This window comes from Eleutherodactylus coqui, chromosome 4 (assembly GCF_035609145.1).
Source record: "Eleutherodactylus coqui strain aEleCoq1 chromosome 4, aEleCoq1.hap1, whole genome shotgun sequence".
NCBI lineage: Eukaryota > Metazoa > Chordata > Amphibia > Anura > Eleutherodactylidae > Eleutherodactylus > Eleutherodactylus coqui.
In genome coordinates, this window is record NC_089840.1 from 237,079,164 (window position 1) to 237,151,252 (window position 72,089).

Below are 72,089 nucleotides of genomic sequence, written 5' to 3' on the forward strand. Positions count from 1 at the left end.
GGAAGCACAGACGTCATAATTGTCAGGAATCAAGCGGAAGTCAGATCCGGAACAAACATAAACAGGAGCTTTGTCACAACGACCAGATTTGTGTCGGGAAGGAATTTTCTATCTCATGGAGGAAGGGGGGGGGGGGGGGGGTTGCCTTCCTCTGGGTCAACATTGCAAGACAATAGGTTAAGCTGGATGGACATGTCTCTTTTTTTCATTCTTACATACTATGTTACTATGTTTACTTATGTGTGATTGTTCTCAGTGAGAGAAACCAAGTAATCTTGTAGAAAGGATACCTTTTAATGTCTAACAAATATACATGAAGTTATAGCAAGCTTTCGGAGATATCGCCCCCTTCGTCAGGCTATTGAATGAAACTAGTTTGGAGGGCACATAATTATAACATACAGATGAAGAGGGGAGGAGAACACATTCCTCTTGATCTAAATAAATGTTCACACACAGAAATTTGGGACTGTTTTTCACTCAAAACTTAAAACGACAAACAAACAGAGCTGAGACATATATAATAAATCAGTCCACTGAGCTCAGGACAGTTTTACGATGTCTCTTAGCTCTCCTTCAACCTGCACAAGGAAGGAGATGCAGTACCACATAGTGGATGGCAACATTATTACAAGTCAAGTTCTGAATTTTTTTGAAGCTTTAAAAGCAAACAAAAAACAAAGTATGATTCGGAGGAGGACATCCCTCTTGACCTCCTTCAGACCTTTCATATTTTCCACTTATGCAAAAATCCCAGGCTGAGGTTCAATTAATTTTTGAGGGTATCAAACATGACCATAAATTTGTACTCCCAAATTTTTCTGTGATGCTGCGACTTGAAATTGCCCTTCAGTATAATAACTCTCTGTGTCCCTGACCACAAAAATGTTTTGCCACAGATAGTTCAGTCTTTCCCTCTGTAATTGAGTGGCATTATGCAGAATATGGAAATCAGGACACTCGGTGATCCACTAAACAAAGGGATCTTGGCACACTAATTGTTTGCTCTCTTTGGCTTTACAACATAGATTTTCAAAATGGCATGCAAGATTAACCACCTTGATTGTTCCCAGTATTAGGGTTAGGGGCGTGGCTTATTACATCATAATTTTTACCTCCGTCATTATAAAAAGCGCAGGGACGTTTAAAAACAGGGAGGAACGCTGGAGCACTGGAGGGGCTATTGATATACATTACATTTTAAATTAACATGCTGTGGAATTAAATCCCGCATCACATGTCAATATCTGCATCGGTTTTGTGCAGATTTTTTCCATAGTGTGTGGATGAGATTTTCAAAATCTCATCTACTTTGCTGCTACAGCTACTATAAATTCTGCATCAAATCCGTCCCTTGTAGTAATAGTGACCCCCTATATTGGTGGACTCAGTAGTAATAGAGTCCCCTATACTGGCCTCAATAGTAATTTTGATCCCTATTGCGGGCCCAGTAGTAATAGTGTCCTCCACAGTGGCCCCAGTAGTAAGAGTCCCCTATATTGGCCCCCATAGTAACAGCATCCCTTATATTGTCCCAAGTTGTAATAGTGACCCCTATTGCAGCCCCAGTACTAATAGTGACCCCCACAGTGGCCCTAGTAGTAACAATGACCACCCTATTGTGGCCCCAGTAGTAATAGGCTTCCTCATTACGGCACTAGTTGTAATAGCATATTACAATAAGGGGCAATTAGGACGGCCGTGGGCTCCTCTGAAGTCCCGGGCCCAGGGCGATCGCACCAATTGCCCCTATTACAATTCGCCATTGATCCCTGCTCTACTCACCCCTGCAGTGGTGGCCCCAGGAAATCAGCATGCAGGACCTATGGTCGGCATAGCAACGCGGAGCCAAGTCATGTGATCCTTATTGCTATGCTGACCACAGGTCTTGCATGCTGATTTTCTCAGTACAGACTATCCAGATGCTGCTACAGCAGTGAGTAGAGTGGGGACCTAGACCCTCCATCGGAGCCTCCGAGAAGCTCTCGCGGAGCCCTGGAGCACACTTAGGGAAACCCTGTTACAGCGAGCTTTCAAACCTACTTTCTCACCTTCCTCAGGCTTAACTATTTGCAATCCAATTTTGGATTCAGGGCAGGGGTGTAGCCAAAGGCTCAGGGGCCCAGGTGCAAAAGTTCAGCTCAGGGCCCCACTTCCCGGCCTCCCTCCCCCTTCCCGTACCTATACCTAAATCGTGGTGCATACAGCTGCAAAACGAATTTCCATACATGATCTAACTCCTTAGCGTAATCGTTCCAAACATCACGCATTTCCTGCACATGAAAATATGTTTGTAGCCCCGCAGGCCACTCTCACATACAGCGCTTTTTAGCGTTATTAGCACAGCGTCCCGAGCACCGCACTAACCGCGGTACAACACTCCTATTGATTTTAATGGAGTTACTCAAACCTGCACTCGAACGTGGTGTTCCTAACGATGCGATTTTCGAGAGCTGTCTGCTCAATTTTTGTGTTTTCACGTTTTTTTACCTCCTCACCGATCACAATGATAGGGTGCATTAAAAAGCGCTGCAAACACTGTACCATGTGTTCAAAAACGCTGCTCGAAATTCTGGTAAAAATACCACGATTACAAGCTGTGTTTTCTGAATGCACATGTGAGAGTGGGTTCCCACTGGGCGGAATTGCAGTGGAATTTCAGAGTAGACTTTCTGCACGAAAATTCCACCTGCAATTTTTATCCCGGAACAAAGCAGCAAGGTGGACAAGATTTGCAAAAATCTCGCTCACATGCTGCGGCCAGTCCGTCGCGGACGAACCCCACTGAAATTGACATGCCGTGTGGAAATCAAAGCTGTGGCATCTCAATTGTATCGCCGTTTTTGTGGTGGCCTCTCTCCTTCTATGCGGAGGGATGGATGCAGCAAAATACAGGTGGCGAAGCTGCTTCAAAACCAATGCCGAACAGCGTGAATTATGAAGCCGCATTTCTGCCGCAGAAATCTTGCAGTATTCCCGTACGGTCATGTCATGACATTTCCCTGGGATTTCGATCCCGTGTGACCGCGGCCTTAGGGTGTGTTCATGTTTTTGTTGTACTTTGGAACCACAATTAAGAAAAGCACATAAAAAACCTGCATGCAGTATTTAAAGACTGTGTACGTTATTAAGAAGCTGCAAACACTATTAATAACCACATGTGTTTCGGATGCGTTTTATAGTTGTATGTGAAGAGTGAAAATATATACAGTAAATCCAGGGAGATGTATAACTTATATCAGAGAGAGCGAGAGAGAGAGAGAGCGAGCGAGAAAGAGAGCGAGAGAGAGCGAGCGCACGCACGCGAGAGAGATATGAGATAGATAGATATGAGACAGACAGACAGATAGATAGATATGAGACAGATTGATAGAAAGATATGAGAGAGAGATAGATATGAGAGAGATATTACACACACTATATACAGTACACACTATATACACAGTATATACACACACACTATATACACAGTATATACACACTATATATATATATATATATATATATATATATATATATATATATATATATATATACACACACACTATATACACTCACTATATACACATACACACTATATATACACACACTATATGCACACAGTATATACACATATATAGACACACACATACACATATCCCGGGGCCCGGACCAGTTCACCCTTGATATCAGCAGAACAGGCAGATGCAGTGGACGCCGTTCAGCAGGAGGCAGGAGCAGCACATGATGACATCATCACTGTGCCTCCCTCCTCCTCCCCCGCTGCTCTTCTCTAGTTCTTCTCAGGCTGGCTGCACTGTCTGCCCCGTTATCAGTGCAGTGCTGCAGGCAGAACGGCCAGCTGGTAATGCACTAATTATGCATATGTGTATGGCGGAGGGCAGCCTCAGGGCCCCCTGAGCGCAGGGGGAGAGTCGCCACCGCGATCCCAGATGGTACGCCTATGATTCAGGGTTTCCTAAAAGGCTTTCTCTTTTTGCTGTTATACAACGGTGCCATCTGCTGGCTAAAGCCAGTGTGTGTGCGCTAGAGAGGCTCCGACAGCGGAGTGGCTGGCAATAGATTGTAAGAATACCCTGTCGGACGTCTTCTGACATTGGAGCTATACAAGCTTCAATCAGAGTGTAGGAAGACGTCAGACAGTGGATTGGAAAGGGTTAACCCTTTCCAATCCAATGTCGGGCCTGCCTCGACATCATCATTTCCCTCCACAGCTCCGATGTCGGGACAGGCCCGACACTGCAGTGCAGGAGTGGATCTGCACCCGATCGTCAGACACATCAGGTGCAGATACATTTCTGCACTGGTCCTCATGTGCCTTCTCCTTTACACATTACATAGCGCTCAATTAGCGCTATGCAATGCATAGATTCCGGCCGGCGATCATGTGACCGCTGGTGTTACCTGACCCCTGGCGGTCACATGAACGCCGAGCCGGGAGCCTGCACCGTGGGAGGACCTGCTTACCTGTCCGGTGTCTTCCGCATTCTCCCTTCTGTCTCCCGGCTCGGCGATCATGTGACTGCTGGATGCCACCTGACCCCAGCGGTCACATGATCACCGAGCCGGGAGGCAGAAGGAGAATGAGGAAGACGCCGGACATGTAAGCAGGATCCCCCACAGTGCAGTGAGCACCTGCACCCTCCTGAACTCTGTCAGTTCAGGAGGGTGCAGGGAAATGTATGTTTTCTCACCCATTCTCCCCAGCTCCAATTTATTTGGAGCTGGGGAGAATGGGTGAGAAAAAATAAATGGATTGGAAAGGGTTAATGGAATAATAAGCACACATATTTACACACATACAAATGAAAAGGCACAGACCTGGTGTGATGATTGGAGCTTAAAACAATACAAGAACAGGATGAGTAGAGGACTAAATACTAAATTAGTCCACTGATAAGGGATGTGAATGGTTTGTGGTCTCTTAATTGATGTTAGGGGGTCACCAGGCCTGTGTGCTATCTGTGCTATAGATTTCTCATATTCTCCAATGATGATTAACAAAAAAAAAATGGTGGATAGAATGAGGCTCAGCATTAGGGTTGGTACAAGTGGTCCCAATTGTTATAAATCCGATTTCTCTACTCCAGGGGTAGTAATCTTATTCACTCTAAGCACATATTGACTCATGAATTGTTATACGCTGCTTGCTAAAGTCGACTATTGGATTATGCCCCCTTTGCACTGGATATCAAATGTCGAATTTATTTCATTTTGTAAATTATTATGTTAATTCTTGCTTATTGTTTTTGTTTTCCTTTTTCTATTCCTTTTCTTTATCCCTCCACTTTTGTTTTCCTGTTTTATTTATTTGCTTTATCTCCCCCTCATCCTTTTTGTACTGTCGTCTTTTAACTTCATAATGGTTTCATTTAACAAGCAGAATGCCACCCAACTAAGTTGAGGAAGAGCTTATCTACTCCAAAACACATTCTTTTTGCTCAGTTTTGTCAATAAAAATAAGAAGTCGCATTTTTCTCCCTTTGTCTCACATTGTCTGTATTTGAAGCTTGCGCCACTACCAGTTTTTGGGTTTACATTACAGCCTTGGTGACGCTCTTCCGTTTGTGAGGTCATGTATTTCTGGCTTGGTAGACGTCTGTGGCTTCTGCACTGTATATATTATATAGACATTTTTGTGTAATTTAAAGGCTTTTTTAATACACAATCCTATGGGTAGCTTTACCTATTTTTCCCTATTTATTTGTCAAAGCACAACAACCTACACATGAGCAGGTCACTCCATTGCGTTCACCCTGAGCCAAGGATGCACCAAGCCCCCAATGCCCGGGATACACGTAAGGTTGTGTTCACACAGGGAGAGAGAATGTGCATACACAACAACACAGACAACATGGGTCAACAACAATCTGTACTGTAATGCTACAACGTGCGTGTAAACAAACAACGACTTACAAACGCCAAAACACTTATCCATAATACCCACATACATTAGCAGATGAAAAAACTATTGAATACAAGGAATTAGTGCTTTGACCAAAGTACAAAAGCTCACAAGCCCACGTCAAGGGTCCTCGTTGTCTCGTCAGTCCCTACTCTAACAAGACAACTTAACTACCGGAGTCCTGCCAACAAGTGGGGGTGATCATCCTAATAGGGACAGCCCCACGCAGGAACCTAGGGGCCTGGCTCACCCTAGATGGAAAGAGACAGGGCAGTGTTCACACGCACCAGCAGACCCAACAGGTAACTGTTCACACCTTATGTCTGGTCACCTACACAGAGACACAAAACACGTTACTTTTCACACCAACAAACAACAGAAACCACACTCAGAAAACTCATGCATACAGTTATTAAACAGAAGCTAGTGCAAGTGTCCTCACACCATGGGAAAAGAGCATCATACACCGAACTGACATAAAGGGGACCATGTCAGACATCACCCACCTGACAACACACATAACATTAGATGTCTAGAGGCCACATCTGTCAAGGAGGAAGGAAGAGGGGGTCTGCAAAACATGCTGTTGGGGAATAAAGATGTCCAGACTGTCCTAACGGAAGGTGGGAGAAACATTTCAAACTAACTTGCATAACACTAAGCTCTACGTGGAAATTAGATAGGATCAATAAATGACCAGCACCCTCTGTGAGAGGGGCTGGTATTCAAGTGCACAGACTGATGCGATTGGTTAGCCGGAGCACTCCGCACCATCAGCCAGCCAAATCAACCACACCTGCAGCAGTATGCTCCGGGGAACCCATAGAACCCCAGATCCCAGGAGCACAAACATGACACAGTAGTTGTTGGCGAAATGATCGTTCAGTTGTTAGCTATTCCTCCCTAATTGTACATTCACACCGAGCGTTCATGTGTTTTCAATGTGGAGACTGGAAAAAGCCACTGTCAGAAAAACTCTGACTTCTGCTTATCTCCCAGAAGATGAGAAGGATTGGGCATTGAAATTCAACATTCTCAATACTTCTATTTCCCAACGTTATCTGTCAGGGAAGAGTTGGAAGGCCACCATACACATCATCCAGACAAAAGTTTGGCCAACTTTTCTTTAATGCATAGGGTGGTATTTCAACTATCATTACATACTGCGCAGTTGACTGTTATCTATTTGTTTCTAGGAGTAGCGATTTTGGGCAAGAGGGAGGCAGACTATAGTGTAGTTTATTGCATTTACTGAAGTCAAGTAATGGCCTTTTTACACACAACTAGAAATGCAAAAGTTGATGATCTAATTCACAAACTCGTGCAGCCTGCTTAGACAGGCAAATCATCGTTGAGAAACGTTTACTTCTCATTCAGTGTTCTACATTGATCCTGGTTTGGCTTTCAATTCCCAGTCATTCTGACAAGGCTTGTATAAAGAGTCTGACTTGCAGAAATGCTGTCCTCCAATAGGTGGCGCTGCAGAGGTATTGTTACATCTCACTTATTTGCATATTACCCAGAGGAGCATGAATGACTTTAAAAGTCTCCCCTCTCACCTTCTAAATGCTCTCCCTAAGGAGAAAAGATAGTGTTCCTCACCCACACTCCTATGTGAAACACTGAGTGGAAACACAGAAGGGAGTGTTTAAACACAATGAGAAGTGAGCGAGTCAACGATAATTTTTATGCCGGCTGAAACTAGACGAACAAAAAGTGAATGATTCTCATTCGTTGTTTGCTCATGTTTGGACGATATCGTTACGTCTAAACGCACCTTAAAATGTTTGCGTTCGTGATCACTACTTTATACATATTTCCATTTCTGAAACCCTCTAGAAACATTTGTAGACGTCGGTGTGGACGATGGTAGCATCTGTCCCTTCGTTCAGTTCTGTTTGATACAAGGCACACCTATTACCTTTCATCTCACAGGGAAATGTGCCCTGACTCGAGTGTTATCTAATAATAGCAGACTTACATCTACTAATGAAAGAAAGTCGTCTACATGTCATTAACCAAATAGAGGATAAAAAACGCAAACATTAAGACCTCTTGTTAATTATCCAGTACCACAAGCCCTGGTAACTGGGGAGTGGCACAGCTAACAAACATGCCAGTGGTAAGCAGAAGAGATACCGGTAATTGTATCTCTATCTAAAGGGCTCTTGCCATGTCATGTGGCTGCAGACGTAACACAAACTATACTGATATTGTTAGGATGATTTACCAGTCATCAATGTCCCATAAACAAAACGCTAATATTATATATATATATATATATGTATAAAAAATCAACTTATCGCTCCCAATAATGCCATGGTTGTAATGATCATAGCTAATATGATAAATTATTACATTTATGGTCAACGTGAGAATATTTCAAAGGCGTGACCGACTCCTAGGGAAACATCACATTGTGACTTTTTTTGGCAGACTACTTTTGTGGGCTAGATTGCCATTGACTTCCCCACTGTCATCTTTACTCTCCAGCAAGCTGGGTACTCATTTTACCGACCTCGGAAGGATGAGTCAACCGTTTTCCAATGACCAGAAATGGCACGCATGAGTAATCCACGTCCCCCAGAGTGCGGTTCAGCATAGGGTTATCACATGCCGTCTGCATTCTTCTGGGAAGTGGTGTTTGTACTTGCCCTTTGTATTAGTATGTAGGTAAATATGGCTACTGGCAGTGATGTTTGGCCCAAAGATGTTCAGTAGGTTCAGGTTGGGACTTTGTGCAGCAATTGAATTGTGGAACATCCATATCCTCAAACCAACGTAAAGCAGCGTTGGATTTGTGACAAGGGGCATTGTCTTGTTGGAAGTATGGCGGACCATTCCCAGAGTATTGTCACATTGTTGGCAAAACTTTCAAAACTTCCCTTATGTTACCACGTATTGCTATTATTCCCAACGTCCATTTAAATAATCAAACTGAACTCTAGAACATCTTTTTGCTGACTAGCGCCATCGCTGCTTTCCACCCAGCTTCAGATTTCCACATTGTTATTTAAAATGGCCACTGGGGAGTGCAAAAACTACACCTCCCACAATGCCCCACTGCCAGTTACTGGGGAGTGCGCATTCACAACTGTACAAATTGTGCCATCATTACAGAATGTGAAGGCACTGAGCATGCCTGACCAGTAAGACAGCTGAGCCTACAGGTCGTAACCAGTGGAGAACTAAGCAGGAAGGGAAGACCACAGGGAAAGTAATATCTCTGCAGCTTTCTAAAACAAGTTATAGCATCATATCTAAAAATGACATGTTAGCATCTTATGAAGCATATAGCTTTCACATTGAATTGCCCGAATACTCCTCTAACTGTTAGCTCCATCCCCTCCTTCCCGTTTGGTGCCTCTTGACTTCCCTCCAACTGCTCCTGGAAGGTCAAGGTTCCTCTTCACAAGCTTCTTTCATCTCTGGTTTCTCTCTCTGCTCTTGGGGTCAGCCTGAGCCAACTGGGATTCCTGCTGTATCACCCCTGTTCTTGGGGTATAAACAGTCCATGTATGCGGGAGCAGCATCCAGGGGTACTTGTTAAAAGTATGGTGTTACTCACATCCTTAGATGACCCTTTATTGTGCCAATATACAGGGACAACGTTTCGACCGCTAGCTGTGGTCTTTGTCAAGACTATGCAGATACAAACACTAACCACCTTATAAATGAAAAACATACAGACATTACACCCAATCACCATCCCACATACATCCAAAAATTAGCATACCTGCAGGACAATGCTCCTGGTTGGTTGCCCCAGGTATTGGATGCAGGTGTCATTAATCTCAAATCCATTTTACACTCATACAATGCTAACTCCACCTGTAGTCTCAGCGCTCCTGTGCGAGACTAGACGGTCCTCTCGCGTCATCTGGCCCATTCACGTCACAAGTATACATACTGCGCACGCTCTACTCTGTGCCAGTCACAGCCCATCCCTTCCTGCAACACCATGCGTCTCCACGGGAACTCACGCCCGAATCGCGATATCTCCACTCCTCCTGTCACCCCCATCTCTCTGCGCATGCGCATATCTGGCACCCAAGCAACCAGCATTCAAGTGTTGCCCTCTATCTGAATCTCGGCATCTAGGAGTCAGTGTGCAAACCTTTGTACATGACCATAAGCTATATTAGCACATGCCAGTTGCCATAGTAGTTCCACATTATGTTGCATGTGCTTGTGTGGGCTGTGCAATGCAGCAACACCCCCATGTCAAGAACTCGCAAAGGGGGGTCATAAGTTTGTTTAGGATGTTGATTACATGTCATATCACCATGATTCTCAGCAGCCATACTCAGGAACCCAACAACTAACCAACATTTAACCTATGCTCAATCTAGATCCACATTCCCCTAATTAAAATAGACTGAAGTGTGTGCACAATCCCTGTCGCCTATAGTTCAGAGCCCCAACTTGTTCACTACTCCATTGTATACCCAGGAGAGAAAAAGATTGACACCAAGTGGAGTGTACGTCAGGGCTTTAACCCTTTCCAATCCACTGTCTGACGTCTAAAGACATTCTGATTGAAGGCTTTACAGCTTCGATGTCGGAAGACGTCCGACAGGGTATTCTTACTGTATATTACTGGCTGCTCTGTTGTTGGAGGCCTCTCCAGCATGTCCAATACCGCAGTACTGGCTCTAGCCAGTAGATGGCGCCATTGTAAAATGGCAGAAAGAGAAAGCCCCCTAGGAAACCCTGAATCCAATATTGGATTGCAAAGGGTTAATAGAATCAATATAACACTCAATAATGACCATAATACAGGTCTGTATATCACTTCACGTTAAATATTATGTACATGTATTCCATCATGTACTCTCCTCGAGCAGGAATCAAAACCCACCGTCCTCTAATATAGATGTCTCCTGGCCAACTCAATTTTTTCTCTCTGCATCCGATATGCCAGAGTATCCTTGTATGCAACAGACTAAAAAACAATCAAATATAAATGGTTAAAATCATAACACTACTATGCGCAAACACAGTCCCAACAGAGCAAAAAATATTAGGAATCCATACCCCACCATCTTCAGACAACCCCCATTGTTTATAATTAGAGATGAGCGAGCATACTCGCTAAGGGCAATTACTCGATCAAGCATTGTCCTTAGCGAATACCTGCCCGCTCGAGAGGAAAGGTTCGGCTGCCGGCGGAGAGTGGGGAGGAACGGAGGGGAGATCTCTCTCTCCCTCTCTCCGCCCCGTTCACTGCCGCAACTCACCTCTCACCCGCGCCGGCAGCCGAACCTTTTCTTCCGAGCGGGCAGGTACTTGCTAAGGACTATGCTCGATCGAGTAATTGTCCTTAGCGAGTATGCTCGCTCATCTCTATTTATAATACATAACGGGTTGTACTCCATATTGAGTCCCTTGGGGTTTAGTGTGTCTAGTTCAAAGATCCATCTGGCTTCCAATAGTCTAAGCTGCCTCTCTCTATCACCACCCCTCTGATTGGGTGGTACCGCATCGATCACCCTAAACCGGAGTTGGCTAATCTCGTGGCCACACTCGATGAAATGCTTGGGGATTGGTAGATCAACCTTACGCATCCTGATGTTACTCTTATGATTTGCTATCCTTTTACAGATTTCAGTAATGGTCTTGCCCCCATACATCACGCCGCATGGGCAGCTGATGACGTAGACGACCTAAGAGGACAAACAATTATAGCGACCCCTAATGTGATACACCTTTCCCGTACGAGGAAGTGTGAAGCTGTCCCCCTTACTGACATTGTTGCATGCCACACAATTCAAACAGGGGAAATTACCATTTTTTACTGGTGCTAACATGCGCTGGGGATTACGTATTCTCGAGCACTGGATGTTATGTACCAACTGGTCTTTTACATTACGTCCCCTCCAGTACGCCATCATGGGGGGTTGTTTACATTCTACGATCTCTAATGACACCGTGTCAATAAATGCCAATGTTTGTTAACAATGTGTTTAATCCTACCGTATTACTTGGTGACCCGACACGAACGGATTACGTGATGTAACCTTAGGTATGGGAGCAGTAGTTAATATGGTCTTACGATCCATTTGTCTAACCCTCAAATCCTGTTGTACAATGAGCTCCTCAGGGTATCCCCTCTGTAAAAATCTTTTGCACATAAGTTCCAGACGCTGATCCAGATACTCCTCATCCACAACGTGTCTCACCCTGAGCATCTGGCTCCAGGGCAGAGATCTAATCATTGCGGGTGGATGAAAGCTTGCATAGTGTAAAAGATTGTTCCTATCGTTGGGTTTCGAAAATAAATCAGTTTTTTAAGCTATTTCCTTGCTTGATGACCAATACATCCCAAAATTGTAGGTACACTTCTGAAGTGGTTACGGTGAATTTTAATTCTGGTAGGAAATTATTAATTTCCTGATGGAACTCTGCCAGTTCCGATGTAGATCCATTCCAGATGAAGAACACGTCATCTATGTACCTCCACCAAACTTGGACCTTGGACCAGGATGGAGAGGTACATAGCAACGTGTCCTCAAAGTGTCTCATGAATATATTGGCGTAGGATGGGGCCATATTGGACCCCATCGCTGTGCCCTATTTTTCGCGATAGTATCGGTCACCATATAGGAAAAATTATTATTTAACACCAATGATAGCAGAGTCAAGATTAATTCGATGCATCCATTGGTGAGATCTGAACTAGAAAGATAATATCTCATAGTTATAGTATTATCGTGTATAGTGAAGTCACATCAAAGGGCCCTAGAATGGCCCCCTACTCTACCGTAAGTTGTTGAAGTTTGACTAAAAAAGAAAAGTATCCCTGATAAAAGTATCCGAAGTATCCCTGATAAACGATGACGCTTCCATAGCAGATCTCCGTAATACTCTGTCCAAGAATCTAGATACGTTGTTGTTGTTACCATGCAGCGCGGCGCAGGGTCCCGCAGTCAGCACGCGCCGATCCGGCTTCGGCTCCGGCGTCCTGGAGCTGTGACGTCAGGGCTCTCCCGGCGACGTGGGGCGGCCGGTGTGCGGCGGCGTGGGCGGGTCCGCCCATAGGGCGCCGCCCGCATCCCTTCCTCTCTCTTGTGCTTGAGTGGGGGAGTTGGCTCCTCCCACTCTCCTCCCCTGGGCGGAGTCTTTCGTTTATAAGGCTGGCAGTGAACTGAGCTCACTGCCAGTTATTGGTTCTGTTAGCCTCTAGTCAGTTCTGTCTGCAGCCTGTCTTAGTCAGTACTAGTTGCTAGTCAGTCTCCTTCTAGTTTGCCTTTAGCTCAGTCTGTTCCTGTTGGGCCATTCCATCTGCCTTTTCTGTCGGCACTCTGTCCCCCGTTAGTTAGTGGTATCCTTGTAGTCGCCAGGTCCCTAGCCAGGATAGGGACCGCCGCCCAGTTGTCCGCCTGGGGTTAGCCAGGTTGAGGCAAGTAGGCAGGGACAGTGGGGTGCGGTAAGTTCAGGGCACCCCATCTGGTGCTCGGGGGTCAGAGTGCCGTAACATAATAACTGGCCCTTTAAACTCTTTTTTCCATGGAGGCGATCAGCTCCCTTGCGAACCAGCTGCAAGCCCTGGTGCCGGTGGTCCAAGATTTATCCGCTCGCATGGCAGCCCAGGAGCAGCGGGGTAGTCGCAGGGGCCAGACGCCTCAACCAGTCCCGAACCCAAGTGCCCTCTTCCCGAGATGGTCTCTGGGGAGAGGAACAAGTTTTTTGTTTTCCAACAGGCGTGTTGCTTGTTTTTTCGGATGCGTCCCCGTTCTTCCGGGTCGGAGGCTCAGAGGGTCGGGCTGATAATGTCCCTGCTGCGGGGCTCTGCTCAGACCTGGACTTTTTCCATCCCCGAGGGTTCCCCCTGCCTGCAGTCCGTGGACGCATTTTTTCTGGAACTCGGGGGTATCTTCGACGAACAGGACCGAGCGGGGTTGGCGGTTTCCCGGCTGTTGGCGTTGCATCAGGGGTCGCTTTGTGTGGAGGATTATTGCTCCAACTTCAGACGCTATGCGGGTGATACTGCATGGAACGATAGCGCTCTGAAAGACGTTTTTCTGCAGGGCCTCTCGGACGTGGTTAAAAACCTGTTAATTTCCCATCCCGTTCCCGGGTCCTTAAAGGAGGCTATGGAACTAGCAGTGAAGGCAGATAGGAGGCTCAGGGCTGGGAAGCAAGATAGACAGGCCCGTAGAGAGCTGGAGGTCGTTTGTCCTGTTCCCCCTTCTTCATTACCAGTCTCTGTTGCCGAGCCTATGGAGGTGGACCCGCTGGACCCCAAGGAGCGACGCCGGATTCGTTTATTGCATCATCTCTGCCTCTACTGCAGGAAAGCTGGACATCGGGTGATAACCTACTCCCTGAGGCCTCAGCGCCCACAACCTGAACCGGCGGAAAGACTCCAAGTCCTAGGCGATTGTAGGGAGGATCGCCTAGGACTACAGGTACTTCCTAAACTTCTGGTACCTTGTCAGGTTAGATTCCGGAACTTCTCCCGCCCAGGGCAGGCGTTTATTGATTCCGGAGCAGCCGCTAACCTGATAAGCATGCGTTTCGTTAGACCCCTGATGGCTGAATTTGTGGCGCTGAAGACGCCAATTTGTTTTACTAGCATTGATGCTACCCCTCTTGCTACGGGCTTGGTATGATGGAGGACCCCAGTGTTACAGTTCACGGTGGGGGGTCTCCACTCGGAAGATCTATCATTCCTGGTGATGGAGAAAATGTCGGTAGACATGGTACTAGGGATGCCGTGGTTGGCGTTGCACAACCCCCAATTCAACTGGACCACCCGGGAACTCACTCATTGGGGACCATCCTGCCATAGCCATCTTACTCCCCTTCCTCTCTGCTCAGTAGATACCGCGCTCGGTCCCCGCCTTCAGAGTGCTCAGCAGGACGCTCCGCCAGGGGGTCCCGAGGGCAGATGGTTTGTGCTCGAATCGCTACGTCTCACGGTTATTGAAGAGTCCCACTCGTTGGGGTTCGCGGGTCATCCTGGAGTGCAAGGGACCCTGGATCTCTGTTCCAGGCTCTACTGGTGGCCTGGCATGTCTCGTCAGATACGTGACTTCGTAAGGGGGTGCTCTGTTTGCGCGCGTGGCAAGAGTCGCCGGCGGCGTCCAGAGGGCCCCCTGAGACCGTTGCCCGTGCCATCGTGCCCCTGGTCGCACCTTTCGGTAGATTTTGTTTCTGACTTGCCAGAAGCACAAGGGCATTCCCGTCTACTGACTTCTCTTCCTACCCCGCCTGCCTGTCCTGCAGCTGATGTCGCCACCGATGTGCTGCAGGGGGGATGGAAGGAAGTGCAAGAGAATCTAGAAGTAGTGGGGTCTCGCATGCAGTTGCGCAGTGGGAGAAGCCTCTCAGTTTCTGAACCTTACAGGGTGGGTCAGAAGGTGTATCTATCTTCCAGGAACCTAAGATTGAAGGTCCCATCCTTAAAGCTTGCGCCGCGCTTTGTAGGTCCTTTTACCATCACGCAGGTAATTAACCCGCTCGCTTACGAACTTGAGCTGCCAGCCACGTGGAAAGTGCATAGGGTTTTCCACAAATCCTTGTTGAAACCCTTTGTCCCTTCGGTGAGGCCAACCTCCGGTCCCCCGCCTCCCACCCTGGTTCGGGGCGAGGTCGAGTACGAGGTTCAGGAAATTCTGGATTCTCGTTTGCGACGGGGGACCTTGCAATATCTGGTGGCGTGGAAGGCTTTTGGTCCTGAAGACCATTCCTGGGTGGCTGCATGGGAAGTCCACGCTCCCGTGTTGGTACGGCGTTTTCACCATCGTTTTCCGGATAAGCCTGGTCAGGTTTCCGGGGGCCCGGAGGTCCCCCGTCAGAGGGGGGGTAATGTTACCATGCAGCGCAGCGCAGGGTCCCGCGGTCAGTGCGCGCCGCTCCGGCTTCGGCGTCCTGGAGCTGTGACGTCAGGGCTCTCCCGGCGACGTGGGGCGGCCGCTGTGCGGTGGCATGGGCGTGTCCGCCCGTAGGGCGCCGCCCGCATCCCTTCCTCTCTCTTGTGCTTGAGTGGGGGAGTTGGCTCCTCCCACTCTCCGCCCCTGGGGAGAGTCTTTCATTTATAAGGCTGGCAGTGACCTGAGCTCACTGCCAGTTATTGGTTCTGTTAGCCTCTAGTCAGTTCTGTCTGCAGCCTATCTCAGTCAGTACTAGTTGCTAGTCAGTCTCCTTCTAGTTTGCCTTTAGCTCAGTCTGTTCCTGTTGGGCCATTCCATCTGCCTTTTCTGTCGGCACTCTGTCCCCCGTTAGTTAGTGGTATCCTTTTAGTCGCCAGGTCCCTAGCCAGGATAGGGACCGCCGCCCAGTTGTCCGCCTGGGGTTAGCCAGGTTGATGCAAGTAGGCAGGGACAGTGGGGTGCGGGAAGTTCAGGGCACCCCATCTGGCGCTCGGGGGTCAGAGTGCCGTAACAGTTGTATAATGAACCCCTGCTGGATATGATGGGGCGACCCGGCGGGTGTGTCAAATTTTTATGTATCTTGGGCAGAGTATCTAATAAAGGTCCGACAGGGAAAGCTGGCAACAGAAATGTATACAATTGTTTGTCAATCCTGCCTCCAGACAAAGCAACCTCTAATTCATCTCTAAATTAATTTCTAAACCGGGTTGTTGGATTATGCGTAAGTCGCTCGTACACGAGCTCATCTATTAATCGTCAAACTACTACCGTCACTGAGCGCCCTCAGCACATCCCGATCGGATTTGCTTAGATTGTATTTTGGTTAACAACTAAATTGAGGGGCCCTCAATGTCGATAAGTCCTGTTTGACTAACTCAACATATGTATCAATGGAGTGACCCACCTCTGGTGGTTGGAACTTGCTGCCGCTGAGCAGTCCAACACCCACTGACGTAAATGCGTCACGGGGGTTGGACTGTGTAGCAACACCATCTGGTCGACCTGAAAAATATGTCTTCAATTTCAACTTTCTAAAGAACAACCTGCAGTCAACATCAAGTCTAAACCAGTCCACTGAAGGTACTGGACAGAACGAAAGTCCCTTAGAGAAGGTCTGTAGTTGTGCATGTGACAGTACCTTTGAAGATATATTAACCACGGATGTCTCCATTATTCCTCATCCTGGTCCGGGAGCGTGGTTGTACTCTCTGCATGTTTCTTCCGTGCCCTATGGTGTTTCCTTCCTCCCCTTCTCCTTCTCTGGGTGGACGATGATCGTGTGGATTCCACAGTGGTCTCTGTCCCAAAAAAAGACTCACTCAGAGGTATCCTAGAAGAAACCTCGTCCGCCGAATCCGAGCCTGTTGAAGACCAACTGAGTGTAATGTAATGGGTGTAATGTCTGTATGTTCTTCATATATAAGGTGGTTAGTGTTTGTATGTGCATAGACTTGACAAAGACCACAACCAGCGGTCGAAACGTTGTCGCAGTATATGGGCAAAATAAAGATTCATCTAAGGATGTGGGTAACACCATATTTTTAATAAGTACCCTTGGATGCTGCTCACGCATACATGGACTGTTAATACTCTTTTGGTTCAGGATCCAGAACCAGGTTTTGAGCGTGCATCCACCACACTGCATAGAAGCCTCCCTCTTGTATGAGGTATGTTCATATGCTGCTGCCTACTTAGAATTTATGTACTATTCTTGGGGTAGATAGCTAACAGTTCCACCATACTTTTCAACTATATCCACATCCAGAGGAAGCAAACACAACTGTAAATGCTGCTACTGCCGGGAGTCTGATGCACTATTTGCCCCTATGGTTAAAGTGACCCTATCCCGGGAAACATTGTATAGTAATAATAGAGGTTAGTATGCCTTAACCCTTTCCAATCATATTTGTATCCTGGTTTTCCTAGGGCGCTTACTCTATTTCTGCCATTATACAACAGCGCTATATGCTAGGTAAAGCCAGTACTGCATGAGGTGACACATTGGATGGGCTCCAACAGCAGAGAGGCTGGCAATATACAGTAAAAGAACCCCGACGGATGTCTTCCAACATCGGAGCTGTACAGCCTTAAATCATAATGTCTTCAGAGGTCAGACAGTGGATTGGAAAGGGTTAATAGGCAAGGGGCGGTTAGGCGACAATGGCCATTAGCCCCTCTCCAACCACTATATTTAGTAATGCCCTTGGGCAATATTTACCTCTTACAGACCATGTACTTTAAGAGTGAATGCGCACGGGCGGATATTAATTGCAGAATCCAGAGCAGGTGACCGCCTCCGGATTCCGCAGCAAACACCGCCCATAGCATGCAATGCAAAAGTGATTCTTCACGCACACGAGTGGAAACCAATTGTGGTTTCCACTCGCAGATGAAAAATTGCAACATGCTCCATTTTTCTGCGGATACCGCATGGATGGCTTCCATTGAAGTCAATGGAAAATTTCTGTAACGAACCCCCAGCATTTTTGAAAAACGCTACGGATTCTAAATCCACAGCCTGTCTATTTATGCAGCAGATTTCAACCCTTGGATTATCAGGGTTATAATCTACAGTGGATCCATTACAAAAACTGTGGCCAAATCCACACCATTTAGAGCCGGCTATGGCCACCGCAGTTTTCAAGTGGATTTACTATAGGTTTTTTGCTGCAGAAAGCCCGCAGCGGATTCGCCATTTATGAAGCCGACATAAAGGCTTGTCCAGAAATACTCTACACCTGATATCACATGGCGTGGGAGAGAGACAACTACAGGCCGGGCAGTCAGGATGGCAAGGTAAGCTTCCTAAGGAATATCGTGCAGGGTCATATTAGTATAAATAGGACCCGCGTAGAAGACCTGCAGGGCATCTAGTGGTTGCGTTGGCGATCCAACTGTCAGGCCTTCTATTGGATGCGGCGGTTACGTGGGTAAAGATCCCTCGCGACTTTTGCAGCGCTAGTAAACAGAAGACCGGGAGTGCGTGGGGCAGGCGGCTGCAGCAGGTGCTGAATATTGTGTTTATTTTTCTCTATAGCCTGCCTACCCTAATCATTTTGGAAAACCCATTTAATTAAAGGTATGTTGACACGTAGGGGAAATGCTGCAGAACTTCCACATTAAAAAACGTGCGCTATCAGTGCGGATTTTGACCAGGAAACAGCTGTGTATCCGCAGATGATTTCAGCAGCTTCCTCGCAATACATGGCGCCCCATCACACATCACTGGGCAGCCTCTAGCGAGCGGCGAGCTGCCAATCAGGTGCTTTGGAAGTGACATCATCGCCTAAAATCAAGTACATATACGCGGCTGATTCATGGTCAAAATCTGCACCGACGGGGCGGACTCTGATGCACTTTTTAATGCCGAATTTGCTGCGGGAAATTCTGCAGCATTTCCGCTACGTGTGAACAACCCTAAAGAAATACAGACAAAAAAAACAATTGGACCTTTTTCAGTTTTTACGGAAATAAAACATGGATGGCATATAAAAGTAAGAAAAAAAACTCTTGAACCAAATACGAATGGTACATGAATGGAAAAAGCATCCGTTTAGTTTTTTTTTGCAGATGCGACACGAATATTTTTTTTTTACAGTACTTTGCACCTAAACATAGTCCAAAGCAAGTCTCGTACCTATTAAATCCATTTGACGCAGTCCATTCAAGCATTTGGTAGATTATTATTTGCTACTTTGCATAAAAAGTAGTTCTTTACACCCCAATCTAAACTACAGCAGCACAGCCAAGTACTGTACATGCTTCACTTATCCACCAGGTGTCACTCGTCGCTGTAAATACACTTGCCATAATATAATTAACACTTTTGTAACCTTCAATCTTCTTAATAAAGTTCGTTGAAAGAAAAAAAACCCCAAACAATACTGGCAACATATCAGACTCGACGCTCTCGCTGAGGAAGCTCGATGTGCTCCGCGCTCGTTTACTTTCCCCTGGGGGTTAACCGGAAGCGCTCTGACCTCAAGCGCCGGGGAAACATGGCGGGAAAAGGGCTTTGGATTTACGCGTGAAGTTGTCCTGCGGTTGCCTGGGATGAAACGGCACGCTCTCCAGTTTCGGTTATCGCAGGGTGACAGCCCAGAAGATAGGAAATGTGGCGGTGCCAGGTAACAGCTCACCCTGCAGGGACAGAGGAGTGCCTGAAAATGGGAGTGGCCTGTTTGAGGGGCGTGGTTATGTGTTATTGTGTTTATCATATGGGTGGTTTATGGTCACCCTAACTCTTTATGACATCTCCCCATAACCACAGCTGCTGTGGGGATGTAAGCCGGTACAGTCACGGCCCCAGCCCTGTTACGACTTGTGTGTTGTCATGTGACTGTTTGTTTACAGTAGGGCGCCATGTTATCAATAGCAAATTCCCCGAATACTCCTTTAACCCCTTTGGAACTGCCGAATGACTATGAGCGCCCTGCGATGTGTATGTAGCCGGGTCCGCTGCACACTATATGGCTCTGCGCCATTTCTGACAGCCGCCGGTAACCGCCGCCATCATGGTTAGCTCTGATCGCCGCAGTCTACTGTTTAGCTGCCCCATTAAAGTTGACCGTGTGTCTATAAACAGTCAATGTGGGGGGAGGGGACCTCGATCGGAGGGTGCCAATGGGCTGGCATGGCAGTCTGGAGCCTACTGAAGCTCCCAGGCACTGCCCAAGGTCGGGCTTGAAAGGCAACATCAGAAATCGCTATAGACTGCAATACTGAAGTATTGCAGTATATAGTGCAAGTGATCAGACGCTGAGATCTTCATCGATCCAATCAAGTCTATGGGGAAGCTTTATAAATAAATGCACTTGGATGATGTGATCGTTCTGTACGCTCCCTGCTACCGTCTCTCTCTGACGTAACACAATACTGTGATCTGGCGGTCATACACATGAGCAACGGTTTCCTGAATGGTACTGCGATGCAAGAAACAAATCGCGGCATGTTCTCTTTCTGCATGATCTCGCATCACAGCGCCATTGTTTTCAATGGGACCAGCGGTAGCGTCATCTGATCTCCCATTGAATGCAATGGGAGAAACGGCGTGATCCTCCTGTCGCAGCTGCTTTGCCATGAAAATGCCTCGCATCCCTAGGGATTTCACACGGAGGCGGGATTCACGGCCCCATATCGCGCTCGTGAAGTTAGCTGAAGGGTACATTCAGATGGCGGAATTCAGTCAAATTTTCTGCGTGAATTCCACCTCTCAAACCCGTTGGCATTTTGGCGTGGGTCCACACGTAGATTTGGCTCTGCCAGGGGGCAAAATCCACGTACGGAATTCCGACATGGAAACTAACAGGACGAGTCACACACAGACTTTACCTATGGATCCGTGCCAATACCCGCGGTAACTGCAGGCGCAATTCGTGCAGAAATATCTGCCATGGATTCTACTATCTGAACCTCTCCTTAACCCTTTCCAATCCAATTTGTATCCTGGTTCTCCTAGGGGGCTTACTCTTTTTCTGCTGTTATACAATGGCGCTATCTGCTGGCTAAAGCCAGTACTGCATGAGGTGACACGTTGGATAGGCTCCGACAGCAGAGAGGCTGGCAATATACAGTAAGAGAACCCCGATGGACGTCATCCAACATTGGAGCTGTACAGCCTTAAATCATAATGTCTTCAGACATCAGACAGTGGATTGGAAAGGGTTAACGCTACATTCGCACAGGTGAGCGCAATATTGGGCTAAGAAACCTGGCTCAATATCACGCTTGTCAACGTGCACTTTACCCACGTATGGGAGGTGTCTTTTCATGCAAAGTCGCCTCGCATCACTTATGGGAAATTGCGATCCATTGCGAGGATTGGCGAGTGTTTTGCATTGATTTCAATGGGAACGTCACGTTCGCGTCACACGGCAAGCGATGTGTTTGACTGTTCCGTTGACTGTTGGCGACACGTTCCGACGGGCGTGAAAAAATGGGTCATGCAGCGATTGTTTTTAAAATCTCGCGGCATTGCTCGTGTGGGTGTGACTCCGTTCAAAACAGTGGAGTTCATATTTGCGCATCTCGCAATGCACAAAACTCGTGCGAATGTAGCCTTACTCTAGTTTCTCTTCTATGTGGTAGCCCCGCCTTCTCTACATGTGGTAGCCCCGCCATGATGAAAGCTATAACGGACGGTGAGTACGGGTGCCTTTACACGGAGCGATTTAGCGGTCAAAATAAAATCGCTGGATCGTACGAATTTGAACGCTAATCATTCAGCGTAAACACGGGCAACGATCAAAGGATGAACAAGAATTCTTTCTCTTATCGATCACTTCTTGCATGCGTGAAAATAATCGTTGGCTCGTTCGCTAATCGTCCGGATTAAATACCGATCGGTCCGTCGTTCTCATTCACCGTTACAAAAATCTGAACGATCCTGTAAAAAAAGAAAACGTTTTTTTTTATCATCTTTGCGTTTAAACTGAACGTCTGAGCAAAGTGCGACAAACCTGTTGGGACTCGCAGCTTTAATGTGGATTCGCACAATCATCCAACTATAGGTATTCCCCAAGTAGTAAAAATGCCCCCCCCCCCCCTTCAGTAAAGAGCGACTTCCTTTATACGTTATTTACAGGCTGTCTATTGCCAACTATTGCGTTGTGCTTCCTGCCTGGGTCTGTGCTCAGCAGGCTGATGCAAGAGGAGCCTTCATCAGTGTCATTACCAGCACAACCAGGTCTTCTTTTTGGCTGCGTTCCCTCACAGCTCACACTTCGTCCCGCTACGATAGCCAGTGGCAGCGCGGTCTAGCCGGTGTTATTGGTAAGATCACATGGCTGCTGTGGGTGGGGTTGGGGTTACCACATTCTCACACCGTGTCCTTAGGCTGCTCTTAGACCAGCGCCAGCAGCTAACGCTTGCATTTTACCAGTGACCTTGCAGGCGCAGCCCAGCAATTAGTTGCTTTTACATGAGCATTAATGGCACTTGTGTAATAGCGGGGTGTATTCACACGTGCAGGTTTCTTCATGTAGCTTTTCAATTCAGTCGGGTGGAGAGCAAAAAAGAGAGACAGTATAATGGACAAATACTATTATTCCTCGGGGCCCCAACCAATCAACTATTTTCCAACATCCCACTTCTCGGTAAGTTATACTGGTTATTAAGCGATAGGGTAACCTCCCATCACTTATATCAATTCTTCATGAACGTGGATAGTGGATTTTTTTTGAAGTAGTAGATTTTCTCCTTCATAGATAGCTGCCACTATTCTCCCACGGGTGCTGCTGATATAGCTTATTGTCTCACCAAACGACAGTTTCTGTACTTCGTGTCTCACTTCATATATATCTTCTGGATTTCGTATTAAACTTCATATATACCCTCTATATACCTTCGACGTGTTTCCCCGCTAGTTACGCGGTTCATCAGGATGTATATTTATTTCCTTATAGACGGTTTAGATAATAAACAGAATATATTTCTAATTGATAGTATCTTCTTAATCGACACATTTAGGTCGTTTTGCTCAATCGACCATAAGATGGATCATGCCCAATATTCCACTTAGTCGCTTAAAGGGGTTGTCCCGTGAAAGACAGTGGGGTTATACACTTCTGTATGGCCATATTAATGCACTTTGTAATATACATCGTGCAATAAATATTGGCCATACAGAAGTTATACACTTACCCCCTCCGGTGTTGGCGTCCCCGTCTCCATGGCGCCGACCGAAGCCGCCTTCTCTCTCGATTTAGACGCGCTTGCATGCGCAGAAGACCTGTGCGGCCGGAGCGGCCCCATTAAACAGAACAGAAGAGAAGACAGCGCAAGCGCGTCTAATCGAGGGAGGAGAAGGCTTTGGTCGGCGCCATGGAGACGGGGACGCCAGCACCGGAGGGGGTAAGTGTATAACTTCTGTATGGCTCATAATTAATGCACGATGTATATTACAAAGTGCATTAATATGGCCATACAGAAGTGTATAACCCCACTTGGTTTCACGGGACAACCCCTGTAAATGTTATTGGGAGCGGTATAATGCCTAATTTGGTAATATGGCTCGCCTTTGTCTTACAGGAGGAGGGGGTTTATATAGTGTAAAGGTGGACCATGGATAAACTAATTTTGTGTATGACTAATTGGTCTATAACTGGTCAAACCTAGGACATATTTATGGATTTTATCGCCTAAACCACTCAATTCCCCAATCTCCCCCATTCATAGGTGTCAGTTCCTCTGGTTTTTGTGTGAGCTTCGTACTAATGTGTAGTGTAACCTTGTCCGTATGGATTCCTCAGAGGGGATCATATGCAATAGAAGGCATCAATGTTTCACTATACATATTGCAGAAGGGGTTTAATAACATAATGTCCCTGCCCTAAGATGTTGGAATCAGGCAATCCTCAGCAGAGGGGTTCATGTAACCAGAGAATAAAGCCAGCTGGCAGGATGGTGGATAACATTCCCCTCGGAGGTAGGTACAAGAGCATGTTCTGTGTGAGTTACTAGCGTATATCTTGCATTGACTGTCTTTATGATGCACGTCCCTACATTGAGGTAAAGCACAATCTCCGATAACTATGGCTACATATGTGAGGCTACAGAATTCACACTTTACTAAACACTACTAGATGTTGCTGGCTGTATAGAACATATTGTCCCCTTTACCTTACCAAGGTTCCCCCCTTGAGCAAACAGATAGAAGCTTAAAGGAAGGACTGCGGAATAAGTTGGCACTATACAAATGAAGATTATTATTATTATTATTATTATTACAACCTTTTATTAATCAGTGTTAAACCTCATTTGCTACTTTTCTGCCCAGCTCACTCTGATCCATCTCCAACTTTATATTTCTTTAACCTTCTATCTGTTTGCTCATGGGGGGAACCGCCAGCAACATCTAGTAGTGTTTAGTAAAGTGTGAATTATGTAGCCTCCTATATACTCTGGAGCAAAATTGCCCTAAAAATTGAGGGTTTTTGTTTTGTTTTTTTTTTTTAAATCTGCATCAAAATCCGTATGAAGGTTTGCAGATTTTGGCATGGAGGTTCTGTGAGCTGATTCCGTCCGTGTGAAAGCCCCCTGAGGGTTTGTTCACATGGTGGAATCGTCATAGAATTCTGCCACATCAAATTCTGCAGCGTTTTGCCATGGTATTCTAGAACAGATCCGCATGCAAAATTTGCCCTGTCAGGCTGGGTTCACACAGGGCAGATTTGCAGCGGTTTTGCAGCGGATTGCCGTTGTATATCCGCACTGCGGCAAAACCGCTGTGTTTGCAGTGCAATGCAGCACAAATGAGATTTGCCAAAAAGCTGTTCTCACAGGACGGATTTTTTCCGCACAGCCGCAGTGCGGAAATGCAATTGCGTCGCGGCTTTAAAAGATGCGGCATGTTCATTCTTTGGTCTTTTCTGCAGCGCTTTTTTGTCCATAGACCTCTATGGACGCAGCCAAAACCGCACCAAACCCGCTCCAAATCCCGACACAAAGTAAAAAAGCGCTGTGGAAAAAAACGCTTGCAGATTTTTCCGCACCAAAATCCGCAAGCCCAAATTAACCTTTGAAGCGGTTTTGCCGCAGACGCAGTTCTTCTGCGGCAAAACCGCAACGGAAAAACCGCGGCAAATCTGCCCTGTGTGAACCCAGCCTCAATGTGCAGAATAGGTCTGTCACTTTCTACAGAAATGCGATTATTTATTTGTGTGTGAGGGGAGCGCTGTATCTGCTGCGGATAGGCAGTTGATTTTGAGTCAAAATCCGCACCCCTGTTTTGGATGCAGAAATGCTGCAGCATTTGCTGTTGCGGACCTTCTGCAGCGTTTCTGCCTCGTGTGAACATACCATTGGGCGCTATCTCACCAGCAGTTCTCCCCTGCAAAACGAAGGAGCAGAGACCTCGACTTCTCAGTTCAATGACGGACGACTCCAAGTAACCAAGCTAGAGGTGGCCCAACAGTGGACTAGAGCCTCCATGCCTGTCTGTATCACATCTTGTATCCAAGCTAGAGGCGGTACAACAGGGTACTAGAGCCTCCATGCCTGCCTGTATCACATCTTGTATCCAAGCTAGAGGCGGTACAACAGGGTACTAGAGCCTCCATGCCTGCCTGTATCACATCTTGTATCCAAGCTAGAGGCGGTACAACAGGGTACTAGAGCCTCCATGCCTGCCTGTATCACATCTTGTATCCAAGCTAGAGGCGGTACAACAGGGTACTAGAGCCTCTATGCCCGCCTCTATCACATCTTGTATCCAAGCTAGAGGCGGTACAACAGGGTACTAGAGCCTCTCTACAAGGGGTCAGTTTTCCACAATAAATCCTCCTTTTGCTCTGCTATTGTAATCCCTTACTAATAACATTACAATCACAGAGAAAGTCTGATTCGATTCCGACAACTTCTTTTTCTCGGCGCTTGATCTCTTTATTTTGTTGCAGTGTATGATGGGTAATACCGCAGACTATGAAAATATTGTATTTCTCGCAGAGGGTGAACGCCGTAACAATAACTTGAACCACGGTGCCAGCATGCAGTGCCTTGGGCTAATGATGCATACTAATGTACGGTGCATCAGGTGGTTACAGTGGCGGTGCAGTCATCCTGGTTTGTCCCGGCCCAGAGGGGCGCTTTAAATCTGCCGTTCCTCTGCATTTCCAGGAGGAATTACATACATTGACAGCCGGACGTTCGCATTTGCAGATACGTTGTAAGAACGCACCCTGGACAGTGAGACCAGGTAACGGGCACCGCCCTACTGTTAGCGCCCATAAACTAGTAGGATTAGCGGAGGAAACGCCCCGTGAAGAGCTCTGAAAGAAGAGGCCGAGGATTCTCCTATTGTGGGGAGTGCAAGTATTTACTAAGATAACCGGTAGTCCTCTACAACATTCATCCAGTGCGTAAGATTCTTCACTGGGAATTATCAGGTTGAAAGGTAGAAGAAGAACCCGTCTGCTGGTATTTTACCAGTCTGATTGCTCGTATAATATGCTGCATCGTAGAACGCGGTTCAGTCGTCGCTGCAGTCCTCGGGGGATAGCTCTTGTTTATCTGATATTAAAATAGCTCACCGTGCTCCTCCGCATCTGATGCCCGCTGTTGGCACTTGAAAGAGTAAACAAAATCGTTTATTCAGTGTCTAGGATCTGTAGGATTTGCCTGCTGTAAAGCCCTATCCGCATGCATCGTACTGCGACCTGCAGGGCTGCTGCTTGGCATCTGAGGCTGCATCCATCCGACAGGCTGCCTCATCGGTTTGTACTACATTGTAGTGGGTTGTGTATTGTAAGCTATACAAGCAGTAAATCTTAGACTACATGTTTTGGTATAACGAATTTTGGCTTCATAGTTATGTAAACAGGCGCTAAGATCTACCATTTCCCTCATGTTTGGCTTTTTCATTGCAGAAACCACCACATAACGGATTTCTTCAAGCCATGTAGCCAGCCAGGTATGCATACGTATTATCTTAAACACTTCTTAGCGTGAATTGTAAACTTAAAGAAACACTTAACATAGAAAAGTTCCAAAAATGGTTTATGGCTTTATGGCTCATTTACACGCAACGATTATCGCTTAAAATTCATTCAAACATGAGTGATAATCGTTGCCTGTAAACGCTGCCATCGTTTACTCTTCGGCTGAACGATGATTTTAAAGTGAGCTTAATATCCATCGTTCAGCTAGAGAGATAACGGGGACTGCACCCTGTATTCTGCCGACAGCTCGTGCGAGAATAATGGAGCTGTGTGCAGAGCTCAGACCACATGATGTTCTTTGCAAACAACTCCCGGAGGCCCTTTTACATTCAAATGAAGCTGATTAAAGTGTTAATGGACATTCATGTTCATTAACACTTTATGCAAAACAATCGCGAAAAACTGTCAGTCTTTCAATTGTTTAAAAGATTGTCTTTGCGTGTAAACGGGCAAGCGTGATATCTGACTGTGAAACTTGGCACAATATCACGCTCACCAACATGCGTTTGTACACGGATGAGAGATGTTTTCCTGACAAAAACTCCTCCCATCAGTTTTTTGAGGTTACAAGCATGGCTTCTAGGTGTGTTGGAAGATCGGCAAGTATTTCCGATTATGCACATCGCGGGGCGTAAAATGTGTTTTTCTGTCCCACTGAAAACAATGGGTGATGCATTCCGAGGAACATAAAAAAAATTAACATGCAGTGTTTTTGTTGTTTTCCTTGTGTAGGAGAATTATTGCTGAGACGATCAGGCATCCGTTGCCCAACAGATTGTTCCGTGTAAAAGTGCCCTTAGGCTATATGGAGATGCCTGTCAGATGACTTTCAGAGCTGTTATTCATCTGTTAAAAAAAAATCTAAATTCTATGCAACTTAAATTGATGTCCGTATTGGAAAAAGTCAGGTGCGACTAAAAATTCACATAAGTCGCATTAGGGTGCAGGTCACAATGAGGCACCATTGGCAATCATTAGACGTGACGTTGCATGCGGCACATCAACATGTATCTCTAGCCTAAATCTTTCTTTCTTTTTTTTTTTTTTTTTTTCCTTCTTCTCTTAAATTTATGTCTGTCATGTTATGGTCCCACATAAGCTGTCGCCGCACCATGGGTTGAGGTCAAGAACCGTGCTGATGAGGCAGGTCCATGTGTCTCCAAAGACTGGGAATTAAAAGCCAGGCAGAATCCATACAATTCCCAGTCATTGATACAAGGCTTGTCTAAAGAGTCTAACATTGACTTGCAGGTGGTGGTGCAGAGGTATTATTCTATTGCCCTTATTTGCATATTACCCAGAGGAGCATGAATAGCTTTGTAAGTCTCCTCAATCACATTCTGGGTGTTCTCCCTAAGGAGAAAAGATAGCATCCTAATAAATTAAAGGGAGCCTGTTGCTCCGAACAGCACCATAAGCTAAGTTATGGTGCTGTTCTGGGAGGTGACTGAGCCGAGGGATGTCCTTTTTATAGCCCAATGCGCTGTCTGCACGTGGTCTTCAGACCACTGTATGTACACACTCCCATAGACTTTTTTTAGGCCGGTTGCACACAAGTGAAATATTGCTGCATTTTTGCACCCGTGTTAGGCCATTTAGCTGGACTAGCAGCATTATAGGGCTTCTTCTGTATTTCTTTATGATCATGTTGCTTTGTTCTATCCACAGCGACAGATGCGCTTCTTTCTGCTTTAAGTGGAACTCTCAGCAGCGAGTCCATGAAGCTGCACACACAAGATGTGCCATCTTGGAACGAAAAGTCGGTTACGTCTCGGACACCAAGAAAGATCCTAACCTCCTCAGCCAACACAAGCCCCAGTGCTGAGCCCTCTCTAAGTGTCCGAAAAGAGAATCAGACCATTGTAAGAAAAATTGAGGAATTTTGTCCAAAATGCGGAAAGAGTTTACTGTCTCCAAGGGTATTGCTGAGAAGACTAATCTTGCCGGTCAACTCGCAGGTTTATTTAAAAAGCAAAGGAGGGTATAAAATGTTTTCTAACGATTCTGAGGTTGTGCCTGTCACCAGCGCTGACGCTGGGCAGCACTCGCCATCCGTAAGACATAGGTCACGTAATAGAAGTAAAAGCGCACTGACTCTTTTGGGGAGATCGCCTTCATGTAAAAAACGATATTTTGAGAATATATGTCAATCTGCAATAAGTAGGCAAAAAAAGTGCTGTCCTTTAAAATCTCTTAACCTATTAAGGTCAGATTTACAGGCACCCCTTGACTTGTGCCAGGATGAAATAACACTGAAGAAAAACATGCACCTGGTTGTTAATCTGGGGAACACTGGGTCAAATCAGTCTGGTCAACAGGTATGACCATGTGCAACCTGACTGTAGTGTGTAGAATTTGTGTTCGTTTTCTTCATAAATCACAGGCTTCATGGTGTTCTAGTTGTTTAGTGTGCAGTGATTACCCCATAGCCATCACCCATAAAGGGAATGTGTCATCAGAAAGTAGCCTATTGTTTTAACCAAGTTTTTATAGCAAATCTATAATTTTTTTTAAAAAAAACTTGGGGGTTGTAATTTTCAATTTCATATCCAGGGGATTCGTCACTGTTTCGGGATTGTCATCTTCCTCAATGACGTTGCTTCAGATGCGGTCTCTAGTTTTATTGCATCTTTACAGAAAATGTTCCCGCATCAGTTCATATCAATGTAGTGCACAGGAATGAAAATAAATCCTGGCCATCTGGCCTCTCGCTACACCTATGACAGTGCTGTTTGTAAAATTTTTAAACCTAGCACCTCAAAACTTTATACAAGCAGCGCATACTTCAACCCAAATTGTATATCCGCACAGGAGGCGTTATGCCCTATTGGGCCTTGCCGTCAATACCAAACAGAGCCACTCCATTCTTTCAGCATGGGAGCCCGGAAGCTTCAAGCAGTCATGGTAGCATATATCTGAACAGGGTGGGTCTCATACCCACTTGTGCATGGCCTCTCTTAGGCGGAGAGCTAGAACGGGAGCTCAGAAGCCACCTCTGACAAACTACCACCTCCTTTTAATAAGACCTTTACTATAGGGGCAAAATAGTGAATAGTTTATCTATGAGGGTGTAACAAAAAAAGTCAGGTTTAAATGGCTCATTCTGTCAATGGGTGGTATATTAGGACAATTATATAGCGGAATTACAGCATACTCCAACAAATATGTATTGCTGTATAGTCACTATAGATCTGTGGTGTTAAGCAGCATGTACTATAATTTCAGCTTATAGTGTGCTCTCTCAGTCTTTAGGATTGGGGTCATGGGATGCAACGCACACTATTAATAGAGGTGCAATTGGAATGCCTGAGACTGAAATATAGGCTCCAACAGCCCTACTGGAGGCGTAGTAGGGTGGGCAGGAGATCGGCAGCCAATCCACTATGGAGAAGGCCATGCAATGATGGGTGGTAGACTTTATCTTTCACACCCAAACCTTCTTGCTACCCAATTTGCTTGAGGCTGGCAGGCCCCCTTGACTATAGAATGCAGGGCTTTTTTTTTTTTTTTTGTTAATAGCTAAAAGTGTCTCAAAGTCAAAAAATATGGTGGTAAAAAATATATAGGTGACACATTCCCTTTTATATGCAACAATGCTGATCCAACTGGATACATTTAGTTTAAATGGTTACGTTTGATATATGAAAATCCATAAATCTGTACAATATCGTATTTAAATGGCTGAAGCTGACCAAACATGCAAGAAAGCAGTCATCCCAACCCACTGACTTTTGCCATGAGCGTTTAACGGTATCGTGTGTATGGAGTCCTCTGTCCGCTGATGGCAGATGTCTGTCCAAAAATCCTTTGTTTATGTAGAAAATGCACATCTCTCCCCCAATGGAAAAAAAACCAAAAAACATGCACCCATGGCCTTGGCCAAACGTGCATGTTTCTAATGGGGTCTGGAGACCTACTGAAGCTTTGGTCAAGAGTGTTTGGCAGAGATCCTCTCTTACTTGATTTGTTGGCCAGCTTAAAGTTTTCCGTTTTGCAAAACTTTGATCGTAGCAAACCCATACAAACAGTGAAAGTCTGCCATTGTATCCATTTGAATCGCTAGCATTACCTTGTGTGTGTTTCCGTAAGGCAGTGGTGGTAGCTTTCATCATGGCCTACATTCATTATAATGGTTTTGCTTATTTTTACAGGTAACCCACATTGCTTCAGTCCCTGGCGACTCTATGTACGTCCAGTCGGCACATCCAGAACTGAGAGATTGTTCTTCTTTTCCTGATGCTGACGAAGTCCATGCTAAGAAATCGAAGAGAAGTTCTTACAGAGCTGAGTGGCAGAGCTCGGACAGTGAGGAATCCCTTACAGCCGTCTCCTTAAGTAGTGATGATGATGAAGAGGAGGAGACTTTTAAACCCTTGGATGAGATATTGGAAATGGCAACAAAAACGGTTCCAGCAACCCCAGAGAAGGGAAATCTAAACCTCTCGTCTATTTCTTTATCGCAGTCTCCTCTCATTACAACTCCAGTATGTCTGACTTTTTAAAATGACTTTGTGCTGCTCTGTTGTAATGTGTTTTTTTTATTTTTAATTCTGTTTTTTTATTTTCCAGAGTACCAGAAATGTACGGACAAATTTCCAAACGTCCTCCCCGTATGTTAATAACTTGGATCGACTAGTGAAAGAACAGGAAGAAAGTAAAAGGTTTGTCCTACCATCTGTACGTCGATGAACATAGAAGGTTTGGTTTTGCTGATACATTGTATTTGCCAGAGATGATTATGTGAAATGCATAAACGGTCACAGAAAATACAGCGAAATTGCGCATGTCCTTTGGATACGATGTTGTTTGTGTGAAACATTTTGTTTTTGTAATCGGTAACCCTTGCTGACATCAGTTGTACGTGTTGAGCCCACACCAATCAGCAGCATGTATCTTTAGGCTGGAGAGCAGGACGGGGTGATTAATTTGCTGCCTTAAGGCCATAAGATTAGTGTTTGGCTCTGCTGCCATTAAACATAGCACTCGGCCCATCAGCCTTACGCATGTATACGCCACTGTGTCCCAGCTCATCAGTGCTGAGCTACTGATGCAATCTGGAGAAGGATGTGCAGCTGCTGGGGGAGGGGACTACGGGGGCTGCTGGGGGAGGGGACTACGGGGGCTGCTGGGGGAGGGGACTACGGGGGCTGCTGGGGGAGGGGACTACGGGGGCTGCTGGGGGAGGGGGCTGCTGGGGGAGGGGGCTGCTGCGGGAGGGGGCTACGGGGGCTGCTGCGGGAGGGGACTACGGGGAAGGCGCTTGCTGCTGCTGCAGGACAATACTGCATGGGCAGGGGGTTGCTGCTGCTGCAGGACGGTACTGCAGGGGGAGGGGGTTGCTGCTGCTGCAGGACGGTACTACAGGGAGGCTGCATAGGACACTGGGGGGAATCTGGAGAGCACAGTATGGTGGGCTGCAGTGGAGACCCTACAACTTACAGGGGCACTGCAGGAGTTGCACCATTGACGGGGCTGTGATGACTTGGGACTGTTCATAGTACATCACAACTGTGATTACTGGGAAGGTTAGAACCGATCCTTTGTGCGCATAGTTAGTAAAATGTCCCTCTGTTGGGATGTATTCAGACACTGCAGTCACATCAATTTTTTACGTGTTATTTGTTTTTTGTTTTTTTGCAAGTTTTGCAAATTGTGGAAAAAAAATAGCCATTTTAGCACAGAATGAAAATGTTTAGGTTTCTTGTCACTTTTGTTATTGTCACTTACTGTGTTTTATTGGTTGTTGCATATCAGGTTAGGTGACATGGAAAAGGTTTTACGAGAAGGCTTAGACAAAGGATTGGGTGTGAACAATGAAGAACTTGAGGACACTGCAGAGGATGGTAAACTTACAGATGAACACCGGTAAGTAATAGTATTGACAGGTAACATGCTGATTGGGCTTTTGTTTTTAAATGCTGGAATTGCTGAATAAATAATTTTTTTTAAATACTTTTCTCAATTACACACTGCAAAATATTGTGACATCTGTTAGGTCTTGTTCATACATTGTATCTAACAGTGAGCCACGGGACTACTTCCCTTAATAAATCAGAACAAAAACTGTGTACCCGCCTTTCAGAGAGCGTTATATCAAATCGGCTAAATTTGAGTGATTTGGTGATCGTGGTCGGTCACATAACTGCTTTCACAGTTGTCTTGAAGCTGTCTAAAATGCTTTTTTTTTTTTCTGATTGGTGTAACAATTCATCGATTGCTGTACTGTTAAGATCTTTCCATTTATTCATTTTATAGAGAATTTTTAGATAAATTTAAATTGGACGCAAATGCTATACCGGATCAGCATCCCGGGGAAGAAATCTTCTATTTACCTCAATCTGGAGCCATCTTTAACCTCCGTACACTTGATTTGAAACATTCGGAATTCTCTGCCGGAAGCTCTGAAGAGAATCTGATTTTCAGGTAAACTGTTTTAACAATACACGTGTGTGAGGAGCTCTCTTTCCATATGAATGTTTCTGGGTTTTTTGTTTTTTTTTTATTGCATGCTTTACAGTGTTCGGCTCTAAGTGTCCGGTTTGAATTTCCCATCTGGTAGTATTATGCTCAGAGTGCTCTTTGTAAAGTGTTATTAGTAATTACCATTTCAGCAAGTAAAATTTAATTGTATAATGAAAAACGTAATTTCTCATCCGTTCTATTGGGGAACACAGCTGAAAACCGGCGGACAGTAAGCAAAAAAGAAAATTATTAGCTCCTCCTCCTAGCTATACCCCTCCTGCAGGCACCTAGCTTATTCAGTTTTAGCTGAGTGTCCGCAGGAAGCACACATTCCTTTTACTTCTGGATTTTTGGGAATACAGGGATGACCTTAGTCTCTCCCTGATACTCCACCTAGGAGGGGGAACAGACTGGAACTAACCAGTCTATTGCCAGCCGGATCCTCAGAAGAAAAGAAGGCACGATCAACAATAGTTTGACCCTGACCCACTAGCCATAGTTTCCCCCCTTCCTTTTGGAGCACTCCCTCCCTATTCAAAAATAGGGGCGCAGAGTGCTGGAGCTACATTTCAGTTGGGAAATGTGTGTATTCCACCATGTAGGTAAGTATTAGTCCCTTATACTCTTACTCCTTCCGCACCACTACCTCCTCCACCATCCACTTCAGGCTCCCCACATGCAGTTTAACCCTCTTCTTCCAGCCTACCTCCCCCAGGTTCCCTTATTTATCCTGAGGTGTACCTTAGAGGTGTAGGGGCTCCTTTTCCCTCACTTGCTATAGCCCCCCCCCCCCCCCCCCCTGTTGACATTCCTGTTGGGGAAGCTGAGGGGGCTCTTGGCACCTCACTGGGACTCGGAGGGGGAAAGGGGGTTCTGGTGCCCCTTCGCGCGGCTCCTAGCTGGCAGGGGGGAGGGCATACTATTCAGCGGTGGGCGCTGTGATATCGTGGCGCCAGGTGGAAATGCAAAGAAAGATTCTAGCTTCCAGTCCCCTCCTCTTCTCAGCAGGGTGGCATTCAGGGGAGCTCCCGTGGGTGTGGGTGACGTGTACACTGCCCAATCAGGGTTTCTAGTGATGGAGGAAGGACCTTAGGTCCCGCCGCCTCTTCCACATATAACCCGTCATTGGGTCCTTTGTACTCGGGATTACAGCCTGCTGGCACCAGTGGTGCTTCTGCGCTCCTTCTCTTCTCTTTCACGGCAAATATTTGGCATTTCCAGACCAGTTCCGGACCGGGTAAGCACTGTCTGGTGGCTAGCTCCTCTCCTCTTTGCTCCTCCTGCAGTGCCCATAGCAATGGGCCCATAAAAAAGCGCTCTACTGACTATACTACACACAGTCTTTTTGGCACCATGTCTAACTCCAGAGTTGAAGGCTCCAGACAGGGTCAAGCTAGAGCCATGCATTTTCACTGTACTTGCTGCAGTACCAGGTTTTCATGCGGACAGGCTGAGCTGTTGTGCTCCAACTCTCTTCCATCAAAAAAGTTGGGTGAGGCCTGCCTAAATACGGCCAGATTATTGGCCTGTGCCTCAGCAGCTTTGATAACCTCCCACCGGACTCTATTGCTCGAGTCCTGGGCCACAAATGCCACGTCTTCCTTTTGTTGGCTCCCACCAGACTAGACAAGATCTGTGTTGAAGGAAAAGGCCACCGTTAGTTCCTTTCACCGCTTACAGCCCCAGAACCTTGGGTAGCAAGAAATACTCACAGGACCAAAACCAAAAGCCCTCCCTAAAATAGTGTCCTTCCTGGTCTCCCCCACCAAAATCCAATTCTGCCCCCACCAAATCCTTCGTTTGAAGGGCAGCCCCCACCCTAGAAGGATTGGTTGGGGGGATGTCTTTACCTGTTCTGGGAGACCTTGCTCGCTCGTGTCTCAGACGTCTGGGTCCAGGAGGTCTTATCTCCTCAGGCGGCGCCATAGATTTTTCTTCTGCGATCCCCCAGATTGCTTCTTGAGCTCCAGAATTCCAGTGTCTCATTCGAAAGTCAACGCTTTGGCTGAGGCTATATAGGCACTATACTCTCAGCGTGTAATAGTCCCTGTTCTTCCCTTAGAACGCTTCAAAGAGTTCTATACCAATATTTTGGCGATGCCCAATAAGGTTGGCGCTGTCATACCCATTCGGGACTTGAAGTTAAATCATTATGTCAAAGTTCAGCACTTACGCATGGAGTCTTTGAGGTCTGTCATTGTTTCTATGGAACCAGGGGAGTTTGACCTCCATAAACATCAAGGATGCCTTTCTTCATGTCCCCATCTTTCGAGTACATCAGCGACTCCTCCAATCGAAACTCTTAACTCGCAGCCCTCTCATTCAGCTTGGCCACAGCCACCCGAGTCTGCACAAAGGTTTTGGCATTAGTAATGGCTCTTCTCCACTCCAAGGGGATATTGGCCATCCCCGAAATCTTGTTGAAGGCTCTGACGCAGTTGGACAATCTGAAGAGCCTTCACATCACTCTAAACGCTATTTCCCAGTTTGGGTCGATCTTCAACCACCCGAAGTTCTCCCTAACACCATCACAACATCTGGACTTTCTGGGTCTCTCACTCGACACTGCACATACCAAGGTCCTACTTCCGCCGCAGAAATTGCATATCCTTCTGGGTCAGGTGTGTTTACTACAATCTCAGACACTCATGGCCACTCATCGCTGCATGAGAGTACTGGGGCTGATGGAATCGCCTTGAAGGATGAGACCATTTGGCCAGTTTCACACCCTCCAGTGGGACAAATCCCCCAGACTCCCTTGATTTAGAGATCCACCTAGTCCAGCAGCTTCAACGCTCTCTTCTAAGGTCGCTGAGCCATCTGACTCCTTTACACTGGCAGGCACTCACCACGAATGCCAGCCTACTTGGCTGGGGATGGGGATGCTCTGCAGCAACTCATTGCTCGGGGGGCACTTTGGACCTTGCAGGAGTCTGGCATTCTGATAAACGTGTTTGAACTTCGGGCCTTTTTCCTGTCTCTTCAACACTTCACCACCCCAGCTAACAGATCTTCCAGTTTGCATCTAAATGGGCAATGCGCATAGCTTTTAGTGAATGTAGTCACTATGTAGCTATCTATACAGCTGCTGGCCAGGGGCACTCTTGTTCCTGGCAAACCAATGAAGTGGATGTAGCATTAAACTAACACTGCAGCCCTATCGTTTTTGGGGCCAGTTTTGGTACAATAGCAATATGGCATCTCTTTATAAGATGCGAATACCCCTTTTAATTTCTGTGTAACTCATAACAGGTTTGCTAGCTATATACAGTTATATACACTATATATTGGTATTTTTTTTGTTCTCCATTATGGTATATATTATGTCTACTTGTTTTCTTTTTCATACAGCTGTAATCAAGAAAATCAAATTATGTTGGCCACCGATGGGTTTTTAACTTTTTTGTACCGCTTTAAAAAATGTCCAGATTTTCTAATGAGATGGCTCTTCCAGGTAAGCATTAGTACACTTGTAGCCTGACCAAAGATTAGTCAGATCTGTGGTTGCAAATTGATTTCCTCCATCTGTATATAATGTGCACGTTTTTAGGCCGCCTACACATGAATACATTTTTGCTGCGGAATTCACGACGGGCGTCTGCACTGCGGATCCGTAGCAAATACCGTCCATAGCATGCTATGGAAAATCTATTGTTTTGTTTTTTTCCCTGTATACACACAGAAACCAATTGTGGTTTCCGCGAGTTGAGGAGAAATTACAGCATGCTCCATTTTTGTGTGAATTCCAATTTATATTGTGGGTAGGTCGCGGATTTTGCATCATCGCCTGGCGACAGCACGGAATAAATAAACATTTGAAGAAAAAAAAAATCTGTATTGCACATATCAGGCGGCTCACTGCGACCATCCACAGTACAGATGAAGAGGAAAAGAGACCAGTATGCACAGACGCTGTCTGAGTTGGACTCCGCTGCGGTCTCCCGCATGCGGAATCCGGCTGTGCTATGTGCAAGCGGCCTTATGGTTTAGGCTGACAGGCAGACCTATTGGCTAAGTTACACAATATTTTTTAGGCTAGGTGAAGAGAGGATCTATCCGCTTAGTATGCAGCCATTAAACAGCATTGTATAGCGTGCAGATAGTTTGCTTTCATAAAAATTACAGTTCTGCTTGTCAGATCAGATATACAACTGTTCCACTGTAAGGTAGTGTATACAGCTTTATTGCAATTATTAATGAAAGGCAAATCCTTTTCTTACAGATGGTTTCCATTCATCCATCGTATGCCGTTTCCGTTAAACTGTTGCACACTCTGATAGAAATTACTTGCAATAGTCGTAAGTATGATTAATTATTTGTAGGGACTTGTTGCATCTTCATTAGAGATGAGAGAATGTGCTCGTTTAGAGCAATTACTCGAGCGAGTATTGCTTTTTGAGTAACCCTAATCGGGCGAAAAGATTCGGGGGGGTGAGCAGGAGGGGGGAGGGGGAGAGAGAGAGAGCACCCCCTGCTCCACCCCGGCGCCCCCCGAATCTTTTCGCCCGAGTAGGCAGTTACTCGAAAAAAGCAATGCTCGTTCGAGTAATTGCCCTAAACGAGCACGTTCGCTCATCTCTAATCTTCATCTTTCATTCTGAAGCTGAATATTTTAATCAAACCAAACCAAATGGGAAGAATTCACCTGGTAATATCAATATAAAGTGTAAATCAGCAAATCCTTCTTTAAAAAAAAAAATATTGCATCCTCTGTTTGCTTTTTGAAACAGAATATTAATGACTTGATTTGCTTGGGCCTTCTTATTATGGCACAGGTAGAGTCCAAAGAGAGCCTACTATTATGGCACTCCTGATCACATGGGCACTGCCACTGGGCCAGGGTTGAAAGGAGCAGGAGGGCAGCTGCAGTACACAGCCGCGGTCCTGCTGTTTTGACAGAAATCAAAGAGACCTATTGTATGATGCAATCACAGCGGCTTCCACCATATACAGGGAATGTAAGGGAGGGATCCCCTTTTGTTCAAGCTGCAAGAAATCCCTATGGTGCGATCCATATGCATATCTTTCATGGTTAGACAACACAGGATCCATTGAAGGAATCTAGGGCTGTTTACTAAGTATGTCTTAATAACAGGCCCCCTGAAGTGCATAGGTTAATGATTTTGCATATACCTTATATACTCGAGTATTAGCTGACCCGAGTATAAGCAGAGTCAATAAATCTTTTACCACAAAAAACTGGAAAAACTTACTGACTTGAGTATAAGCCGAGCTTTACTTGAGTATATACTAGATTTAAAAAAAAACCCTCTTACTCCCCTCCCAGCCGGCTTCTGTGCGGCAAGCTGCTTGAATTCTTCCCGCTGTCATCCCTCACCGTCCTCTCTGCTTGGCTCTGTCAGCACTATGTAAGTAAGCACTGTAATTGGATCAAGCGCCAGCCAATCACAGCTCGATCATTCACAGCCAATCGGCTTATACTCAAGTATATATGGTAGGTGTACATTTTTATGTAAAATCATAATGCCTATAAATCCAATTATGAGATTTTTAAAATAACTTCTCTAAAGCTTTTTTTAATCCGTTCGAAACAAACGGCGCAGACAGTGAGACAGATTTACTATTGAAAATGCATGAGTTATGTGCTTTGTATCTTTTTTTATACCCTTTCAAACACCACCTTGCTGTGTCCAAGGGGCATGGTCAACATGACACAAGCTCTGGCATAAACTAAGCCAACTAATAAGTGGGATGACATTAGACTAGACGTCTAAATATGCAAAAAACGTATCTGGCATAAGTCACTGTGATAAATCTAGTGCATTTTAAGACTGTCTAGTCTAAAGGCCCATTTACACGCAAAGATAATCGTTCAAAAGAGGTTTTGAGCAATTGTTTTGCATAAGCTGCTAATGGACACTAATGCCCATTAGCAGCTTATCACCTTCATTTGCATGTAAATCAGCCTCTGGAGCTGTATACAGAGAACAGCAGGTGGTCTCTTCTCTGCATTCAGGTCCTTTGTTCTGCTAAGGGACTGCCTGGAACTCTGAATACTGAATACAATGTAATCAGCAGCTCCCCGTGGAGAATTCAGGAGGAGGAGAGGAGAAGGGAGCGACAGCCTGCAGCAGTGCCTTGGGAGGTGAGTATTGTGGGTTTTTTTTTTTCTACACCATATTGCCAGTATAAAAGCCCACAGTAGGGGGGGGCATTTTATATGCCGGAAAATATAGATTTTTCTGAGTGTGGGGCTTCTTATTTGGACTATTGTTATAGGAGCTTGCATTTCTATTCTTATTTTAATTTATTCCCTTTCATAGTTACAAATCTGCAAGAAAAACCCTGGACTCCGTCATTGTTGGATATCGCCACTGTGTTTGCAAACATGGGCATTCACTTTGATATTCTCTTCCCTCTTCCACACATCCGTCCTTCATTTAGCTCTGTGGACTTGGAGTAAGTGCTTAATCACCCAGTATACCTTTATGGTGTTGGAGGTTATCCCTAATGGGCAACCGCTTGTATTAAAAAAAAAAAAAAAAGCAAGCCACCTTGGCCATCAGCTCTGGTCAGTATCAGTTACAGCCAAATGTTAAGCATTAAGCAAAGGCTGCAAGTACCCTAGTTAACTGCTGATTAGGGATTATGTATAGTAAACAATCATTCACAGTTGTGCATTACAGATCTGTATTCCCTTTTTTTTCTACTTCTTTGAAAAAAAAAATGTTGCTATTGCAGTTAAGTGATTTTATTCACAGTTCCATTTTTTTTTTAAAAACACACTTTTTGCTTTATGCCCATGTTTTGTTTTTTTTTTTTCTTTCCCATTATGCAGCATGTTCCAACTGATCGGTATTGCTACCAGTTTTAGCACAGAAAGAAGTTAGTGGGTTGAATTTGAAAATGCATGTTCTGTATTGGTGTAGTTCACACACGTGTGTGTGTGTGTGTGTGTGTGTGTGTGTGTTGTTTTTATCAACTCTGTTTCAGCAATAGGAAAATGGTGAAAAACTTTTATTTTTTAGCAACAAAATGTAAATGCAGGAGTAAAGCAGATAACTCCTGTAACAGAATATGGAAGAAAAACTAATATACTTCAGAAACAAAATAACAGATTGTAACTCCAAAGCTTAAAAGAAAATCTGTATTGTCCATTTTCTTTGGTCTGCACTTTCATACGAATGTGTGAATGAGCCCTCGCCCTGCTTTTCTTGTCAGCTTTGGAATATGGATTTTTCTATCCCTATATTTTTATTTTCTTTTTATTGTATGTTTTAACAGACCGGCGCTGCCTCTGGCTGGATTATTCGAAAGCAGGCAGTCTGACCCAGTATTTTCTCAGGTTCCAGAATCTCAGATTGCTCATGTGATTAAGGTAAGTGACATTTACATAGATTACAGATTGTGTACAAATCCAAGGTTCTTGTACAAGAACAAGTCAGTCTTGTACGCCGTTGTATGGTGGATCCATAACGGGCTGCTCCTATAACATGCATTCCAAAAATCAGAGGAACCATACTTTTTAGAAAAGCCGGTAAGGTTGCGCATCCAGACTCGGTCTGTTGCACTTTTTCTTTGGAAACTATTTAAAAGAGTGGAAAGATAAAGAAAGGGTTCATCCCCCTTCTTTTAGAGAGACACAAGCCAGAGTGGACAGCCGCTATCGCACAGGAAACTATTATCATATGTATAGCTGATGGAAACTTTTTTTAATGCTACGTCAGCTGTTTTTTTTTTGGGGGGGGGGGAGGGGGGGATTGTGTTTTAGAAAAAACAGCTTCCTTCTAAAAAGGGATTATTTTTGTAAGGCAGCCCATTTAATGATTAAAGAACTTATTTATCACCTATCCACAGGATAAAGGTGATAAATGTCCAATTACTGGGGTTCCAACTATTGGGTCCCTTAGGTAACAGGGAAACCACACACCCAGAGCCCTGCTTAGTGAATAGAGCCACTGTGTGCATGTGTGACCACTGCGCCATTCACTCGGCTATCTGCCTCAATCCCATCCATAGGAGTGCGTGGAGCAGTGGTCATACATATACATTGCCACTCCGTTCATAATGTAGAGGTTTTACCAGTAACCAGAATTTATGGTAAACTTGTCATATATCACATCACTCTTAAAACAAATGTTTTTTCCCCAGTAATGATAAATAAGTGGAATATGTCCGTGTAACCAAGCAGGATGTTGGGGAGGAAAAACAAGTGGAAGTGTATCTAATTTGTGCGCCTTTACAGTTTTTAGGTTTTTGCTCAACAATCTGCCGAGAGAGTTTCTGTGACCTGGAGATCCTTGCGCTCATAGTTTTGCTCTTGAAGTTGCACTTAGAAAAGGAGTTAAAGGACTTTCCAGTAATGGATTTGCACTGTCTCATTGAAGCCCTGCTTCAAAATATCAAGTCCTGGGAGACTGTAGTAAGTGAAGCTCAGAAACAGAAAATGTGAATGATTGAACTTTCGCTTTATAATCTTTCTTTCTTTCTTTCTTTCTTTCTTTCTTTCTTTCTTTCTTTCTTTCTTTCTTTTTTTTTGTAAGATGCCGGAGATGTTTTATGCAATAAGTGAACTTTCCACTCATCACCATAACTACATCAAATTGTTGCAGCTCATTCCAACTTCAGTGGGTCGTGGAAGGTAATGATCTCTTTACAAAATACTTCATGTATAAAAGGTGGCTTTACCTATTGATGGTGTAGAGGTTCACTTACACATACGCTGTTTTGTCGGTGCTTTTGCAATTGCTGCAAAATGTTGCATTTTTGGTCTCCATTACAAAAATGATGGGGGGGGGGGGGGGTGGAAGAGACAAAAGTGTGAAAATAACTGCATCTGCATATAAATATATTTTTTTACACGGGCTTCATACTATCTGATCTACTTTAGACTTTTCCAACATGGATCTAACAAGTTAATCTACAGCAGAGCTACAAAGCTGAGCCTCAGACTTGTGCGGATTTTCATGTGGTTCCGCACACAAAGTTTGTCTTTGTCAATTAGGCGATTCCATGCAAGGCCTCCAATGGCAGATTTCAGGCTAAGAATTGACAAGTAAACTCTTTTTTTTTTTTTTTTTTTTCTTTTCTGCAATGCATATTTCAAAATCCGCTTGCGGGAAAATTCTGCACAGTAATGAAGTATGTCACGGCTTTCATTAGAATGCTAAAATGGTGTGAATTCTGCCATGTATGAGGCCTTTAGTGTACGGTAATAACTAATAACTGAAGTGGTTTAATATTTGTCGTTAGTGTACCACCTGCAGTTGATTGTTTTTCCTTAGTATTACACACAACTGTGGCATAATTTAATGGTAATTGCATCTTATTCTAACGTCTTACCTCAATTTTTATTTTTCAGACAGCTGCGAAAACACCTCAGCCTAATTTTCATGTCCAATATTCTCTATGGAAACTGCACAGATATTCCACTGGACTATGATTCTCAGGTAGGTATCTGCTTTTCTGCCTTCAGCAGTGTTGGGATGGCCGCAGCCTTCTGTCAGGTTTTACTATTGCTTTAAAGCCGAATGCATTCGGGCGGATTTTTGCTGCGGAACCTGCGGCGGGCGTCTGCCCGCAGGTTCTGCAGCAATGTCCGTCCATAACATGCAATGTAAAAGTGATTCTTCCGTGCACATGAGCAGAAATCACTTGTGATTCCCACCCGCGGAGGAAAAATCGCAGCGTGCTCCATTTAGGTACGTTTTCCACACGGACTGCTTCTATTGAAGTCAATGGAAGCCATCCGACCCACTGGCCCATCCACAGTACAGAGAATGAAAAAAAATGCAGGTATGCAGGGGTCACCAGCCACGGTTACGGCCCGATTCCGTGCAGAATTATCCACGCGGAATCAGTGTGCGCCCATGTGCATGAGGCCTAAGGCTGTTTGTTGTGAGACTAGCTGCAGTGTGAACAGTGAGCCTAAGGCCCCCTGTCCATGGGCATTGGGAAGTCCAAAAGGAGCCACCGCCGAATCTCCGCCGGTCAGTCCTATCTGATAGATAGGCTGTCCGCAGAGAATCGCAATGATTCTCCGCTCCGTGGACGTGTATTCACCAGCGGACAGGGGGCCTCAGGGAAAAGTTACACACTCTCTGTAATTGTAGAGGACTTTCAGTGCAGATTATGCACTGAAATTCGCTCTCAATCTTCAGTAGAGTCTGTGGTTTTGTTGTAGATTTGTGGTATCTGCTATGGAAATGACGTACAGCATGGTAACTTTGCCTTAGGCCTTATTCAGATGGCAGTATTCTGGTTGGTATTTTGTATCAGTATTTGCAAGCCAAAGTCAGGTGTGGGTTGAAAAATCAGAGATGCAAAGCATTTTAACTTTTCTCTGTAGGTTCTACTGTTTTTGGTGTACAAATACTGAAGCAAAATAGTGATCACAATACCGCCCTATAAATAAGGCCTTAAAGGGGTTGTTTCACTTCTGTCCCCCAGGAATCTTGTTTCCCCAAGCTTATGTCTTTATGTACTGAGCTGTTTTGCTGCAGGAAGCAGACAGCTCCATACATTTCGCAGTGGCCTGGGTTTGCACTGCAGGTTGAGTCCTATTGAAGTGAATGGGACATGGCTTGCAATACTAGTCCAGATGTACGGAGCCATCCTCTTCCTAAAGCAAACTGCTCACTACATAAAGGCACCAGCCTGGGAGAAACAGTTGATCACCTGAGGGTCCCAGGTGTCAGACCCCTGCCAATCTGCTAATGATGACCTATCCTGAAGATAGGCCATAAACCGCTAGTAGTGGGGAAAACCCCTTGAAACTGGAAATCATTACACATTGCTGTGTTGTCTGAAGGGTACAACTGTCCAGACTCTGCCTCCCATGGAACATGGATCTAAGGGTCCTTTTAGACAAGCTGTTTATCTCTTAAACCGCTAGCTTCTTCGCTATTGTGCGGCCTGTTTAGACCGGTAGATACATCGTTGGCTCATTCAAGCAAGAATCCTTAAGAATCATTTAGTCGTTCACATTCTCTGTATAAGTGAATGAGAGGGACTGAATGATTGCCGGTTTTAAACCAAACGAGCTAACGTCATTCATTCTATTCCCGCATAAAATGAACGATGAACGAAAAGTGAATTATTATTCAGCGTTCGGATGTTGGCTCACGTTTAGACCAAACAATTATCGCACGCTTTCGCTCTTTCAACAATTTTTGTACCATAATCGTTTTGTTTACAGGCACCTTAAGTGGAAATTTACTCCAGTTCTCTCATTTGAACCTATTTTGTGTTTTTTGTTTTTTTTTTCTTACCAGATGGTCCTTTTAAGCGAATTAATGTCTCAAATGAGGCCGTCTTCATTGGTAAAAGAAATGCAAAAATGTCCTGAAAATATGTCCAAGACTTCACTTGATTTGGACCAAGAGGTAATAGACTAAGAAAGCCTGAAGCATCCTCCTAATGCAGACGCTTATATACACAAAAGCTCAAAAAAATGAAGGGAACACTTAAGCATACCAGAATAACTCAAAGTCCCTTAAACTTCAGGGACATAAAATCTGTCCAGTTAAGAAGCATAAGTGACTGTGAGTCAGTTTCACCTGCTTTAGTGCAAATGAAAGTGACAGCAGATGTGCTGGAGAGGTGACAGCAAGACAATCCCCCAAAAAAGGAATGCAGACCATTTTTTTTTTTTTCGTTGAATGGCTGTGATTGGCTGAGCCGTGGCGCTCGAGAACCAATCAATGCAGCGCTCGATGAACCAATTAGAGGCAGGATTTATGAAACTCCTGACCAGAAAGCGGTGGCTGAAGACTGCAAACAAGTGCCGGAGCTGCAGAGAGAAGAGGCCTTAGTGTGTGCTGCACAGAACAGCAGAATTGGCAGGTCCACCATGTTATGCCCTCTTCTCCCAACAGATAGTGAGCGAGTTCACACTGGGCACATGACAGACATGAGTGGAGATGCTGTGCTGAACTTTGTGATGTGTGATTTATTTTTTTTTTTATTTATTTTTTTTAAAATTTTTTTTCAATATAAGTATTCCCTTAGTTTCTTTGAGCAGTTTATATGATGGGGCGCGCTGATAAGTCCTTGACTCTGGCCACAGGAAAGTGACCTAGAACAATGAAATTCTATTCCCCTCAAATATTAGTGCACTGCTTACTGCAGTGTGGCAACTTCTTCAACCCATCCAGAAAGAATTCCTTTGGTTGGGCAGCACACAATATGTCACCTGCTGTAATTCTGTCAGAAAAGGAGGCAAATTTGGTTCCCTTAAGATGTTTCTTCAAGTTAGAAAACAGATGATAGTCCGATGGTGTCAGATAAGGGGAATAAGGAGGATGAACCAGCACTTCGAAGTCCAGGTCAGCCTGTTTTAGCTGCCGTGTGGCATGAGGCATTGTTGTGTAAAAACACGACACCATAGATCAACTGTCCACGCCTTTAAAACTTCAATGGCTCCTTCAATTTATCCAGGCGTGTTCTGCTGTCTGAAGCGCCCACCCCCTGTCACCGAGCGGAGAATCATTGTGATTTTCCGCTCTCGACCAGCAATTCGCAGCACGCTGCGAATTGCCGCGATTCTCCGGTCAGCCTATCTGTCAGACGAGATCCGTCTACCCACGCCTGCGCCCGTGCAGCGGAGATCTGCCGTGGGATACCGCAATGCCCGTGGACAGGCAGCCTAAATTCGACAGACTTCCAGTATCATGTCATGGATATCATCTACGGTTTCTGGAATGGTCACCATTGGAGGTATTCTGGAATAGTCTTCATCGTAAAACCATGAATGTCGTTGATCGACATTCCTGTCAGAAGCAGGAGCTTTATCGCCGCTCTGCTCTTCTTTGCAGTGAAATCTGCTGCAGACTGTGCCATGTCGTCTTCAAACCTGCATAACATAAGAATGGCACATGAAATTGTTGCAAAATTTGCCCAAAAAGTATATTGTAAAGAGTCAGCTTTCAAGTGATAAAACTTTAATTGATGTGAAGACAAATTAAGGTAAAAAAGCCAAAGACTTATCAGCCCCTCCACACCCCCTCATATATATACTATGTGTTTTTTTTTTGTTTGTTGTTTTTTTTGTTTTTAGATAATCTAAAAGTTTGTTTTAATGTGCTGTTTTCACCATCTTTAGGCACGTATTGACTACAGACCTTGTACTAATAGTGATATGAGAGCTTGGAGTATTGGTTTTCATCTGACTTTCCTATCCAATGTTTTACTTTCCAGGCTTATTATCGGACCTTTAGCCTTTTACATCTCGTAAACGATGCAAGTAACTCAGATGAGCCACCTTCCATACAGAGAGTAAGTGTAATACTGCGTGTGTAACTGGTGCCATCATAGACCAGAATAGAGGTCCCTATACACGGGACGATTATCGCTTCTCTGTTTTGCTTTTCTGTGAATGGAGTTGGAGCGAGCCGAGGATAGTTCTCGCCCGCCTCCATTCACAGTAAGCAGGCAGTCGCTCAAAAAATTGAATAAATCCTGTTTACACGGCCGACAGACGCTTTGGTTTTTAGATGAACTATAAACTAAGTGAGTCCAATGGATGAGCGATTTGTCACTCTTTGCCCTGTCGGCAGCCGTATGTACATAGGACGACTGTCGCCCAAATTTGCTGTTTCTAGTGACCATTCAGGCGATGATCGCTCCCTGTAAAGGTACCTTTATGTTCACATAATGTATATTGAAGTACATATATTTTGTTTAACTACAATTTTTCGGTACAGAAATATCTGCAGAAACTATGCACTGAATTGGAGAAGCACATCAAAAGTGATATTCGGGAAGATACAAGATATTTCTACCGTACAAAGGTACAATGTTTCCTGTATGTTTGTATTTTGCAATCCTAGATGAGTAGTGTTGTCACGTTACTTGGGTTTTGGACATTAAAGGGGTTTTGTCATTAAAAAAGAAAAAAAAAAACCTGCTTACCTATTCCTCCCAGGTTGTCGTCTTACTGCATCTTCTCCTCTCCGATCTTCTACAGTCCCCTGGGTCACCTCACCACAAGCCAGCCGGATCCTCCTCTTCTTGTTATAATGCATCCATTCTCGGCATTCTTCTTCCGGCAGGTCAGTGTAGGTTATGTCACTAGTGATGTAACATTCACTGCCTAGGAAGGAATGCCGATCTATTGCAGAGACTGAGCATGCATGCTGTCTCGCCGCAAGAGTTCATATAGTATTGCAGAGAGACAGTGTGCATGCACAGTCTCAGCAATAGCTCAGCACTCCCTGCTAGGCTGTGAGCACTACGTCACTAGTGATGTAGCGTATGTTGCCCTGCAGGAAGAAGAAGAATCAGCTGGCTTGAGGTGAGGTGACCTGAGGGGACCGCAGGAGACTGAAGATCCACTAAGAAGATTGCCTGGGGAGGAATAGGTGAGTGTAGAGTTTTTGTTTTCCAATGACAGAACGCCTTTAAGCATTTGCTTGTTTCATATGAAAGTAATTTTAAAGAAATGCTAAACCTAGAAATGCCAGAGAAAAAAGTAAATCATAGATAATCTTACCCTCACTGCAAACATTACTGCATCTTCCTGATATAGTCCTGTAAAAGTCTGTTAGAAACACGGGGGTTAATTTCCTTCTGATCTGTTCCATTCTTGCTTGGGAAATGTCAGCGGACAGGGCTTAACCCTTTCCAATCCACTGTCTGACCTCTGAAGACATTATGATTTAAGGCTGTACAGCTCTGATGTTGGAAGACGTCCGTCCGGGTTCTCTTACTGTATATTGCCAGCCTCTCTGCTGTTGGAGCCTATCCAATGTGTCACCTCATGCAGTACTGACTTTAGCCAGCAGATAGCGCCGTTGTATAACGGCAGAAAAAGCGTAAGCCCCCTATGAAAACCAGAATATAAATTGGTTTGGAAAGGGTTAAGTGCCATTTACACGTGATTATTATTTCTCAATTTGTTCATACGAACGAAAATGAGCTATAATTGTCCAGTATAAATGCAAAAAAATTGTTTACTATTCACTTTTTGTTATCGCTGACTTTTTCATTTAGCATAAAAATCATCCCTGGATCGCTGGCTCCTCGCTGCATATAAACGCTCAGCGCTTCTCATAGATTGTGAAGTGCTGAGCAAGAAGCCTGCAAACCAGCAATGTTCTCTGCCTTTTTAAATGCTCTTCTTGAGCGCTAACGACCTTAGTGGTGATGTCGGCGCTCGTACAGTCCTCTAGACGAATCTCGTGCCGTCTAAATGGGACATTGGTCAAGCTGTGGCTTCATTTTTGTGTCCTACTGTACACAGGGGAGAGGCTCTGCTTCAGTTTTTCTTGCAACCAGACACTGAGTAGGAGGGGAAAGTGACTGAGAAACATAAGAAGGATCTCTATATGTCTCAGGAAATCAGTCGGAAGGTGTACAGTTTCTACCTGGGGAGAGCACCTAGAAGGTGTGAGGAAACTTATAAGGCCATGCATGCTCCTCATGTCTCCACAGCACCACAGTTTGTATTCTAATATGAGATAATATAGGGTCACGTGAGGACATTAAGGCTGGAAGAACTGGGCTGTTTTTGTCCCTTAGCACAAACAATACTTGACTTTTTATTTTTTTTATTTTTTATTCCCTCAGGTGAAGGATTTAGTTGCCAGAATACATGGTAGATGGCAGGAGCTGCTGCTTTATTCTCGGCCAAATCAGGTAAACTAGTCCTTTTTTTATATTAACCTTGAAACTTTCTCTGGTAGATTCACTGAACTTAAAGGGGTTGTCCCGAGGCAGCAAGTGGGTCTATACACTTCTGTATGGCCATAATAATGCACTTTGTAATATACATTGTGCATTAATTATGAGCCATACAGAAGTTATAAAGTTTTTTACTTACCTGCTCCGTTGTTAGCGTCCTCGTTCCCATGGAGCCCGACTAATTTTCGCCCTCCGATGGCCAAATTAGCCGCGCTTGCGCAGTCCGGGTCTTCTGTAGTCTTCTATGGAGCCGCTCGTGCCAGAGAGCGGCTCCGTGTAGCTCCGCCCCGTCACGTGCCGATTCCAGCCAATCAGGAGGCTGGAATCGGCAGTGGACCGCACAGAAGAGCTGCGGTCCACGAAGCAAGAGGTTCCCGGCGGCCATCTTCACAGGTAAGTATAGAAGTCACCGGAGCGCGGGGATCAAGGTAAGCGCTCCGGTAAGCTGTCTGTACGTCCCTGCATCGGGGTTGTCTCGCGCCGAACGGGGGGGGGGGTTGAAAAAAAAAAAACCCGTTTCGGCGCGGGACAACCCCTTTAATGCCGTGGCAGCGTAAGCACATGACCGCCACTCAGTTCATTCTGGGATACTTGGGGTCCCACATTTTTGGCATCAGTAGGGGTTCCAGTGAACACACCTCCACTGATCAGATACTTATCCCGTATCCTGTGGAGACGGCCCCTTTAAATGCTTTTGTCTGTTGGGAATACCCTGTAACAAGCAGTAGTAACTCCTTTAGGCTGGGTTCAAACGGGTCGGATTTGCCGTGGAAATTCCGTCTGGAATTTCGCCGCGGCCGCTAATCCCGGGATTAGCCTGCCATGTGGACGAGATTTCTCAGAAATCTCGTCCACACGGGACGGCAAAGCCGGCACTGCGGCGTGGATTAGCCGGCCGCAGCATGCTGATTCTTTTTCTTCCTCTGCTGCGGCCGCGCTCTCCTCTATGGGAGCGCCGGCCACAGCGGAAGAGCAAGCGGACGGGCTGCTTCAAAACCTGCGGCTAAGTGCCGCGGGTTTTGAAGCAGCGCTTCTGCCGGCGGAAATCTTGCGGTTTTTCGCTGCGGCCAAACCGCGAGATTTCCGGCGGGAATCCGGCGTGTGAGAACCCAGGCTTAACAAGTGCATTTTCATGTTGTGTTTTTTGTTGCAGTTATAAGTTACATGTGCAGGAATAAAAAGTAAAAGTAATTTTGTAGATAAGATACATTTTAATGGCTAAAGAGGAAAAAAAACGCCATGTCCGGATGTTTGCTTCTGATCAATAGTAAAATATGCAAATGCACACATGACTGAAAAATGGCTGTAAAAAAACACTAGCATCAGTTAAACTCATGTGATTTTTTTCTGGGGGGTTCTACCAAAAAAAGACTGTCTGACGGTAGCTGTATACAATAGATGTTTGTCCCACTGAAAGAATGTTAACAGGGCGCTAACATTTCAGACAACTTCTACGCATGTAATAGCCTGTGTGCATTTCTTATTAGTCTTGTAATATACTTTAATTAAACATTGTTTTACCATAGTAAATCAAGTTTGAAGTGGCTGCCAATGGGGGTATCCCAGCTCTTCTGCAATCCACTGCCTGTTAGGTATTGAGCTTCTGTAGTAAGTGAGATGCTAAGATGTTTGGGAGAGGGGCTGTCTTCACAGACTTCTCATTGCTTTCACAGGCTGACAGGTCTGCAAACACTGTGTGTGCAATCTCCACAATCTCTGCCTCTCCTGCTTTTACAGCATGTTTGTGTGAACATTTTGGTTTACTAACCACTTGATCAGATTTGTTTTTGAGCGCCCAACTTCTACAATCATCCTGGGACAGCAGAGGGGTGGGCATTTAAAAACTTCCTCCTTGCTGATTGGACTAGACACAGCGCAGTCCAGCATGTGAAGTGAGGGAAAGGAAGTACAGGACAGTGAACTACTAGCAGAATGGTAGGCTTGCAACATGTCCATTGCCTAAAAGTAGATTGTAAACAGCTGGCCAGCAGAAAAATGGGGGAACACCACCTGAAATTCAGAACTTAAAAACCTGAAACTGGGTGCAGATAGCAGCAACTGAGAGTGTAAGGAGAACCTGGTGTATTTTAGAGAACTTGTTGAAAATTCAGGTAGCTCGTGGAAGTCCTCCATGTTACCTCTAATATAGGTCACACGTGTGTTTACTGTATTTACATGATTTTTTTTCTTTTTTTTTTTTAATCCAGGGAAAACTTCATGATTACTGGCAGCCAGTATGTGACAGTTCAAGCCCCCAGAGCTCGCAAGAAAATATCAGCGATGAGCCTCAGGATTTTCCTTATGATGACAATTAGTGTCCATCTCAACCCAAAGAGCTTTACTGTCTGCTTTTCTGTACATATTATATAGAGAATGTGCCATTTTTTTGCCTAACCTGTTACATAGAACATTTTGATACATTTTGGTATCGTTTTAAATTTTTTTTTTTTCATATTAAGATTACATATAATGGTAAATATGTGATTTAATGAAGAACGTAAGTTATTTGTGTTGTTTTATAACTTTATAACGTAGGTAAAATTACTTTTACTACTGAACAAGCACTTCCCAATATGGTTTAAAGGGGTTGTACAGGCTTAGTTAAAAAAAACATAACTGCTTTTTTTTTTTTTTCTTCTTCAAAAAACTGCCTCAGTTGTCTACAGTTTACATGTTGTGTTGCGGTTCAGCCCCATTCACTTCAAACGAGCTGGGTCTGGAATTACAGCTCAATCTGGTGCTGTTTCAGGAAGAAAGCAGACTTAATTTTCTAAACCTGTCCAACTCTATGACCTATAACGATACCAGAACAAATAGTAAATGGTAGGGGCAGTGACTTGCACTTTAAATACCACAGCCCATACTGTTTGCAGAACGGATATTCCCATATAACCTACAATATTTCAGCACCTTCTACACAAATTCTTTCCTTCCCCATCCTATTTTGATGTTAATTAGAGATGAGCGAGCATTGTCCTTAGCGAGTACCTGCCCGCTCGGGAGAAAAGATTCGGGGGGCGGGGAGCGGCAGGGGAGAGCAGGGGGGAACGGAGGGGAGATCTCTTCCCCCCCCCCCCCCCCTCCCCCCTTGCTCACTCCCACAACTTGGAGAACTTGCATTTATACAGTGATGTACTGTAGATAACCACTACATTGAGGTAAAAATTAAGCATTTGCCTCTGTTCTTTTAAATCTGTGCTTTTGAGAATTAATATTCATAATAATTTCTAAGTTGCTTAAACTTTGCAAAACCATGTGCCCCATGCAGTAACCTTAACAAACAGACATGTATGCTGTCTCTCCCTGCTGTGTGCTGCATCGCCGGTGCGGGTCTTGTCCGTGACGACATGTTTACGAGACATCACAGACTGCTGCAGGCAATCACAGGACTCGACTTTTAATCGTTGAGCTCTGTCATTGGCTTCAGCAGCTTGGGATATCCCGTACTCACTGAAGCCTGTCCACAAAGACAGGGAGTGGAAAACCGAGCAGTGGTGTGGTAATAGCAAAGGCCTGGGAGAGGTGAGTTTATTTATGCCTGTTGTGTAACTACGTGAGGGACATGATTTTGCAAAGTAAAAACAACTTTGACAACTGCTTTTAACCTGGTCCTATGACTGACCTGTTCATATATGGACATCGTTATGGTACCGGAATAGAAAAATAATGGACCTCCTTGTTCTGCGGAGTTCTTTAGGTAATTGGGGATTGGCTGGGAAGAGTTACGTGGTACTGCTTATGACGCCGTTAATACTTTTGGACACCGTTTCTCTTACAAAGCAGAACAAAAATAAAACCGCTTCATCGGCCGTAACAATGTTTTTGATGGGGGGAAAAAAATGTCTATAACTAATGCAGATGCGCTCGCCTTAGTCTGTTTGTGCGATGAAGCACAACTTTCACGTACTTCTGGTAATTGTTTTTGCTCCTCGCTGACGTCGTCCTCGGTGTTCGGTGCTGAATCTTGCGGTAGTGTAATGGAAAGCTGGATCATTTAGCAGGGCTGCTTTCCCAACATAGTCTCAGGAATCGCTTCTTAGAAAAGGTCGACTTTAGAATTTTTTTTCCTCAACCCCCCCATCTACAGTGCTTTCTAACAAATCATTTTGTGCCTCGCCCAAGCACTTACTCATGTTCAGCACGATCAATACCTCAGTCTATGGACACAGTTAACCGGGGCAAATTTTTCAGTTGTATCTAATATTTAGACAGTGCAAACTTAGACAAGGCAATCTAAAAATGCGCCAAATTTGTCACGTTGGCTCATGCTGTATGATTAGTCTGGGCATCTTGTCTAACTTTACACCAATTTACTCATACGTTTTTAGGAGGATTAAGAGAACGGCACAGTGCAGCCTTCTGGGAAAAAAAAGACAAGATACAGTAAATACAAGTAAAGCGTGCGCATCCGCTATCCGGTGCTCTTTAAATAGGTCTGTCTGCAGCTGCTTTCTATAGGGTTAAAACTTAAGAAACTCAACCGTGATGGGGTAATTTGCAATGTCAATTTATTTCCATGTTGATATGCTACTTCTTGCTGAATTACTTTGTGTGTTTTGTATATCTAGGTGAATTTTGTTTTATATGAAAGTTGCACTTTAATTTATACCTCATTTTACAGTGGTTATTTATAAAACCTCGAAATTAAACATTTTGTTGTATTTATTTCGTCATTTACAAAAGACAACGGAGGCCGAGTCTGATTCTGTACGCGGGAGGCCCGTAGTGGATTCTGGCTGTGAGCCCAGGCAATGACCCTGCGTACCTCATTAAACTGTACTACAGAGGCTCGCAGGCGGTCATGCGTTTTGTTTTTTTTAACCTTTGTTAGTGTGTTAATTGCGTATGGGCTGAGGGTCAGACGGCCTCCATTGATCTCAATGGAGGCCGTCCATGCAGAGTCCAGGATAAAATAGAGCATGCTGTGATTTTTCTTCCGCTCACGGAATACGCAATTTGTATTCACTGGTCTGAAGGAAAAATCGAAAGTTCATGTCTTCCAGTTGCCGCGTTTTGCTGCAGATCATCCATGCAATATAAATCTGGTTGTCTAAGACCAGCCTAACTCAGTCTGTAATTAAGGATTTACATTTTGTGTAGACTGCACTATAACAATTAGTAAACTAAATATCTGAGACTGTTACATTTAACAACATGCTGCTTCTAGGCTAGGACCAAGCAGTGACTTTTGGGGCGGGACACATTGCCCAATCAGAGTCGCAGCATCACTTTGCCTGCATAACATGTAGTGGACATGAATGTGATCTTGTTGCCATTTGCAGATTGCTGTGACCACAATATAAGAGTCATAGGGAAATCGAGACCTGCTTGTTTTCTTGCCAAGTCACAGCAATTTAGGAGTCTGCAACTTGAACACATTCACTTAAAATGTGGTGAAGACATGTGACCCTGTGATCTATGGCTGTGCTTTTTTAGTAGAAACAGTTGGTGACTTCAAGAAAGTCTTGGGTGATATAACAATGTAAACATAAAGAATTCACGTTCGGCGCGCTGGGCAATCAGAACAGCATCTTATGTTACCAATGAATAGTGTGCAGCAGGAAGTCAGAGAAGCCAAGGGACCATCTTGGTTTGACCAAGGCGGAAGGGTTGCTTTAAGTAGTTTGCTCTTCTTCCACGGGCAACGATATGTTAAATCATTTTACTGAGACTAGTAATTAGTGTCAGAATACAGTTTGTTAGGATATGACATCTGTTTACGCATTGTCCTCTAAGAACATGTTTTACTGAATCTCCACAAGAGGGTGTAAAACCTTCACAAATGTTACGTCTCGCGTGCCCTAGTGGAATCCACCGATCATCGATCTGGTTGTGACGCCATCCAGTCTTGCGCTTTTCTCAGAATTCTATCTCGTTTTATTAGAGAACTAGCCGTACATGAAGGACAAATTTACTGGAAGGTTTGATTATATCGGCTTTGAGAGTTACTACTTAATGAAGGGGTAGCTGCCTATTCGTTTGACACGGCATCAGCTTTGTTATAATCTTTTGTTATATTATGCATTAAAGTTACCTTCACATCAAGCAATAGTAGTAATATATAATATTGAATATAAATGATGTAAACTAATACAGGAAAGGCTGGGATCAGTAGTTGAAGCGGCGCTCCCTGATGCACAGACAGGATTCCGGCAAGGACATAGCACCCACGACGATATTGCAAACCTGCGAAGGACCTTGGAAAAGCTCGAGAATACCAAAAGAATATCTACATGTGTTTCATCGACTACATCAAGGTCTTTGACTGCGTTGACCATGACAAGCTATGACAGGCCCTACAAGAGCTGGGTGTATTGGCACATCGAGTCAAGCTGATAAAATCACTTTATACCAATCAAGAAGCCACTGTGAGAACACAGTATGGGCACACAGATTGGTTTGGGATCGGCAAAGGCGTCCGACAGGGCTGCATCCTCTCACCCTTCTTGTTTAACCTATATTCATAAGTGATCATGTGGAAAATGGACCTGGATGAATTGGAAATAAAGGTGAAAATAGGTGGCAGAAACCTCAACAATCTCCATTATGCGGATGACACAACTCTGTTTTCAGAAAGCAGGTCTGAAGCAGCTGATATGGAAGATTAAAACTAAAAGTGAAAAAATGGGCCTCTAGCTGAATCTAAAGAAGACTAGAATCATGACAACTGCAAAAAATGGCCAAATTCAAATCAAAATCGACAATGAGGCCACAAAATGTGTGCGAGACTCCATCTTCCTTGGCTCAAAAATTGACCAGGCGGGAGAATCTATGCCAGAGATAAAATATAGGATGGCATTGGGGGCGAAGAGTGATGCAGGGATATCGGTATAGCAACTAAACGCAGGATAGTGCAAACCATCATATTCCCCATAGTCATGTATGGATGTGAAAGCTGGACTGCGAAAAAAGCTGATCGGAGAATTGATGCATTGGAGCTGTGGTGCTGGCGAAAGCTGCTGTGTATGCCCCGGATGGCGAGAGTAACAAGCAGAGAAGTCCGGAATCGTTTAAGACCCAATATATCACTGGACGGGAAGATGACCGGACTCACTCGTGTATTTGGGTCATGTAATGCAAGCAGAGTTGCTAGGAAAATCTATAATGCTTGGACAGATCAGTGGCAAAAGAAGACCTGCCGCCAAAGAACACGATGGCTGATACTGTCAGAGCTGATACTGGCATGGATATCACGCAACTGAAAGAAGCGGTGCAGAACCGAAAAACAACCGAGGGTCGCCAATGACTAAACGGCTAACGACAATGTAGACACAAGTGGCTCCTATATCTAACACATATAGACACGTCGTATCTTCCTTCACATGATGTCATACGGACAGAAGATACGCTGGCTGTGCAGATTAGTCCATTCTTACAGGATAAGAAAGTCGCCACATTCAGCTAGATGAAATAGAGCATGCCAACAATTTGTGCCCCAATAACGCTAGAGCAGCATAGAAATTCTTTAGTCGTTTACCACTTTTCTTTGTAAGCTTCCAGGTTATCGAGGTCTATTGGTAAGCGTATACTGACCTCTGTAATTACTTCACACAGTTTAGTATTTTACTGCACAATCCTTCTACCAGATTAATAAATATATGAAAAACAACTGAGTTCAATACTGCCCCCTGTGGTACCCCACTAGTAACTGTGGCCCAATCAGAGTATGTACCATTTATAACCACCCTCTGCTTTCTATCACTGAGCCAGTTACTTACCCACTTACACACCTTCTCGCCCAGACCAAGCATTCTCATCTTATATACCAACCTTTTATGAGGCACAGTATCAAAGACTTTGCAAAACTTGACATATACAAGATACAGTGACTCTCCCCGATCCAGATTAGAACTTCCCTCCTTATAGAAGCTGATCAGGTTGGTTTGACAGGAGCGATCTCTTTAAACTAGATGCTTGTAGACCATATAGCACTTTAAAATTCTACTTGAAGAAAAATCTCAGCAATTTCCCCATTTTAAAGCAGTTTCTGGAAAATATGGGGTCTACTGTTTTTCCAGGAATGGTGCCACATCTGTACATGGGTTGGGTGTAGGATTGAAGTCCATCACCATACAAGTGAATTTAACTGCAATACCAGACATGGCCTATGCACAGATGTGGTGCTGTTTTGGAAAACCAGCAAACCCTTTTTTTCCCCCTTCTAATCCTGGACAAACTAGTTGAATATTCTACATTTTGATTTTACAGTGTTTTATATAGTAGTCAAAAGTGGGAAACTAGTTAAGATTTAGATTCTCAGAAAAAGAGATGTGTTGCAGTAATTGTATCAGTTTTTTTGGCTTTTTTTTTTTTTTTCTTTCCCTTTTCTGAGATTGCTTTAACATAACTCTTACTTTTCTTGATTTCCAAAGGAAAGATGGAATACATTGAAGTAGCAATGTCTTGAAGTTTAGTGCTGTCTTTCCTGTTCAACCTGTCTGCTTAGTTGATTTGCATTGCGGTTAACTCCCCCCACCCCCCTCCACCCCCCACAACCTCCCTAGGTGATGTTTTACTTCCTGGTTCATATGATGGATACAAATAAAAGGAGGAAATTAGCCAAGAATCATATAGGAACAGATTAGTGAAAAAACTCTAGACCAGGATCTGATTACGTCCAGCGTCTTTTCCTGTTTCTGAGGCCTTCAGCACATTCTGCTTGAGCACCACTAGGTTTTTATTTTTCAGAGACTAATGAATATATTGGGAATAACCGTAACTCATTTAATAATGTATCTATGATAGAAATCAGGAGGGGGCTAATGGCTTTCTCATAAAGCAGTTGTTGAGTGCATCAGGTGCTTGTTCTTGGTCAATCAGCGGGGAGGGACGGACACACATTTGCACATCAGGTCTTCTAATGGAATTAGGAAGGAGGGGACGAATTGCTCCATGGCTGCCACTAGTACACATCTATTGACGGATCCTCTCTAATTGTGAAATGGATATTTTATATCCGTTTTGAAACCTTGCAGCCACCTTTTAAATCCTAGCTCAGGAGGTTTGTGCTATTACTACACGTCATGGTTTTGGAGAAATGTATACAATTCTGAAGCTTCCCACTCCAGTGTTTTAGTTAATAAGTTATTCTGGAACTCTTCCTATTGTTGATTTTCTTCTCAAGATAGATGATCAACAGTTGATCACTATTGTGCTTTTAGCTATTGGTCCATATGTTAGTTGCGACACTTCCTACTTTGGCCGCACCACCACCGACGGTGGGCTATGACAGACTGTTCATAGCTTTTGAGCGTTCATGATCTGATATGGGATCTCTAAGGCATGGCCTCTCACTTCTATACAAAATGCTTGTTCTCCCACTGGAGGGAAGGCCTCTCCTCATCTGGGAAAACGTACTGCATACTCAATTCCTTACAGATTAATGTACAATGCTATACACAATGGCCCATAAAGCCTCCATTTTCACAGCTGGCCGGGATACGCTATGATCTGATGCATTGGATTCCAATGCATCTGATCACATGGCCGTATTCCCGCAAAGTAAAAGCGCCCAGCCGGCCAACATAGAGGTGGGTGCTCTCACGCCGGGCCGAAACGATAGTATTGGAACTATCTTTTTGTCTGGAATACGTCGTCCACTGCATGGGCTCCTATGGGAGCCAATGACAGCGGCCACAGAAGGGAGGTGGGACAGAGTTTAGCAGCGTGACTGCTACACTCCCTCCCTCTTCTTTCCACGTCTTTCCTCGCCAGCTGTTTGCAATGGGCAGGCTGCAGATGAGGGGTGCTTAGCTCCGCCTCCATCCCACCCACTCCCATTGCAAACAGCTGGAGGGAAGGCAACAGTATTGCGGCCTCAGTGTATATGCGCCTGGGTCCATGCTGTCTGAACAGGCGCACAAAAGTAAGATGTTGGGAACAATTTGCAAAGTGTAGAGAAATCTAAAATAAAAAATCACCAATTTTTCTTACGAATAAGGATTTCCACGATCCAAATTTAAAGACCGTGAGAATGGAGGACATGGAAGATTGTTTTCGTCTCATCACTAAAGGGAACATTTACTAAACATTTTACACCAGTTTCTTGTGTAAAAGTAAATCGCAGATTTGCAACTTTTTCCCAATTTGTGCCAGCCCTGCCACTTTATTGAAAAGTAGGCAAGGTTTGTTGGAAAGGGGCTGACTGGACCTAAAAATTCATGTATAATTAGGCCAGATCTGCCGTACTTCTCGCTGAAAGCGCACTGCTGCCGGAATGCACTGAGTACATAAAGAGTATTCAGTGCGCCGGGGTAATTCATAGCAGGCCCTGCATCGCAAATGGCAGGGTTAGTAAATTTTCCTCTTTATGGTTTCATCAGTTGTCGGTCAAGGCCAGGTCCTAATCTCTCACCATGCTGCGGACAGGATCAGTTTGTCCTTCACATCATTTCATGTGCAGCTGATTACCACTTTTGTTGTTTTTCTCTTATATCTTACTGAAAGCGTTCTGCTACTTAAGAATTGTATTTCTGAAATATGTTTTTTGCAACAAAATTAGAATTTAAATTAAAAAAGTTGATTTTTGGAGGTTCGCCACTTGGGGATCCCATTAGATCTTTTCATCCGCTGTCAGCGCAGCAGGCCCGGACACAACCATCGGTGGTCATGGACAGCAGTGTAATAAAGCCTTTGCTCCCATTGAAATCAAGGGCAGTGATGCCTCCTATTATACTTCCGGCTCCTCATTGTGGTCAGAGCCGGAAGTGTAACAGGGAGCAATCGCTCCTATTGATTTCAATGGGAGTGAAGTCTTCTGTTTATGCTTCTGGCCCTGACCACAGATGATGATGTATGGCCCGTCGCACTGACAGCAGGCCGGATTATCAGCTGATCAGTAGGGATCCAGAGCGGAGGACCCCAGTCGATCAACTATTTATGACTTGTACTGGAGACAGGTCATCCATAGTAAATGTCCCAGAATACCTCTTCAAGTAGACTAGAAAAACATGGCTACTTTTTTCAGAGACAGTGCCAAACTTGTTCATGAGTCGTGCCTAGTAATACAGCTCGGCCCCATTCACTTTAATGGAGCAGATGTGTAATACAGTGTTTCCCCAAAAATAAGACTGTCTTATATTAATTTTTGACACAAAAGTGGTGCTACGTCTTACTTTCGGGGGATGTCTTATTATACTTACCTAGCAGGCGCCATCTGGGTCTCTTTTGCTGCTCTCCTAGTAGCCATAACATAGAACTACAAAGAACACCTTGATGGACTTTGTGGCTAGCTCATCGCTTTACTTGGAATCTATAATGCTTTCTCCTGTCGCAGAGTTCTTCTAAGGCCTCGCTCACACGATCGTATTTTGAGCGTATAAAAACGTACATCCCCGGACTCCATGATTCACCTACTTTCAGCCCATAAGCTTAGTTTATAGGGTTAAAAGTACCTCTGAGCTAATAATCAGAAAATCTTTCTAATTAAGCCCTTTACATAAGGTTACGTCATGGCAGCGTGGTTCTTAACGCGTCAGGAAGTAATCTTACGTCATGTGGATGGAGCGGGATCAGAAGTGAGTCTGCGCCACCCAGCAGCGGGAGCCGGCTGTTCTGAACTGGATATGGTTTCCTCCAGCAGGTTTCGGGGTATTTTGTAGCTTACAAATTGTGTAGTGTGCAGACATCATCGACCAGATCAGACACAAATGCTGGTCTAAAACCGGGAGAGTCTCATATCCAAAATGGCTCTGGAGAGAAACACCCAGACAGCCCCTTTTATTGCAAGACATACAATGGGCGTGCAACAAATTACATCAGTAACATATAGGATTCTCATTTGTCGGATCATATAGAATCCCCCCTCCTTCCTGCCCACCTTCTCTCAAGTCCAATGTATAAGCAAGTCTTTGTCTTACAAACGTGCGCAAAACTGAAACTGAAAGTAGATATCTCTTTGTTCAAGAAGATTCTGTGTGGGGGATGGGGAGGACTGGGAAAACACTCAAGATGAACTCAAGCAATAACATATAACACTGTGATTTAATTCTTTCCTTATGCAGCAGAGTTTCACATTAGGCTGAAGTCACAAAACACATATAATACGTCTAGTTTAGTACAAATCGATAGACATTTTACACTGACTAATCATCATGTCTATCACAGTTCCTGATAGCCGGCCTCCTGCTGCAACAGCGGGAGTACATGAGGACAGCGACCCCCACTGTTAAATACCCCCCCCCCCCCACATGCTGCTAACTATGTAGATCATTGCATGTAAAGGGTTCACAGAGGGAGGCGATGTAGTCGTGGAGGGCCTATGGGTTGCCATGGTAACAGGACACCAGATACAGGCATCCTGCCTTGCCATTGTTAATGATCGCTATTACAAGCCATAAGGCATTGCAGGACAGAAGTCCTGCAATGCCTTATCATAGCGATCACAGCTGCTATGGTTCAGGTCCCCTTCAGGTACATAAACTGTGTAAGAAAACAAAAAAATAGTGTAAAAAAATAAATAAAAGAAAATAGGGGAAAATTAGCTTTTTTGATCATTTTCCCGTATTTGTATAAAAAAATTTAACAATTTAAGAAAAAACCCACATATTTGGTATCATCATGTCCATAATGACCTGTACTATAATTTGTGGACACTATTAGGGTTCCTGTACACTTGCGTTTTTCCTGCACATTTTTTACTCACGATATCGCTGCGTTTTTTTCACGCGAATGTCAATGGGATTTCTAATGTTAAAAACACATCTTGCAATTTTTGTGCAGTGCGTTTTTAACATTAGAAAGTCCCATGACATTTGTGTTTAAAAGGAACGAGTAAGAAAAACATAAGTGTGCAAGAGACCTTAATCCTGCACAGCAAAAACTGTAAAAGAAAATGGAGATAAAATGCCAATTTTTTATTGTTTTACCTCCCAAAAAGTGTAATAAAAGTGATCATAAAAGCCATATGTACCCCAAAATGGTACCAACAAAAACTTCAGCTCATGACACAAAAAAAAACCTTCACAGAGCTCCATCCATGGAAAAAATAACAAATTTATGCAGCGATGTAAAAATAATAAGAATTACAAAAAAAAGGGGTTTTATTGTGCAAAAGAGGAAAAACTTAAAAAAATTATATTTTTGGTATCGTTACTATACCAACCCACAGAAAAAAATGCATTGTGTCATTTATTCTGTATGATTGACACTGTGAAGAAAAGAAAAACAATGAAAGAATTGATGCGTTTTCTCTCAGTGCTTTTAAAAAAAAGTTTTACAATACATTATATGCACACAGAAATGGTACCAATTGAAACTAGAGCTCGTCACACAAAACAGGCCGTCATATGGCGTTATAGACGGAAAAATAAAAAAGTTATGGTTTTTAAAAAAGTGCAGATGAAAATCCCCCCAAAAATCGTTGCGTCCTCAATGCCAAAATGGGCCATGTCCTTAAGGGGTTAAAAGGAATTGTCCAAAGCCAGTACATCTTACAACTAAATCCCATTATAGCAGAGATCGTTCCTTGTGCGACTGGGATGAGCAGAGAACCACGGTCATGAGCCCCCCAAGAATACAAATCGGAAATGCTTCAATTGGCAACTAAGTATACTGCAGTCGGAGTGTTTTATACGGTAACTATTGTTTATTCTTCCCCACCAAACCTATGGTGAGATGTGTAGATGATCAGTAGAAAGGAAGCTGTTTGCCTCCTTTCCCTTCAGATGTTCCTTCCCTTTTGATGATTGCAGTGTTGGGAAAGAAAAAAATGCCTGCACACATACTGCGTTGAGCAACACATAATCTGTAAATGGTGCCTGATCGTTAACATTTGTAATTCCCCTGTCATTAACAGGTTAAACTCTTGAGGCTCGTCAGCAGCATCTTCTTGTGCCGATAAGCAGCTGTTCACAATCTTCTTAAAGCATAAGCCATTAAGAAATATCATGAAATGTGAAAACTTTTAAGGAATTAAAATGAATAGGTGTCCTTTACTTGAAAGCTAAGAATTAAGATGATGTTTCCGTACAAATTATGGAACTGCAGCCTTAACTTTAACGAATAGCAGCTGGAGTAAGCAGAAGTATGAGCCCCCACTATGACCTCATTGAGGATATGGAGGGAATAAAGCTGTGCTTTCAGTTGGTGCAAAGTGATCTGGATTGCAATGTTCTCTGTATCACTTTCATAGTAACTCTACATTAAAGTCAAGGTTTAGTGACCTTTTAGGACATGCACCCAAATTCCAGTGTTATGCACCAGCCAGAGGTTCCAGCGCAGACATGAAACCAGCCTTACCCAGCTCTGTTCAACACTAACGACCTGGCACCCAACAACTGGTTGTTACACGGTTTGATTGGTTTATGTATAGAGGTGTAATGTGATTGTTAGGTCAGCTACCGGTGTCTGCTGCACTCTTACGGTCCCAGGCGATCGCAGATGTTGCTCTATTCCTTCTGTATGTATGGACTTTGTTTTTATTTTCTACCAGCACTGAAGGAGATAACCAGTTCCCTTGCTCTAAGCTCAGCTGCAGGTTTAACAGACATTACTCTGCTATTTAAGCTGGGCTGAGGCACTTCCTCTTTGCCTGAGTATTGTTGTGTGTTTTTTCCAGACACCCAGCATTCATAGGTCACCTATCTCTGACTTCTGTCTGCTTGTTCCTGTACTTATCTGTATATCCTGTCTTTGCATCTTCCCTGTTTTGGTATTTGGCTCTGTCTCCCAGCATAGCCTTCCTATCTCTAACTTTTCTGTCTGACCTGTATCCTGTATGTTAGCTGCTCCCTGACTTTGCATGTTATCCTGGTGTGACTCTGCCCCAGTCACCCAGCATAGGTCTCCTGTCCGTAATCTTATCTGTATACGTTTATCTGCTGCCAGATCCTGTCTTTGTACCGTACCTGGTTCTGTGTCCTGTGCTTCTCTCCTATGTACTGGAAGGGATGATCAGGCCTGAGATGAAAACCATGGGGTCATCCTTATTAAGATGCCTACCCTGCTTATAGGCAGAGGTACCCCCATCTCCCTTACTAGCAAAAGTCAAAATTTTCCATCTGTTATTGCTCATAGGTCGGCTAGTTTCGCACTACCATATATCGGTATCTCTGACCACCAGAGTTCAGCTGCCATCCACACTGGGAGTAGGCCAAAGACAAGCCGATTTGTTGGACAAGTGAGTCTACACTTGTCCGTAACGGTGATGATTGTATCTTGGTTTTATTTTGAGCACTGTGTGGTGGTATGTTTCTTGCATTATGGGGTGACTGCATTTTCTAGCAGTATTAGTGCTTTTCACACTACAGTTTTGTGTTTACCCCCACTCTCAAATGCAGGGTTCCATCTTATATGCAAAATCTGATTGTTATCAGCAAGAGAAACTAAGTAATCTTGTAAATATGATACCTTTTAATGGCTAACAAAACTTATTTTTTTTATCTTACATGCAAAAACAACATTGTGATGGTTTTATGCAGCCCGGAAGGACTAGGTATCTGGATCTGTAGATGGGATGCTCTGCAGTAACGGGATATAGTGTAACAGTGGATGTACACTAGAGCTTTTATTCAAACCAGGAATTGCAGGTTGTGTTCAAGGTCCAGGAGCAGGTCGGAATCAGGAGTACAGCTAGTATAAGGAGAGAAGTACAAAGGGCTAGGCAATAGGCAAAGTCTTGTAATAGCCAAAGATCAGTACCAGGAGGATTGTAGGATACAACAGAGTCCAAGGGGCTGACATAGAAAAAGAAAGTCCAGAAACAAGCCATGGGCAGAATCCTGGAGGATACTATTGGGACTAGGAACCAGGCAGCTAGAGGCAAAAGCTACAGGAGACTGAAGTCAAGGAACTGTTCTTGTGGACAGTGCATGGAACCTGGGGCCTTAAATGAGGGAAACAACAATATATAAATGGAACTGGTGATTACACAAACAGGTGAATAGCAGGAGTCCAGAGGAAAATATAGAGACCTTTCTTGTCGCCTATTCCATCCCATGCGACTCTTCGGAAGCTGCGATAAATTCTGTGCCAAAACCAGGCTAACTATAAGGCAGTACACATATGGGTCACCATCAACAAGTACTGTAATCCAAGGGTGTCATTCAACGTTAGGTTGTCCCAGTTTATGGAAATGCAAAGCATACAATCTATACCTAAAACATAAGCCACAATCAGGATAAACTTGCATTAAAGTGATCTACCGAGTCTGGACAACGATGGCTGCAGCAGCTTCTCTGAGTACCCGATGTACACATTAGCATCATTCAGGTGTATTTACATGGGTTATTTTCCAATACAAGTTCCGTCCAATTGCATTATCAATGGAACTTACATAGGAAAAGAACACATTCATGAATACAAGCGATTTCTCACTCGGACCAGTGGTGTGAGTTTGAAAAATAGCGGCATGTCCTAATTTTGTGTGAGTCTTGCATTATAAAAGGACGTGTAATGTTTGGTGTCCCACACAGCACACGAATGGAGTGTCCATGTGCTATGTGATGTGAGTTTTACCCAAGATTCTCAGGTGCAACTCGCAATGCCCATGTAAATACACCTTGAGCAGTGCTGCCAGTCAGAGCAACATGTAGAGTCTTAGACTACCAATGCATACTAATACACAGTGTGCAGCAGGTAGTCAGAGAAGCAGTGTGACCATCTTTGTCCAGGCCCGGAAGGTTGCTTTAAAGCATTTGAAGGAGACGCTGAACAGTACTTGTGAATACAGTAAAGAGGTTTAAAGGGGTATTTTAGCGATGGGACAGTTTTCTTTTCGTTTCCACCCATCCATTGAATGGGTGAAAAATGATAGATCGATTGGAGGTCAGACCGCTGGACTCCCACTGCCCCTGAGAATAGGGAAACTCTCCTTACCCATTTTTCACAGTTTATGTTACAGTCTCCCATTTCTGTAGTGTAGTGGGCAATGGAGCCGCAGGTAAAACATTTGCACCAGTGGCTCCATTTTTCTCAATGACGCAGGCTGATAGCCAGACTGTAGTATAGTATAACTTGAACTGTGAAATAGTGGAGGCTTTGGTTCCCCACTTTGGGGATCCCAGCAGTTGGACGACCACCGATCTATCAGTTTTCACCCATTCAATGTCCCTTTTCCGGAATACCCCTTTAAGTTAAGGCTTACTGAGTTGGGCACGCACCTTAGATCCTGTTGATTTCTGTAGCCATGCCAATGACTAGATTTCTGGGCAAGAATACTTAAAGTAAGCTTTTTCTTCATAGGGTGCCTCAAGGATAAGCAGATTTCAGACTACCCTAATGGCTAATAGATGAGAGTCCTGTACTCAGAATTTACTAAGAGTATTTGAGACTACGTTTTCAATGGCCTCCTAAGTCTGAGGCATCTGAACATAGGTTATGGATTTGTTTCTTTAATATTTAGAGTTTAAAGGAATGATTTCAACACTTAGTGGAATCTATTGCCTTGACAAGTTGCTGCGGTTCTGAAGCACAAAGGAGGTACAATATGGTACTTAGATGGGTGCTTCTAATAAAGTAGCACCCAGTCTTAATGCAGCTAAGCTGAAGTTGCTTCATATATCTGGGAAGTAATACTGGAGCCTAAAATTAAGAATGCCTACTCGGTGCTCCATTTGACATTTTTTCAATGCAGAGGGCAAAGTTCTGTCAGATTTTCATAACCCAACTAGACCCTCTTCAAAAACAGCCAAAGCACACAATAATTGCTGCTTTTTAGTGATGAAAAACAGGACCCTGTCTCCTGTACAACATCACTAGAAGAAATGTTTACCTGCACCCATGTCTTTAAAAGTGACACAAAATAGTGCGTTACAGTTTATCATGTGATCGCTCTAAGATGTAACCTAGATAAAGGCATCGTTAAATCTTCCCATCTCCCTAAGGCTGTATGTGCTGTGTGGTATTTTACTGGAAGAACTGGAAAAAAGTGTTTTTCTCCAGTTTGTGAAATTGAATCTTTAAGTTTGGCTAGCTGTAACATCTCTTACTTGTGATTTTCTGCTTCTTAAGCTCAGGTAAGTCATTAATGATCAGTTATTATATCATTTGTTTTCATTCCTGGAAGTGAACTTTAGCGAAGTCATGGGACTCTTCTTTTTGTATACAGTTTGTTTATGAGAACATGCAGAAATATACAAAGGTTCCACTAGCAGCAGACAAATAATCCCGCTTCAGGGTCAGGCTGGTAAAATGCAACGCCAGGCTGGAGTCCAAACCAGAGAGACTCCAAGTGATAATCCAGCAAAAGAAGTGACTGGCAGCATACGTGGATGTAAGTAACACGAAGACTTTATTGCCCCATCACAATGACAGCGACGTTTCGGCCGTGATGGCCTTCCTCAAGCTTGTTAATGAGAACATGGCAGTCTGCTTCCATCAATGGCTGTAAAACTTTCAAAGGACATTTAGGAGCTATTATGTATAACCTTTTATATTTAATCGTCAAATATTCTGGAGCATTATCATGGACATACACAGAAATCATAGTCCCTAAAGTCCCTTTTAGGTTAGCAGGAACGAGTGCCAATCCACACTTTTGCAAGTCAATCGTTTCTTGTTCAACTCCATTTACATGGAGCGATCATCTCTATTATATATGCCTGAGCAATTGTTGGTGTTAGGGGCGTAAGTAAAGGCTTAGGGGGTCTTGGTACAAAAGTTCAGCTGGGCCCCCTACGTTACGTTCATGTGGGCAAGTGAGCACCAGGCCCACACGAACGTTACTAGAGATACGGACTGCCAACAGGATCCAAACACTCACCTTGCATTCCAGCACACATAACAGATGGAAATGCTATGAAAGTACGAGGTATTGGTTTGTGGATTGACCAAGTCACTTAATCCTGCAAGCCACTACAAGGCTCCTCATTGTCTTGCAGGTCCCTACACTAGCAAGACAACTGACCCCAAGGGCAGGGAGAATGGCAAAAGCCTATCTGTCAGTAAGGCAATCGCCTCGATAAAGGTGGCCCCGTGCTGGAACCTCGGACCTGACTATCCCTGAAAGAGTAATACACAGAATCAGACAGAACTGGCACACAGACAGAACCAGATGGAGCTGGCAGCAGACAGATGCAGGACAGAGCGGAGACAAACTGACATGAAAGAGACAGAAAATAAACGTAAGAAAAGACGCAGATATGCAGAAAGCCTCATACAGGACAGAAGGTCAGGAAACACCCAAGACAGAGAGGCAGACAGGATATAGATCAGCTATAGAAAGCAGGAAGTAGGAAAGTAGATAAACCAACCAGGCAGAGGGCAGATATTTATCTGCAAACAGACCGGTGGTGATTGGCTAGCAGGAGAACATCACAACCAGACAGCTTAAACATTCCACACCTGTGGGACTGTGCTGCTAGAAACTTATGTGGTACAACAGATCCCAGACAGCACAACCCTTACAGTACCTCTCCCTTAAAGAGGGACCTTTGGGGATACACCCCACCTGTACCGGTACCCATACCTAAACCGTGCTGCCTACAGCAGCAAAATAAATTTAAATACATGATCTAACCCCTTGGCATAAGCTTTCAAAACATGACTAATTTCCTGGACTACATAAAAATTTGTTTGTAGCCCCTTAGGCTAATTTCACATGGAGGAGTTTGATATAGTGCTCACCAGCCTGAGATTTTGCAGTGGATGCGAGGGTGTGGTCGTATAGGTATACAATTCCATTGTTGTCAGCAGCAAATCAAAGTGATGTGCTGCAAAGACGATGCATCCCAAGTGTTATTGGCTGATCACCAGAACCTTCGTGCAAACGAATGATCTGGTGAACAAGCATTCAATCTTGATCATTTGTCTGTATAAAAGACCCTTAAAATGGTTGTACAAGTTATGTATAAGGTATCTGAACTGGGTTCCCATGGTATAAAATACCAAAGTAACTAATACCCCTCCACACTCGCAGCTCCGGGTCTCCCTGTTGAGGTCATCTTCACAAGCTGCCGTCAGCCCGAGCTGTCTCCAAACAAGCTGCAGCAGCCAATGATAAAACACAGTGACAATCGCAGGAGCATCACAATTAGCAGGAGCAAGAAAACATAGAACAAGATTGGGTATCGGCCTGCATCGGTTCTTGTGCAGCTTCAGTCCTCGGTGGAGGACTCAATGTGGATTGGCTGAAGGAATAAGGGATGTTAGTGCCCCAACCCCGAGGTCTCTCTTTTCGCCATTCAGAAAGTCTCTAGTTAAACCTGATGCACAGATGAATGAAGTCTTCCAGGTTGTCATGAGTCTCCACTCTGGCAAGTTTATCCTTTATCCACTTCAATAATCCTTGAAGAAATTGGCTCTGTTGTGCAGCCGGATTCCATGTGGTATCAATCTTCCAGCGCTGAAACTCTGCCGTATACTCTGCACCGGAAAGTCGCCGCCGTCGTAGGTTATGTAACCTCTCTTCGGCCGTGGCACAGTGGTTCGGATCATCAAAAATTTGACCCATAGCAGTTGTTAAGGCATCAAGGGGGGGCAAGCAAACTACTATTAGTCTCTATGGACTGCGAGCCTCATGCAAGTGCCTCATCAGTGAGGAGATTTATGATGAAAAACGCCTTCTTGCTGTCACTGGTAAACAAGGTGGTCTGCACCTGGAAATATATCCGGCCCTGATTTAGAAAACCTCAGTATTGGCGATGATCTCCAGTAAATTTTGGTGGCAATGGCATGTGGACGTCTGATCCTGCATTGCGCATCTCTACAAGTGTCCTCTATAACCCCTCAATCTCGCATTGCATAGCAGCAACCCTTTCCTGGTAGGAGGCACAGAACTCTTGGAGCTTTGTGACCTGTTTCCTGGGCGTGGCTACTACGGACTCCATTTTAGGGGGCGTGATTATCTTGCTGTGCCTTACCAATGCTGGATTGGAGTCACAGGTATAGTAGCTGAGCCGGTCACTGGAGAGTAGTCAGAATAGTAGGGAGTCGTTATCGGGAAGTCACGCTATGCGGTACAAATGAATGAGATGGAAGCATAGTCGATGGAAGCCAAAGGTCAGCAGCAGAAGGTATTGGTATTCTTGTAGAGGAGTTGGAGGAAGAGGAGCTTGTTCAAGGTGGTGGAACACAATAATCACGCACTGAAGGAGTGTTAGTGCTAGGCTCATATAGGAAATCCTAATTAGTAGCAGGGCGCAGCCAGAGCAGGGAGACAGTAAGTGGATTTAGCAGGAGCAAGGAAACATAGAAGAAGGCTGGGTTTCAGCAAGGAACTGTCGAGTGGGGAGAGGTGAGTGTCACTTGCTTTGGTATTCTACAACATGGCGGGCATGTTGAGATGCCTTTTACAGAACTCACACAACTACTTTAAGAATGGGTATCCTGTATGTACGTGTGCACAAAAATTAAGTGCAGAGCAGAAAGATTGAGCTTCCTATTTCTGCTAACAGAATTACAAATCTGGCTCCCCGCAGCCACCATTCAATGGAGCTCATTGCATATGAATTTATACAGCTCCCAATAAATCCCGGTATGTATTTCTATTGTAACATTTCTTCTATGAAATAAAGCAGCAAGAGCTTCTAGCAGTCCCAACTTATTCCCAATTTTTTTGTTATTAGTTATTCAGATTATTATACTTCTTAAAGGTGGTTTACCACGAAAATAAGTTAAATTGATGTTTTTTGCTGAAAAATCCCTCTGAAGTGCTGGTCATTAGGGCTCTCCCTTCTTTCTAATGTGTTGTTCACTGTCTCGTGTCAATGATCTCAGGCTGTAGTAACAAAGCCACAAAGACAGATTACAGAAAGTGTGCGTGTAGAGGGGTCGTCTTTGGTTACTGCTATATCATACTGCCCATAGAGGTTTATGGAGAGGATAGGAGAGCAACAGATGCAGAAAGATTCACACAGAGATACTGTTTCAGCTAGTAGTTTCTACTGTCTCACAGCTACACTGCTCTAAAATGTCCCCCATAATGCTGTTACTAGTTATAGTGTGCTGTAGAGAGAGGAGAGCAGGGTATCTTCTTCGTGTGTGCACTGTATGAGGGGCATCACAGCAGCTAATTTCCACCCACCAGCTCAGTGAAAACTGGAAATTAGAAATGGCACCTGCAGAGGCAAAATATAGTGATAAATGCCATATATAAGTCAACCAATGGCCAGAAATAAGGTGACCAGATTTTCCCAGGGTCAATGCAGGACAGAGGGGTGTGGTCAGGGGGTGGGGCTTATTACGACATATGATTTTACCTCTGTCATTCTAAAATGTACAGGGCCATTTCCAAAATAGAAAGGCAGCAAATTCCGCAGCATTTCTGCTTCCAAAAAGCAGTCAAAACCTGTACCATTGGTGCGGTTTTTGACTGGAAATCAGCCACGTACCCACAGCTGATTTCATACTATATGGCACTCCCCCTCCCCTTCCTGCTGTCAGCACTCCCTGGCTAACAGTTCCCAGCAGCCTGCAGTGGCCTCATCTGACCAGCAGTACCACACCTGACCAGGCCGCTGGGAACTGGAAGCCGGAGAGCGCTGACAGCAGGAAGCCCTCGGAGAAGGTGAGGGGGAACGGCCTATAGTATGAAATTAGCTGCAGGTATGTGGTTGATTTTCAGTCAAAATCCACGCCAATGGTACAGATTTTGACTGTTTTTTGGTGGAGAAATGCTGTGGAATTTGCAGCAGAAACTTCAGAAAGCCACGTGTAAATATACCCTAAGTCAATAAGAGATATGCTGCCATATGCAGAATGGCCTCACTAGTAATAGTATTCCTATAGCATCCCTAGTAGTAATAGTGTCCCCCACAGTGGCCTCAGTAGTAATAGTGACCCCCACAGTGGCTTTGGTAGTAATAGTGGGTACTGGTGCATTATGTTTAA

General features: G+C 44.5%; 1 protein-coding gene across 2 annotated transcripts; it reads left to right on the top strand.

Moving 5' to 3' along the window:
- The first annotated feature begins 19,689 nt into the window (after nt 1-19,689).
- SLF2 (SMC5-SMC6 complex localization factor 2) lies at nt 19,690-53,971 on the top strand. 2 transcript variants are annotated; one of them, XM_066600929.1, is made up of 19 exons: nt 19,690-19,910; nt 27,147-27,190; nt 28,887-29,536; nt 31,370-31,702; nt 31,788-31,879; nt 32,973-33,083; nt 33,474-33,641; nt 37,032-37,134; nt 37,903-37,978; nt 39,965-40,100; nt 40,926-41,019; nt 41,887-42,063; nt 42,185-42,282; nt 43,003-43,090; nt 44,915-45,025; nt 46,839-46,916; nt 47,345-47,431; nt 49,209-49,277; nt 51,530-53,971. In XM_066600929.1, exons 1-19 carry the CDS (start codon nt 19,837-19,839, stop codon nt 51,635-51,637), a joined length of 2,697 nt encoding a protein of 898 aa, XP_066457026.1. In that variant the 5' UTR covers nt 19,690-19,836; the 3' UTR covers nt 51,638-53,971. The 2 variants fall into 2 exon arrangements, with proteins under 2 accessions (XP_066457026.1, XP_066457027.1); XM_066600930.1 differs by lacking the exon at nt 19,690-19,910 and adding an exon at nt 22,426-22,554.
- The last annotated feature ends 18,118 nt before the right edge of the window (nt 53,972-72,089 follow it).

Bases quoted from the DNA above. Each gene is read 5' to 3' on its own strand.
- SLF2 (XM_066600929.1), top strand. From the start codon at position 19,837: ATGAAACGGCACGCTCTCCAGTTTCGGTTATCGCAGGGTGACAGCCCA. The intron at 19,911-27,146 runs GTAACAGCTCAC...TTTTCATTGCAG, and splicing joins AGGAAATGTGGCGGTGCCAG to AAACCACCACATAACGGATT. The intron at 37,135-37,902 runs GTAAGCATTAGT...CTTTTCTTACAG, and splicing joins TAATGAGATGGCTCTTCCAG to ATGGTTTCCATTCATCCATC.